We start from the raw sequence: 72,089 nt of genomic DNA, 5'->3' as shown, positions 1-72,089 counted from the left end.
CATACTGGCTCTGACTCATCTCCAGCATTCCAACACCAGACATGCTGGCCCTGAAGCTGCAGAACATGGGATTAACTACATTGCTCTGCTCCTGGATCGGTGACTACCTCACCAATAAACCCGAGGTGTTGAAGATTGGGAAATGTACATCTGCTCCACTGATCCTCAACACTGGAAAAACACAGGGATGCGTACACATCCCTCCTCTCCCCACCCTCTTTACACGAGACTACTCTGCTATCCAAACATAGTTGTAAAGTTTGTGGATGACACCTCGGTGGTGGGTCTCATAACCAACAATGCTAAGACCCACTACAGAGAGGAGGTCCATAAGTTGACACTGCGGTGCACCAGGAACAACCTCATCCTGAGTCCAGGATGACTGAACATGCTCCTCTCTACATATACATGGGGAGGTGGTGGAGCATGTGGACAGGCCCAACAATAGCTCTTTGTTCTCAGTAAACTTAAAAGGGCTGGACTTTTCTACTCAGCTGCTGATGAAATTGTATAGAACTATAATCAAAAGCGTTCTGTGGCTCAGTATGACAGTGTGGTATGGGAGCTGCATAGTACAGGAGAGGAAGGATTGGGCATGGTTGGTGAGGACAGCACAGAGGATTGTTGGAAGCCCAGTTTCTCCACTTCATGCCTGATCAGTTTCACCTGTCAGTAATCAAGCTGGACTCATTCCACCTGCTCACCTCTCTATAAAAGCTCACCTCAGTTTGCCATTCCCTGCCGGATCGTCTGCATACAAACCTCTTCCTTGCATTACGTCAACCTGCCTGTGCTCTCTTCGTCAGCCAAGCCTCAGTTTCCTGCATCTGCAAGCTTCAGCTCCGTCATCCAGCTCCAGCAATTTTCACCATTCCTCTGTTACAGCCTGGTACAGTTTGGTTCTTCATTCCACTACCCAACCTTTCAATAAAGACCTTTAAGTGTGGCTCTGTGTTTAGCTATTGCTAATTTTCATCTACAGTCCCTGGGCTGGTTTACTATATTAAAAAACACATTACATTATAAAATGACATTAAAATCTTATACATTACATTTGTACAACATAATTAACATTTCTAAGTTAAAAGGAGCCCTGGGTTCAAGTCCTGCCCATGGGTTCTCTCCGGGTACTCCGGCTTCCTCCCACAGTCCAAAAACATGACTGTTAGGTTAATTGGCCCCTCTAAATTGTCCGTAGGTGTATGTGAGAATGATTGTTTGTCTCTGTGTTGCCTAGAAATAGGCACCAGCACCCCTCAGACCCCACAAGGGATAGATGTGTTAGGAAATGAATAGATCGATGGAAGTTAAAAGGATATGATTAATTCTTAAAAAAAAAAGTACAGCACTTACTGTTAAAGTACATAAATATTATGAACATTTTACCTGGATTGATGCAGACACAGTTGATTTTCACTTAAATATTTCTGTACGATTTTTAAAAACGTTTTCAAGTCAGCAGAGAGCTTCAGACTGACTGGGAACTGGTTCCATTGCTTGATGGCTATATATGAAAAGCCTGTCTGTGCAAAGGCAGAGGATCTTTTTGGATTGGCACAGTTTGAATTGAATTGATATCTTTATTTCGACCATGCAGGACAAAGTATATACAAATAAAACTAAAAAAAATACAAAAAACCCCAATAAAACAATGTTTAAAAACATTGGAGAGAAAACAATAAACAAGGTACCCTTCTATCCTGAGTTAATATACCTCTATTACATGTGCGAAAAGGAGTAAGAAGAAGTAAAACTTATGTACTCCTACCCCATTAATTTCTGTGAGCTGTGGAGTGGGACATCCGAGGCGTTTGTTCAGAATAAAGTTTAACAAATATTTTTGATGTGGGTGGGCCAATGTTATTTACAAATTTGAATACAGTTTTTAAATGTGTATATTCAATTAAATTGTCAAAACTAAGTCATCTGTATTTACTGAGAATATTACAGTGATGATAACAAAGATTTATTTATTTTTTATCCAATACCTTCAATGCCTGATTGTAAAGAGATCTGAAAGGTTTCCGGTATCATGTGCAACAGATAGTTTCTTCCACTAAAAAAAATCCCATTCCTTTACCCAGTGAGTTTTAGCTACTTCCCTCTGGTCCTAGTCCTAAATTGCAGAAGGAAATATTAAAAGTACAACTTTGTTCTTGTGGCTGTTATTGAATGAAACAAGATGTAGCATATTTAATGGACTAGTTAATATAGGCCTATTTTTATTTAATTATTTATTTTATTCGTAATTTTTTAAATGATTTAACTTAGCTTGATTTAAATAAGTTATAAGTAATTCTCACCTTGTGGCTCAACGCGGTACAACCAATCTCAACAATCAAATATGCTATTTTTATACGGTGTGTTGCTGTTCTGACTTTTTAACTTAAGCATGATAGATATATGATGCTGTATTATGTTCTATTTCTGGTCTGCTTCTCTTACTTGCTTTAATGTTTGCAGGCTGTGGCTCTTTTGCCAAATAAAATAACAAATGCTGCACTCTGTTTTAGGAACCCTGGGAACTCTCATATGATTGGCTCAGGAACCAGGAAGTAAGCACAGGCTACACTCTAAACCAAAGTAGTTCCACACCGTACCTCTAGGTTTGAAAGGAGAAAAGCGTGACTAACATATTGTTGACGAAAGGACCAATTGATTATAAGGGAATTCTGCTTCCATCCCAGGTGACAAATGAGAATGATTTAGATTGATTTTACAGTAAATATCTTGCTTATAGCTTTTTTAAATGTTTAGATGTGCTACTCTTCTGGAATGTCCTAATTGGTTGAGCCTTGAGTAATTTGAGTACTTAGAAAATAGGCGTATTAGGGAAGAGAAAATAGCAGACTAACTTTAGAACTGATTTTTTTTTTTTCATTTCCATTGAGTGAAACTAAAAAAGTATTTTATTCCGTTTTAGTGAAAATCTAAACAACTGAGCCAAATCAATATTCTCTGCCACCATACCTTTGACTTTACTTTTGTTCAACATGGCCAAAATAATGTATATAAAATAAAAAAAAAATGATTTCCCACACAGAATAAAAAGTACTTTATTCTAGAAATAGTTTTATCCAATTCGTATACACGTGAGCTGTAGATAATTGCTAATGTAGTCAAGTTGAAAAGCTTTAAAGGGAAAAACTTTATCATGCAAAATCTACTTTTTTAGGCCTTAAATAAAGGTTTTTGTGTACTTGGAGTCTCTAGGAATGCAGAAAAGTTGAATGTAGTTTCTGCAGATGCTGCATAGATATCCTGACATTCTGTTTGGTACTATTTTTCAACCTTTTCAGTTTTCTCTGTTGTCTATTATATTTTTTGAACAATTACGTCACATAATTTGCTACAGAGCTGCTTTCTTTTGTTAGCCCCGTGTACTAGGTTTAAAACCTGTGGGGATTGCTCCTTTCAAGCTGACTGTGGAATTCTCTCCCATTGTTGTTACATCATGTGCATTTTGTTGAACATTTTAAAAATCAGCTAAAAACTTACTTGTATGGACAGGCTTTTAATTTAATTTGATGTCATGTTTTTGTGTTCTTTCCCTTTGTGTTTGGTGAAGCACTTTGTGATTTTATCTGTGAAAGGTGCTATACAAATACAATTTTCCTACTCACTAAACAAGGTCATGCACTTCCGGCTAACCAATCTTGTGAAATGCTTGTACTTGTATAGCGTCTAATGACCCCAAAGCGCTTTACACTACAGTTATTCACCCATTCACGCATACATTCACACCCTGACGGTGGTAAGCTGTGTTAGTAGCCACAGCTGCCCAAACTGATCACAATTTATTACACAGTCCCCCAAGATACTACGAAAATGGCAGAATGGGGTAGAGTGTAACACTCTTCAACCTGGAAGGGGGAGGAGGGGGACTGTGGGGTGACAGTAACAAAGAATTCAGACCAAAGCATTGCAGTTCCACTGTATGTAGACTACAACTGATTTATTCAAATATGAACAACAAGAACGTAAAAGCATGATATGTTCCTTTTCATGCATTATCATATGCGCTAAACAGTGTTATTTGTGTGTATTTAAAGAATAGATTGGTAATTAAAAATTGAAAAAACAGGGGAAGAGGTCTCTCTACCTTCCTGTTTTCCACCTTTTTTTCTAGTGATGTTGCTGTATGATTGATTGTGGGTGCAACTAATTAGAGTCCAACAACAGTGAAAGCTGCTTTCATAACTTTGCACCATGGGACAGCGCAACATCTCTAGTTCCATGTTTGTGACTTGGTCAGCTCCTCTTTCAAATATAGGTCAGCTATTTCAGTAACCTTCAAAGCAAATTTCCACTAATTAAAACATGATCCACTGTGTGTTTTAGAAAACAATATACTCATATGAAGCTGCCTGTGCTACTATGTTCTTTTACATAGACACTTGAAAGCAAAGGTGTAGAAGCGCCTGGGTATGTACGGCTGCTCACACACACACACACACACACACACACACACACACCTGTATGCATGTGCACACACACACACACACACACACACACACATAATGGTACATTGGGTATCCTGCTCACACGGGGGTGTGCGCAGTGGAACACTTTGAACCAGTACAGCATCATTAGCGTGCTAGGTTGCCAGAGGCTATGGGAAAGGGCTACCGCACACAGCTCAGGCAGCTCACTGTGTCTCCTACAAAAAGCCCATGAGGTTCATTATAGAAACACGAGCTCCAGTAGCCAGCACATTCTGAACCAGAAGAAAAGTTATCATGGCCATGATTCAACTCCCTGTATCCTTCACTCAAAAGGGATTTTCTTGCTTTTGCTTCCTTAGGCTCATTTGCCAAATTCCAGGGGAGATTCTTAAGGCACTTTGTCATTCCCTCAAAGGAGAAGATGCCACTGCAAAAAAAAGCAAAATTGACATTATGTTTTAAATTGGTATTTGCCCTCAAGCAGAGCTTGCAGGGGTGTTCTATTCACAAAAAAACCTAAACAGTAGTGAATATTATTACAAATAACTAGAAATGCCTTCAAAACAAAACAATCCAATAAACAGTCTCCAGTGCGCTTTGGGTCCTCATGCCGAGCGTTTGCTTCAACACACAGATAATATTACAGAGAAATATCATTATCTGAAGGCATTTGCTGACCTTGACAGTGTACAAAGTACAGCTTCACTCATCTCCCAACAGAAGAACAGAGCAGTGAGAACAAACACATTGCCTAATCCATGCTGAAGTCAGCACTCTCAAGAGATGACACACAAAAAGCAAAGTTCCCCCCCCCCCTAAATCTGATATCCCTCACCTCTCCCCTCTTTTCCCTATCTCCTTCTCTCCTTTCTCTCCTCACACATTGCCTTAACATTTTAAGAACGGTGTCACTTTCACTACTCTTATGGAAAAAGTGTTGTCAGCGCTTGTCTCAAAGTGCCGATAAATTTCAGAAAGTCTCTCCAAGTAACCTTACACTTGTCACGTCTAAGTGGTACATATCCGGTACATAGCAGTCTCAGAAAAATTGGAAAACTACCATGACTAGGATTTCTGCAGATTTTGTGGCGCCCATTGTCTAAAAGCTTGAACTGAAAAATAAGCCTCAGTGCAGCAATGGGGTAAGCAATGCTTGTGGACAAGTTGATTTTTGGTTTAGCAACTATATATATATATATATATATATATATATATATATATATATATATAGATATAGATATAGATATAGATATAGATATAGATAGATATAGATAGATATATAGATATATATATCTCTATATATCTATATAGATATATATATAGATATATACATATATCTATATATATATATATATAGATATAGATAGATATAGATATAGATATAGATAGATATATATATAATAAAGTTACACTTAGTTTTACTGTAAAACATTTCTCATATGGCATTAAAGTTGGTGATCTGTCTTCTTTAGGTAATTTCTGTTCAACTTTTTATTTTCCATATATTTCCATATGTTCTATGCCTATGCACAGAAACAGATGTGTTGTATTCCATTCACAACTTCCTTTCTGGAATCAAGTACGTTGCAAACAAACAAAGCCATTTGTCTAGCAGGCAAATGTTGAAGCACATTATGTTTTGCTGTACCCTCTGAATAATCATTTCTCAATGAGCACCTCGAGTCTCATTAAGGTGTCTAATAAAGAATCATACATTTCATCAGTATGTATGCTTTGTCAGCTAAATTATCTGAATTGAAATGTTGATTGATTCAACAGGTTTCCTGTGGGTTCAAATCATAGCTTCGGTTGATTTCTAACTTAAGTTGTTTTAGACACACTTGCAAATAAAGCAAAGTTTTTCTGACAGCTGCTTTAGTGCAACGCTAGCGCACAATTTATCGTTTCTTGGTCATTTCTTAACACTGATTCAGACAGGCTTAAAATAATATTTTGTAGACAAGCAAGTTGTTTTAGTGCTTGTGTATAGTTTATGCTGATGTTATCAATGTAGACATTAAATGTGACAGTAGTTAAGATCATTTTCATTGTTTTAATTTAATATTGGAAATGTTACAGTAGTAATCATTAATTTATTTGTATAGACCTTTAATAGAGCCCATCAGAGAGCCAAAGTGCTTTACCATATCATCAAAAAATAATAACAGTTAACAGATAAATAATAAAAAAAAAAACAGAAAAAAAGACTCAAGTGCAACTAAGTATTAAAGGACTTCCAGAATAATAAAAAAAATTCTGAAGTATTGCTTTAAAAAAATCTCAGTTCATGGATTGAGCAGCGATCCAGAGTGAGCTGAATCCAGAGTCTGGGTGACATGACCGAGAAGCCCTGGTTGTCCCCATGTTTATATTTAGTTCTGGGAACATTCAAAGAGAACTGGGAGGATGACCTCAAGAATCTACCATGAATGCAGATACTCAGCAAATCAAAAATGTAGGGTTATGATAGACCAGGGGTCTGTAACCTTTACAATCCAAGGAATCACATTTGCCCTCAGTCCAGCTGAATAAAAGTTTAGAGCTGTAAATTTTACAATATTGTTTGAAAAAGAACAGCTTCTTATTTGATAGATATAAACAAAAGGAAAACTGTTGTTAAAAAAACATATTTCTATTTTTAGGGTTTTAAATGAAATAAAATATTTTCAAAAATAGAATAGATATATATTTTTTATGGGCTGTTGATATATGTGGCAAATGTAAGAAAGGCAGTTTCCAATCTAAGGAGAGGAATAATTGATTTAATTAGGTTTAAATAGATGTCAGCTTTAAAAAAAAAAAAAAACAATAAATAATTAAAATCTATTCTAAATGTACAGGCAGCCAGTGGTGGGAGGATATAACAGGGTGTTGCGCTCCCATCTTGAGGTGTTAGTTACAAAATGTGCATTTGGATCAGTTGAGGCCTGATGAGAGATGGTTGAGAGACACGGACATAGAAAGTGTTACAGTAATCGGTCTTGAGGTGATATAAACCTTCTGTAGCATTTTCAAGATCAGTACGGTTTAAAAAAAGGCTGACTATTAGCTAAAAGACAAAGATGGTGAAAGCTGTAACGTGTAGGACAAAACAAAACATGTAGGAACAGAAAATGTGTTGGTTTTTGTTGCTTTCAATAAATTATAAGGTAAGCTAACCACTTTAGTTCTTTTAGCTTTTATGAGAGTATATTCATGGAAGCAAATTCATTTGTAGCATTATGTGGAGACACAGACTATGGGGCGTTTTCCAAAATGAAGGACCATAGTTTATCATAGTGGAGCCAACTTCCAGGCATATTTCTTCCACCTTATAAAGACAAGAGAAAACGTACATAGTAGTTCATAGCAGTTAACAGTCTTGCAAAATTTGTTACGTGTGAAACCTACAAACAGAACACGCTAAGCATATCTAACCAAAGTTGATGCCTGCAGCATATTATTTACAGTATGCTTATGTAATTAAGAATGTGTGTGTCTGTGTGGTAGGAATGAAATTACAAGGAATAGAGACTGATTTATGGTTTTAATCAAAGTAACTCCAGGAATGAATAGATGTAAGAGCAGGTACTATAGAACTGGTGTTTTTTTTGCATTCCATATACCAATGCTACACTTTGTCAAAGTGTGCTAGTGTACCGAATAATGTGTGCTACATACAAAATTATTATTAATTTCTTTAAGTATGTGTGTTGCTTTTTATATTTGTCTGTTTCTGGGACTAAGGGTGTAGAAATCAGTGTTCTACTAAAAGACAGAATTGTCTTCTTGTCCTTTGTTTGTTGGTTTTGTCGTTTGTTTGTTTTTGTTTTTCTCATGTAAAACAGTCAACTGACCAGCTATGAAAACAATATCCATACTTCCATGTACTTAGATAATTATTAGCTAAATTAATTAGAATTTGGTCAAGATATCAGTTTGGCTTTTACCCAATTCAGTCTGGTCCAACTTTATTTATAAAACACTTTCATGACAGCATGATTGATGTGGTGCACAGATTTCTTTGTGCTGCAGTGTCCATTGTGCAGTAAGGCCATGCCGGGCACATTATTTTCTAATCTTCTCACACCTTTGCCCCTTCTGGCAACAAGTTCAAATGGCAACAGTGTTTTCCATCGGCAAGGGAGAAGAGGAAAACCATCTGCCACTGCGACTGCACAAGTGTTTTATCTAAAGGCGTAATTTCTTTGGAGGTAACAAAAACTTAGAAGCATTGAAGTTAGCCCGTGTTCTCCCGCTAATGCATCAATGGCGGCAGAGACTCAACAAAGTAGCCAGGTGAGGAGCGTGTCACACTGACGCTCGTGCCCTGAGAATACGACCCAAATCCCTCTCTCATGAACTGACAAATGACGCCTATAGTGGCTACTGCGGTAAGTACAGGATAACTCATTTTACACATGGGGTAAGGTGCATGAAAACTATGAAATAAATCTGTATAATTTGTTTATTTATTTTTGTCCACACTATGTGGGAGAGCCTTGTTAGCCTAAGTGAACTCGTCTGCAAAGCATATTTCTTCTATCTTTAAAAAAAAACAGCTAGTTGTGAAACAAATTCTAGCAATTTGAATGAATGCTCGTTATCAAGAATAAATGTTGTGTTGCTCTAAACCTTTTACAATATTTATGCTATGTGAAACCACTAATACAAAATATACAATGTGGAGCATAATATAGTAAACTTTCAAAGGAAGCTCAAGGGAGGACAAAGGAGAATAAAGCTACAGTAGCATTCAAATTTAGTACACCACATTCAATTTACGTCAGAAAGTCACAGTTAGCTGTGCATGATTCAGTTTTCCTCAATAGTTCCTATTTATAAATTATTGCATTAGACCATAGACCAACAAGCCTCCAGGTTCGCCTATCAGAACATTATCCTGTCCATCCAAATTAGGGTGTCTCACCTGCAGGAGAGAACTGTCTCTTGGAGGTGAGGTTGATTACAGCAGCAAAAAGCCACACTTCAAATCATTCCAACTATCATTTTAATTTTACAAGGCAAGGATTTAAGGGTGCAACAAAAGAAATAGCTGTCACTGTGGAAAAAAAAAACAAGCCAAAATGTAATCCTTTTTTGGCAAAAACTACATATCTAAATTAATACCAATAGTTGATTGTAAACACCCTGTCAGAAAATCACATGAGTCACCTTTGGATGACTCCCTGCATGTTAGAAATGATTGTCTCACCATAATGAGTGAAGGGTGACGGCTGAACTCCCCACTTGTTTAAATCCCTTCCTTTTTGGCGCCGTTTACACCGCCTAATTAATTCTCATCCCTAAATGAAATTAAATGGATTTTAGCACTCCTAAACCATCCATATACTTTTCATTACCCCACAGTCTTCCATAATCGTTAATTAGTTTGAGTGTTTTATGTATTTCCTGTTAGTTTTGATGAACTGCCAACAAGCAGCAAAGTGGAGGGGGATAAATGGGAAGGAGTGAAGAGGAAAGAGAAAAACCGTGTTTATGTGTCAATTATGTGCTAGCTTGGCATCTTAAAAATACGCCAAGCATGTATATAATTTATTGCAGCGAACAGAAATGCTTCTAATGCAGTGAGAAGATGAGTAATCGCAGCCCTGGGCAGCTCCAGTACAGTGAATCCCAGACTAGTGCCAGCGTGCCATTCATGCCACAGTACTTTTTTTTTTTTCACACATTAGATATTAATCATTGCCTACTCCACCACTGCTAATTTTTTTTGCCTTTAACAGCTCTGCCCCTCACTTTTCTATCCCACCCTCCCTTCAGCCTGTCTGAATTTTGTATTATCTGCTCTCTTTCATTGACACCTAAAATGTGCAGACAGACATTTACAAGGCTGTTGAAACCAAATGTTACAATGGAGGGGCAAAATCAAGTGTAAGAACATCAAACATGTGCTTTATTTTGTTGTGTATTTTCTTGTTTGGCTCCAAATCTGCTATTTTTTAAAAAGTGTAGTAGGATACTTATTAAAAATTAGATATAAAGGTCACTGCTGGCAGCCCCTCAGGCAAATGTCAGGGTAAACATTTTGGAAGCTGCAGTCTTACGTTCTCCTTCCGTCACTGCTTGCTGACAACACAGCCTCTCCCGTGTGCTTTTACCGGTTAACCTGTTCCCACTTTCATTGACTTCCCACCCACCATTTTTGTACATGTACACAAGAAACAGTCAGGAAGCACTTGAGACGTTTTTTTTTTTCTTCCACACCTCGAGAACCTCCTCCTAGAGTGTGTATGCCTGTACAAGGATTTGTGCATCTTAGACATATTAACTTGTTACGTTACAACAGTGAACATATTTTAGTAGGGTTTTAAGTAGCCCCCACGATTTCTCTGAAGGGGAACCAAAGCCGAGGTGGGAGATAATCTACAAGTCATGCACAGCAGAAATCTCTGCGCATGAGCTGCAAGAATGAAGCCATCGCTGAAAGAGACAAGTCTTGTTAATTGTTTGGCAAAAGCTATATAAGGACACAGCAAACATGTGGAAGAAGGTGGACTGGTTAAATGAGATCAAAGTACAACCTTTTGGCTTATATGCAAATGGATGCACTGTGGTAAGGTAACACAGAGCATTACCCTACGGGAGGTTCGATATCCAGCAGGACTATGATGCTAAATGTGTAACAGTTACCTTGTGAAAGTGGATAATTTCATCTAGTTAAGAATCGGTGCCAGCACCCTAGCTATTTATTTTTTTGTAGCTCTAGTGGCACGCATTTTATTGACAGTGAGCTGACAGGAAAAGGGGGAAGACATGCGGCAAAGTGCCACAGGTCGGAATCGATCCTGGGCAGACCGCATCGAGGACTAAAGGCCTCCTAACATGGTTTGCGCTAACCGCTCCGCCACGGGCGCGCCTGTCATGGTTTTCAGGTGACGAGTCCACATGCAGATACGATCGGGAGGCAAAACACAGTTTTAAGATGTTTATTATAAGAAACAAGCAGATCTAAGGACGGGACTACGGGTGAGACGGCTGGGTCAGAACGTCAAGGCTGGCGAGTCTGTAAGAAAGAGGAAGTCAGAAACCACGAAAGTTGAACCAGGGAAGTAGCTAGAAGTGCGCTGCTTACCATTTAGCCGGGCGGACCTAACCGGGAAGAAGTAGCGTCGGGAATACTCTATGATTCTACTCAGCTGGAGTTAGGCGGCTGGTGGCTGAGGACGGCTGATGCAACTGGCGAGGGATCCTGAGCGAACCTCGTCGGCAACGGTTGACAGATGGATTGACCAGAGTGAATGCAGAACCAGCAGGAACCGGGAGAGGGGAACTCAGGCCTCGCTGGGTAACATCCAGGAAGTATGAGGGGAGCGCCAGAGCAAAATCTGAGCAGGCGGTTCTGCTGGTCTGTTTCTTCGGGACGAGACGTCAAGACGGGTGAGTGCATCCAAGCACAAAAATCACGACTGGTTAAGGCTCTGGCGTCTTCCATCTGTCAGCGCTCTGCTTAAGAAGCCAGAGGAAGCCGCCTGCAACGAGCTGCAGGTGTGGGCCACGCCTCCTCAGCCAACCAGACACACCTGTGGAATAGAGTTAGAGTAGAGCAGCACAGAGAATCCTGACACTACCCCCCCCTCAACGGCCGCCTCCTGGCGGCCCAGACGAAGAGGTGCTGGGCTGAGTAGCCCAAAAATCTGCAATCAAGTCCTTATCCAAAATAGTAGCTGCGGAAACCCACGAGCGCTCCTCAGAGCTACGACCCTCCCAGTCGACGAGGTATTGGTGACCCCTACCTCGCCGACGGGCATCCACAACCCTGAGAACCCGAGGGTTCTGACTGTCCTGGGAGGGTGGAGGGGGTCCGGAAGGAGGGCACAAGTTGCTGTCCAACACGGGCTTGATCTGGGACACATGAAAAGTAGGGTGTACTCGGGAGTGAGGGGGCAAACGTAAACGGACAGTGCTCGGGTTAATCACTGTCTCTATCTCATAGGGACCAGTGAACCGGGGAGCAAGCTTTTTAGCGGATGGATTGGACAAAACGTCTCTGGAAGATAACCAAACCTTCTGACCGGGGCGATACTGAGGAGCTGGTCGGCGGTGCTGGTCGGCAAACCTCTTGCTCCGCTCTGCGGTGCGAGTGAGGGCAGTGATGGTTGATCTCCAGATGTCCTGGCAGCGAGCAATGTAGTCGTTTACAGATGTGAAGGGAATCCTGAGTTCCTCTGTGGGTAGAAGTGGAGGCTGATATCCCAAAGCAACCTCAAAAGGTGAACGTCCAGTAGCTGAGGTGATGTGTGAATTAAGGGCATACTCCACCCAGGGCAAAAACTTGTTCCAGTCGGAGGGTGAAGATGACGTAAGGCAGCGGAGAGTAGTCTCTAGTTGCTGGTTCATGCGTTCAGTTTGGCCATTAGTCTGAGGATGATATCCAGAGGTGAGTGTATAACGGGCACCCAGAGCAGAGCAAAAGTGCCGCCAGACCTGGGAGATAAACTGAGGCCCCCGGTCAGAGAGGATATCAACAGGGATGCCGTGAAGCCTGAACACATGTCTGATAAGAAGCTGAGCTGTCTGGAGTGCGTTGGGTAATTTGCGGATGGGAATAAGATGACAGGACTTAGAAAACCGATCAACTACCGTCAAAATAGTTGACATACCTTGGGACAAGGGAAGACCGGTAACGAAATCAATCGCTATGTGGGACCATGGACGTCTGGGGATGGGAAGAGGATTTAACAAACCGGAAGGTGGCTGTGTAGAAGACTTATTCTGGGCGCAAACGGGGCAGGCGAGAACATATTCTCGAACATCCTTCGTCCATGAAGGCCACCAGAATCGCCGGGAGACCTGGGACTGGGTTCTAAAAATGCCCGGATGGGCGGAAAACTTCGTGTCATGACTCCAACGTAGAACCTCAGGACGAACAGACTGGGGAACGTACTTAAGCCCAGGTGGCCCTGTACCTGGGTCCGGGTCTAAAAGTTGGGCCTGTCTGATTCTGTCCTCCAGATCCCAATGCAGCGCTCCAACCGTACAGGTGGGAGGAAGAATCGGTTCCGGCTCCCTCTCTTGTTCAGAAGATGTAAACAGACGGGACAGTGCATCAGGCTTGACATTTCTGGAGCCGGGTCTGTAGGTGATGGTGAGGTTGAATCGAGAGAAAAACAAAGACCAACGGGCCTGTCTAGAGTTGAGTCGACGGGCTGACTGCAGATAGGAGAGGTTCTTGTGATCTGTCCATATTATGATGGGCTGCTCGGATCCCTCTAACCAGTGCCGCCACTCCTCCAACGCTAGTTTAATAGCTAGTAGCTCACGATCACCTACATCATAGTTCTGCTCTGCTGGTGATAACCGACGGGAGAAGAACGCACAAGGGTGCAACTTACAGTCTACCTCCGACTGTTGGGACAAAACCGCTCCCACCCCGGTATTAGAGGCATCGATCTCTAAGATAAACTGTTTGGCGGGGTCGGGGTGAACTAGTATGGGAGCCTGGGAAAAACGGGCCTTAAGTTTACTGAAAGCCTCCTCGGCCTCTGGACTCCAGACATAAGGTACTTTGGGGGAAGTGAGAGCATGTAAAGGAGATGCTACCTGACTATAGTTCCTGATAAAGCGCCGATAGAAGTTAGCGAAACCAAGAAAGCGTTGGAGCTGTTTGCGCGACTCAGGAACAGGCCATTCCACCACTGCCCTTATCTTTTCTGGATCAGACTTCACCTGTCCGCCCTCTAAAATCAGACCAAGAAAGGAAACAGAAGACTGGTGAAAATCACACTTCTCGGCCTTAACAAATAAGCGATTCTCTAATAATCGCTGGAGAACAAGACGGACGTGTTGTTTATGTTGTTCTAGGTCACGAGAGTAAATCAGGATATCGTCAAGATAAACGAAAACAAAAACATTCAGAAAATCCCGAAGGACATCGTTCACTAATGCTTGAAAAACTGCCGGGGCATTGCACAAACCAAAAGGCATGACTAAGTATTCAAAGTGACCTAGCGGGGTTTTAAAGGCCGTCTTCCACTCATCCCCCTGTCTCACCCGAACCAAATGATAAGCGTTGCGCAGATCAAGTTTAGTGAAGATCTTGGCATTCTGGACTGGTTCGAGGGCTGAGGATAATAGAGGGAGCGGGTACTTGTTCTTAACGGTTATTTGGTTAAGCCCTCGATAATCGATACAGGGTCGAAGGGTTCCATCCTTCTTACCAACGAAAAAAAACCCCGCACCCAATGGGGAGGATGAAGGACGGATTAACCCCGTAGCTAGAGATTCCCCTATATACTTCTCGAGCGCTTGACGTTCTGACCTAGAGATGTTGTAGAGCCGACTCACCGGTAGTGGAGCCCCAGGCAAAAGGTCAATAGCGCAATCGTAAGGGCGATGTGGGGGAAGTGAACAAGCCTGAGTTTTACTGAATACTCTCTGAAGATCGTGGTATTCCTCCGGGACTAGCGATAGGTCAAGAACGTCCCCAGATTCTGTCTCAGGGGAATGGGTAACAGATACAGGACGAGCGGACTGTAAGCAGCGAGAATGACAAGCTGGAGACCAAGATTCTAATCGGGACTCGGCCCAGTTAAACTGCGGGCTGTGGACACTTAACCAGGCTAAACCCAAAACAACGGGTGAACGTTTTACAGGGAACACAAAAAACGAAAGTTGTTCCCGGTGGTTACCCGAAACTATCACTACTAGAGGTCGAGTGCGATGGGTGATTAAGGTTAAACTCTGCCCATCCAAGGACGACACCCGGAGAGGCTCGGGTAAAGGTTCGACCGGCACACGAAGCTGATCCACTACGGTTTGGTCAATTAAGTTGAAGTCCGAACCGGAATCAACTAGAGCCGAGACATCGAAAGTATCCTGATCAAACATTAACGTCACCGGTAAATGTAAGCGAGAAAGAGATGGCGCCTTAGTTACTACTCGGGGGCTAGAACTATTAACGTCCACCGTTCTCCCCGTTACGAACGGTGGACTGGATCTTTTGGCCGAACCGGACAATCCTTAAGGAAATGACCTTCCCCTCCACAGTATAGACATAAGTTGCCCGCGAAACGCTGTTGACGCTCCTTCTTGGTTAAACCAACCTGGCCCAACTGCATGGGTTCAGGAGGTGATGGAGCGGACTGCGGTTCCCTATGGGTGAGCGTGGAAGGGGTGGATGATCGCATGACTTGGTTCTGTCTAACTCGGTTCCGACTACGTAGCCGGGTATCCAACCGGATGGCTAGCGCCACAAAATCCTCAAAATCCCCGGGTTCCTCCACCCGGGCTAATTCATCCTTAAGGGACTCATCAAGAGCCTGAAAAAATACTGCCTTTAACGGTCTTGGTTGCCAATCCGCCGCTGCGGCAACCGTACGAAACTCCACTGAGAAGTCAGATACGCGTCGACCGCGCTGTTTTAAACGAAAGGAGATGACGAGACTGATGAGCCGAATCTAACTCGGGCGAAAAAATAGTCTTAAACTCGGTAACGAATTCCTGAAAAGTAACCCCGAATGACTGACAATCAGGGAATCGAGCCTCAGCCCAACTAAGTGCTTTACCTGTTAGGAGTCCTAGTACATAAGATATCTTAACCTCATCTGAGGCGAAAGTCTGGGGGGATTGGTTAAACACCAGTTTACACTGGAAAAGGAAACCTCCGCAACTCCCATGGTCACCAGAGAATTTCTCCGGACTAGGTGACGCGCTCTCAAGTGGCGGAGCCCAAAGCTGGTTCTCAGTGCTCGGAGCGACGGGAGGCGGGGTGCTAATGTTTTGAGTGACAGGCGACGTCATCGCGGAAGTAACTGTGTCCATGAGCTGGCTAAACTGAGCGGCTAATCTATGAAGCTGCTCCTGTGTTGAATTTACGGCTAAACCTAGTGACTGCATCTGCTCTTGCTGTGCGGCTAACTGCCGCCCGAACGTATCCGCTGGACTTTGGTGGCCAGAGCCTTCTTCTGTCATGGTTTTCAGGTGACGAGTCCACATGCAGATACGATCGGGAGGCAAAACACAGTTTTAAGATGTTTATTATAAGAAACAAGCAGATCTAAGGACGGGACTACGGGTGAGACGGCTGGGTCAGAACGTCAAGGCTGGCGAGTCTGTAAGAAAGAGGAAGTCAGAAACCACGAAAGTTGAACCAGGGAAGTAGCTAGAAGTGCGCTGCTTACCATTTAGCCGGGCGGACCTAACCGGGAAGAAGTAGCGTCGGGAATACTCTATGATTCTACTCAGCTGGAGTTAGGCGGCTGGTGGCTGAGGACGGCTGATGCAACTGGCGAGGGATCCTGAGCGAACCTCGTCGGCAACGGTTGACAGATGGATTGACCAGAGTGAATGCAGAACCAGCAGGAACCGGGAGAGGGGAACTCAGGCCTCGCTGGGTAACATCCAGGAAGTATGAGGGGAGCGCCAGAGCAAAATCTGAGCAGGCGGTTCTGCTGGTCTGTTTCTTCGGGACGAGACGTCAAGACGGGTGAGTGCATCCAAGCACAAAAATCACGACTGGTTAAGGCTCTGGCGTCTTCCATCTGTCAGCGCTCTGCTTAAGAAGCCAGAGGAAGCCGCCTGCAACGAGCTGCAGGTGTGGGCCACGCCTCCTCAGCCAACCAGACACACCTGTGGAATAGAGTTAGAGTAGAGCAGCACAGAGAATCCTGACAGCGCCTAGCTATGCTTTCTGAGCTTAAAGGTAGTGTTGGCAAGTTTTCCCGGAAGTTTCCCCAAGCCCCTTGTTGAATAACTGCGCATGCGCAAAACTGTCTTACCTTGCTCTTCTGCCCCACAGGGGATCACTGAAAAAAAAAAATCACCCAAATCCACTCTGGTCTTATTTCTTTCTACTGAGGCCTTCCTCTTCTTCACATAAACTTTACACAGTTTGCTTTTCGCAACTGTCAGCCATGTTCAAAGTATACAGAGAGAGCCGTGGCTCTACAATGAATGGCTAACCTCAAAGGTAACTGGATACGTAACCCTAGAAGTGTGCAGCCAGCATGCAGACACTAACAAGGAATGTGCCTGCACACTAGTATTATGTGCATGCCAGAATGATTGGCATGTGGGACAATCAATATTTAAAGTGATACTCAGGAACTTGAGGAACAGAGGGGGTGAGGTCAGAACCAATCCTCTGACCAGGTTTGTGCTAGCGGCTGTAAATTCAGCAATCCGTTTATTCTACAAGGCACTGCCACACGGGGGCTAAATACACGAGCATACAAGCCTGTGCAAATTCTCGGCTACCCTGGTCATGACAACAGCAAAAAGGCTTATATCAGGGGGACACCAGATGTGCGCTCAGTATTTTTCTGACAACGTTGCGACACCAGTCCAGGAATCTTTGTTAGTTTAGTTTTGGAGGCTCCCACTTGAGTACCTGCTGTTGGTGTGCTGCTGTTTTTAAGGACATGAAGGCCCATCCTCCAAGGCACATTCTAAGTAAGATGCAAATCAGCAACCCAACCGTCACTGTTTTGGTTCGTTAGAGGTGATTGCTTGGTGTGAGTGGAGTAATTGGTCACCTGAATCATGATGAGATTGCTCATGTAAAACTGAGCGAAAGCACGGTTGCCTCAGATTTAAGCCAGTTGGAAGAGCATACAATACTTTCAGATTTTTACTTGAAAAAAGCAAAAAAACAACAAAAAGCAAACAACAAAATGAAAACCTTGCATCATTTTCATCCTGCCTCACACAATTATGCATTACTTTTTACACATTGAAGTTTGTGATTTCAACATGATACAATGGAAAAAGGTTCAAAGGTCATGAATACTCTGAGGCACTTTAAAATTCCTGCAGTTCCGGAGAAGCAGTTTCTGAAATGATTGAAATATTGGAACCTTGTTTCCAGACTTCATTCCCTCTTCAAATATGTAACAGTTTCAACAATCTTTCCTTCCTTCTTTTTTCTCTGCTCCCTTCTACCCAGTCTGTGTTTTTTGCAGGTTGCATTTTAAATACAGGGCACTGTAGAAATTTCTGCCATAAGGTCAAAGTGAATATTTGTAGTTATGCTTAAAGAATTGGAAAGAGAACAATTCTCTACATTTTAGGTGGAGATTGTGTTTTGCTTTGACTGAAAAATGTGTAGGAATCCTGGAACGAGCAAAACAAATACAAAAAGGCACTCTAGTTCCAGAGAAAGATCTGTATTGCACATGGTCCGTGTTCACGTTTTATTGGCTGTAGCTTCCTATCTTCACTTATCTCAGGACCCAGTCACCCTCTCTCCTTTGTGCACCTTCCTCCTGGCTGCCTTCCATGCTCTGATATTTCACTATTGCCAGATGCCACATTAGAACAGACAGTGTTGTTCACCCCGAGAGCAACACGCGCCTTCATCTCAGGGAAGAGAGGGAGAGGGAGAGAGAGAGAGAGAAATAAATGACAAGAAAGGAGTCAAATGATCCATAACATATTATTCTGTCATTTGGAAATAGCATTATAAGGCAATGCCGTCTCTCCGGGGTGTAACGCTCCACCGTCCCTGAGGCTCAAGTGGCATTTTGTATACACTATTTACTCTGAGGGAATAACTATTTTGTGGGAAAACATAAAAAATGTAATTAATTAATTGCATGATTATGAAGTTTATCTTGGAGTCAGGAAAATGACAAGCAAAAAAAAAAAAAAAATATATATATAGCAAAGAAAGGGAAATTTTAATGCATTTTGTCTGCTGGAGTAACTGTAAAATTATTTCTATGAGCCCCAAACATGAAGGTGTTTTTTTGACATCCCACTTGTGTCTATCCTTGGGACCTCTGATTTTGAAGTAAGAAAGGAAGCAGCTCTTGAGGTGTCCCAATGTGTTGATGGAGTCTGCTCATACACTGATGGTCTGGTTGGCAGACAAAAGCAATGAAGGAGCATCCAGCACTTTTTAAGTTGCTAATGCTTAATGCCTTAACCAAATTGCTTACTATCTTGTACATCACTCTTTTACCTCTTATTACTACCAGGTGCCCAAAGTCCTAACACGCTTAAAATTATTTAATTAGGCTTTTGCTTCACAGTTTCCTATCAGTACTTAACTAAATGGCTTCTTCCCCAGTTTATTAATGAGCAAAGATAATGTCTGGTTCAAAATGTCTGGTTCAAAATCTGAAATACTCAGACTTTCCAAATCTGATAAAAGCTTTCTTCAGAACACCATAATTTGCTTTGTGAAAACACAAAAAGCAAGCATATTTAGAGATTCTATTGACATTCAGAATACCTCAGAATCAAACAATGAACTCTGTTAAACTTATTACAAATTCCTCATGAAACCATTTGTAAAAACATACTTAGTTTGACACAAACTGTTGCTAAAATCGAATCGTTTCTCTTTGAGAGCCTAATATGACATATCTGCTCATCTTCTGAGTTGGATGCACATCCATTCGTTTGTAATCGAAGCCATATCAGGGAATGTGAAGCGTTTCTATTCCTTCAGATACATGGTGCCGAGTCATGTTGTGAATCCCCTTGGCACACCATGTTGTTCGGTGTACATTTGTCATGGATGATCACTCACCTTGCTCCAGTTAATAACCTGAATTTCTGGGGGGGGGGAAAGCTCTCTCACCAAACCAACAACTGACTTTTTTGCCTTGCATATACATGAACAACTTAAGAGGCAGACTAAAACGACATATAATACCTTTACACATGATCCTATTACTCCGCCACATGAAGTCATCGCTCTGCAATAATGTGTGAACTGTCGTTTCAGTGATCCCATTTGCACAGGGGACGTGGTGAGATCTTTCAATGTAATCCGCTTAATGGCATCCTCCCCACATGGCAGAAAGGTTCTGTGTGATCCTGTGTTCACCAAAGCAACGTAAATCAATGCCTGTTTTCTTTTCTCTTAAAATAAAATGGGGAACCCCTTGCATTGATTACACATATGAGATGAAGTTCAAAAGCTCTAAAACTTTGGGTTATCCTTGGGCACTTCGCAGATGAAGTACACGTCGGCGGCAAGTGTGCATTCATTTGTAAGCGGCAGTTTGGCTCTAGCTATAGGGTTCATTCGGTGCTGATCGATGGAAGCAGCAAGTGTGCAAATGAATGGCCGCTGCTCTGCAAATTAGGCTTTTCCCTGTTTCATCTCTGAGGTCGTGTTTGGAGACGATGAGACCAAGTTCTATGTCTGAGTATGCATGTCCTCCCATTACAGTTTTCCACCTACATGTGCAGTGTAGGAAAGCTCCCCCTCAACCCCCTTTGAAATTGAAGATAAACACGCTCCAACATTAGCATTATTCAGGGTCATCACGAAACTTACTCGTTCTATTAGTCAGGTGGATGACAAGTCAGACCGGGTTCTTACATCCCTAATTATTGTCACTTGTCCCCGTTAATCCTCGAGCCCCAAGGAACAGTGCAGATGCAGTGAAGGGTGCAGCTGCCAGAAAAAAGCACATCTGTGCTCCAGGTAAAAAAAAAATAAAAAATACACACAGCCTCCTCAGTATGCACATATTCATATATATATATATATATATATATATATATATATATATATATATATATATATATAAAGGAGAAACACATATGGAGGAGAGAATATTCACTGCAATGAGAAGACTTTTCTGAGGTGGAAATTTCTTGGCACCAGCAGGTGTAATTTGGGGAGGATTGTGCTGAGTCTTGGTTTTGTGGCAATGGAAGGAAATATTCAGAAGCATTACTTTTAAAAGTTTGTGAAAGACATGTATTCCAAACTCAAGGTGAGCCCCCAGGGTTTAGCCTCACTTTTTAAACTAAGAATTAATTTTAATCTGGGTCTGTAGAATACTAGGAAAACAGGCAATTGCTGGATTATTGTTGACGCACATTTTCCTTACTAAGCTGGTTACTAAGTTGCTGGTGTGAAGCGCAGTGAGAAGTCATTTAACTGGCCGAATATGTTGCTGACATGCAGAGCATAAATGCATGACATGATGTGCTGGAAAATATAATTGTTGTCTAATAATATAATATGATGCTGTACATTCTGTCTGTGGTGTCAGCTTTCATGCACCAAATGTGGACAAGATTATTTAGGTTATGTTATTGAATAAAATAAAATAAAAAATATTATAGTGATCAGTCAGTGCATATAAAATGACAAACTATGCTTAAGAATACCACTGATGCAGAGATTTGCATATCCTACTTTTTTTTATTTTGTAAAGACGTGTTAACAAAAAGTTCACATCTTACCCCAATAACTTGGTACTCTATTTCCACCAGGACAATAGTGTACACGTTAAAACCTTCTGTTTCTTATATGGTGAGTTACCAAGTGTACAATCCAAGTAAAAAACTGAACACACTGTTCACTGGCTAAAACGTTTCTAACGGTTTGTGTTCAGCAGGTTTGAAACTGAATCTTTAGCAAATTCCCAACAAATACTAAAGTTAAAATAGTCAGAAAGGGATTCTAAAGTGTGATTGAAAGAATATATAACGCAAAGCCATTTGTTGGTTTCAGTTTTCAATGATGACTTCAGTTCTTAAAGAAATGTATTATCCTGGGACTGTAGCATATTTTAGCCCAAAAAGTATTTCACCTATGTGGGCAAAGGATAGTCTCAATCTAATTAGATTTCAAGTTTTTCGGGTTGTAAAATCACACTTATAATTGCCTTTAAAAACATACAACTTAAAATTAATGAATGGATTAACAAAAACATTATTTTTATTGTGTGTGTCAACAGTTTCTTTATGATGTTTTGCATTTAGACAGCATATATTCACTCATTATTCCTCTCCTCCTCTATAGCGCACAGGATTGCATTTTTGAAGTTTATGAGTAATCCTCACAAATAAATAACAATAATTGCAGCCTACTGGGACTCCCACACATTTTCTCAAGTGCTGACCTCAAGCTTTGAAATAAAATTCTCTTGCTACATTCATTTTCTTTGTGTTTCCACACAGTTATATGCATATCCAATATTCATTTGCATTATGGTATTTTTCTCTTCAATACAAAATAAACAGTACTGTTGGGATCGAGAAGGGAAGTGAGCTATGCAAACACAATCTTTATAGATCAGTCGATAGTAACTGCTGTTTTTTTCTAACTACTCTAGGGTTGTATCTTGTTACTATTGGCAGGAAGCATAGTGTACATTCTCACACTCTTTGCTTATACAACTCTTTTAGCTGTTTAAGCTGCTTCTACAGCCAGTTCTACTTTTCTGATACATACCAAAAGCAAACAATTTAAATGGCATCTAGTTCATGCAAAACAGGAGAGTTCTGATGGATGGAAAACTATAAAAACCTAACAGATTATTATGAAGGTGTCAGGATTCTCTGTGTGCTGCTCTACTCTAACTCTATTCCTCAGGTGTGTCTGGTTGGCTGAGGAGGCGTGGCCCACACCTGCAGCTCGTTGCAGGCGGCTTCCTCTGGCTTCTTAAGCAGAGCGCTGACAGATGGAAGACGCCAGAGCCTTAACCAGTCGTGGTACGACGTGGCCTCTGTCCCTACTCTCGGAAACCAGCTTGTGAGTTTTTGCTCTTCGTTTTTTGACTAATTTTTGGATCTCTGTTTTGCCTCAGATTTTGTGCTTGGATGCACTCACCCGTCTTGACGTCTCGTTCCGAAGAAACAGACCAGCAGAACCGCCTGCTCAGATTTTGCTCTGGCGCTCCCCTCATACTTCCTGGATGTTACCCAGCGAGGCCTGAGTTCCCCTCTCCCGGTTTCTGCTGGTTCTGCATTCACTCTGGTCAATCCATCTGTCAACCGTTGCCGACGAGGTTCGCTCAGGATCCCTCGCCAGTTACATCAGCCGTCCTCAGCCACCAGCCGCCTAACTCCAGCTGAGTAGAATCATAGAGTACTCCCGACGCTACTTCTTCCCGGTTAGGTCCGCCCAGCTAAATGGTAAGCAGCGCACTTCTAGCAATTCCCCTGGTTCAACTTTCAGAGTTTCTTACTTCCTCTTTCTTACAGACTCGCCAGCCATGACGTTCTGACCCAGCCGACTCACCCGTAGTCCGTCCATAGATCTGCCTGTTTCCTAAAATAAACATCTTAAAACTGTGCATTGCCTCCCGATCGTATCTGCATGTGGGCTCGTCACCTGAAAACCATGACAGAAGGAATATAACCCAAAACAAAAATGATGGTCAAATGTAATAAAACACTGAAACCACTAGCATCCAATAAATCATTTTACTATTTTGGTTCAGAGATGTGTAGTTTAGGCAGAAGTGTACCTATGTTAATTTAAAATAAAAATGTCCTAATCATTTTTGGGAAGTTCTTCATTTATTTTGAGTTGCATCTTTATGGATGTTCTCTCTATTTCATATAGATCCAGCCTTACACTCAGGGCTGTGGGGGTTGGTCTCTATCTCCAGTGGTCATTATGGTGCGAGAGGCGGAGTACACGCTGAACAGTCCGGCAATCTATTGTAGGGTAATATCGAGTCACACAGGACAAACAATCATGCACACTTACACTTACACTTAAGGGTAATTTGTAGAGGCCAGTTAATCAAACAGTTATTATTTTTGGATTGTGGGAGGAAGCCGGAGTACTCTGAGAAAACCCATGAATGCACAGGGAGAACATGCTAAAGTCAGGAGCCCCACGGGCTCCCTGGAAATCTTGCAGTCTGTTTGTCTTGCACCTTGTCCGTATAGTTTTTTATCTGTAGATTATTGACAAGTCAAGTTTTCTGTTTTCTAATATTTTAGTGGTATATTCTGGTATCTGTCAGATTCAGTTCCTGTTTTCGTCAGCTTCTGTTCCTTATGATCCTATTCCCTCATTTCTGGCAATACCTCATGTTTCCCTCTTACATTAATTTCTCCCTCTGCTCCTGCCAGTTCATTGCCCTTCCTCTCCTTATGCCTAACTGACTTTACTCCTCTCACCTGTGCAATTTACTCCGCCTGCTGTTCTTTCCGTCTTCTCCCCTATATGGTCTGCCAGTTTAGTCATACTCATCATCAGGTCCTCCGTCATACTACTTTGTTCTGGTCTTATTATCGCTGTGTTCCTGGTTCTGGTCATCCTTGCCATCTCGTAAGATGTATTATTTATTTAAACAAACCATTATTTTTCTCAGCATGCAGCTCCCACTCTCCTATCTGCACTGAAGATCAACAATCCTTGACAGATAACTCCATGCAGTAAGAACCCAGACCAGGGTTTGAACCCAGGACTTTCTTGCTGGAAGACAACAATGCTACCAACTGCTGTCACAGCAGCCCTAAATTATACATTAAACCTCATAAAACCAGATGCCCCTCAGTAAGTTCCACCATGATCACACTTTTTCATAGTGATTGTTGGAAACTGTGTTTGTGATCATTGCCTTGTTGTAACGCCCAGTTGGGTTCAAGTTTCAACAATCCAGTGTTGATTTCTTTTTGAAGTAAAGCAATTTGGAGGTAGTTGTCCTCAATTATTTCCCCTTGTCGCACCTGTACCACTGGCGGAAAAACAGACATGTCTGCATGATTCCTCTACCACCATGGCTCCTCAGTCATATAAAACATGTGTGGACTATTCTTAGCAAGTGGGGCTGTAGAAGTAATCATTTGGCCTAGGTAAATTGTAACTATGCCAACGGCTTTGCCAAGACCTGATGATGGGTATTCAAAAATGTTTCCCAGGCCGAACCTGCTAACTGATTGTTGATCACATATAAGTGGGAGAGATTTGTATTTATTTTAGTCTGAATGTGGAATTTTGACCATGTGTAAATTTTTGCGGGCTGCACAGTGGTGCAGTGGGTACCACTGTTGCCTTACAGCAAGAAAGTTCTGGGTTCAAATCCAACCATGGGTCTTTCTGCATGGAGTTTGCATGTTCTCCCTGTGCATGCGTGGGTTCTCTCCGGGTACTCCGGCTTCCTCCCGCCGTCCAAAAACATGACTGTTAGGTTAATTGGTCTCTCTAAATTGTCCTTAGGTGTGAGTGTGTGCGTGAATGGTTGTGTTGCCCTGCAACAGACTGGTGACCTGTCCAAGGTGTACCCCGCCTCTCGCCCGGTGAATGCTGGAGATAGGCACCAGCAACCCCTGCGACCCCATGAGGGATTAAGCGGGTCAGAAAATTTATGGATGGATATAAGTTTTTTCCAAAATTCCAGTTTTCAAAACACATTTTTTTGCATGATTATTCAATTTCTGACAAATAAATGTCCAACGAATGGTTAAAATATGAAATTCATGCCAGTGACGATTTTGTGTAAAATTCTCAACCGAAATGTAACCTACATGTCAATAACTGTAGAAATAGAATATGAGTGCTTTGTGGTCAATGTGTAATTTTAACTTTTTCTTGTAAACAATATCTTTTTACTCTGCTTCCTAACCTGACTGCATGTATAGTAGGACAACCAATGGCTTAGTTTTAGCCTGTGAGCAGCATGTAGGAGCCGCATTACTTTCTATCTATTTGCTCAACATTAATTGCAAGGTTGGTTGGTGAAAAAATAAATAAATCAATGTGCTGAAATGAAGTGATGTGCAGGGGGAAAAAGTGGGTCACTAGTAGACTTCCTTCCTTTCCCCAGCTGTTTGAGCCCATACGTAATCCTCTGCACATATAAACACGCACACATTCATATACAGGCAGAAAGCAAAGCCCCCCTTCTACCTTTAACAGCAGGCAATTTAACTATCCATTCCTAATGCCATCAGTTAACAACATATAGCATTTTGTCTTGTCCTCAGTTTGCCCTTCCAGCCTAATTTTTTTATGTTTGTTTATTTTTATGCTTTTTTTGCTTTAATACAAAGTTATTTCTATACATTATTGATACATTATATGTAACGTCTATACGTTATCTATAACTTATTTATACAGTATGAGGGATGGAAAAAGGAAAAAATTGATAGTAGTTCTGAAGATATTTAGGTATTTTTGCTACCTTTTACCTGTCCTACAGTTACCATTACAACTGGATGCTTACGGACAACTGTCTACATTAGGTGATGATTTCATTAGGTGAACTCTTGCCACCTTTAGGGCAACCAATAACTACCTTAGTTAGGATGACCTCTATTCTTGATGCTGAAATTGTCCAATTTGTATAGAACTGTCCAAGGTTCTGAAAGACAAACGTACCAAACTGATTGGAACAGAATATCAGCTCTTGTTAATTTTGTGATTTTTATTTTTTTTTTCAACCATGCTAAATTAATAAATTTGGGTACAAAGAAGGCACATTTTCCCCTGATTACAAATCTAAATAATTGTTTTTAATAAAACAAACTTGTATTTGCTTTTGTTGTGTAATTTTTCAACATTTTTGACATTTTCTAAGTAGCTCCACAATAGTTCCTGAACTTCTTAAACCACACAGTTGGTATTTTTTTTACAGGGAGATGTTTTATGGCCCTACGGGGGAGTGGTGGCCTTGTGGTTAGAGAAGTGACTTGCATACTGAGGAGGCTGTAAGCACCCAGTTCAATCCCTGCAGACTGCCATATGGGTCCATGAGCAAGACCTTTAACCTCAGATTGCTCCCCGGGTGCTGTAAGCTGCCCACTACTCCCTATGGGTTGGGTTGAATACAGAAGACAAATTATGTTGGAATATGTACAATTGCAATGACATATAAAAGACAAAAGAAAGACATTTTACCAAATAAGTTGTGACAACTGTTTTTTTTTTCTTGGTCTAGAATTGTGTTTGTTTTCAGCAGCAGTCAAATGGTATGGACCACACTTTCTTCATAAACCGTAGCCAATTTAAGGAAAACACTAACTATATTGCTCTTAAATTGCAATTGCAGGACAACACAAGATCATTCTGATAGCTGACAATGACCCTCAGGCTGAACTTTGGACACCCCGATGTATAAATTGTGTTCTTTCAGGTTTGCTTTTTTTCTTCTTCTTGTAAACAACATCAAAAAAAAATCATGACATGATTTCTGTTGTTGTTTTGTTACACAATTGTTTCAACTGTTCCAACAATTACAAAGACAGAATGAAATTCAACTTTGGCAGCAAAAACACCTTAATAAGGGAAAAGAAATAACACCTCCCTTTTAACTGCATCTTTGTTTTGTTTTTTTTGGATTTCCCTCACTATTCTCGTACCCCTCCATTTTCCTCTGCTGCTCACCATGCTCGGTCCTCTCTTGACTGCAGTGGTATCGTGACCTGGCCTGTCAGCGGTGTCGGCTGTAACTCCCCAAAAATCTGAAAGCGCTCCTCTAGCTACACGCAGTGACAGGATGATTACCCTTTTCATCACAGCTGTGAGGTCTTAACACGAGCTGATTCCTCTCCAGTGGACGAACTGCACAAAGCTGAGAGTGTGGAGGATGATGGAGAGAGGGGGAAGCAATCTGAGAAAATGACAATAGAGCTTGAATGCAGTACATCTAACCAAAACAACACCAGGAAATCAGATGGATGGATAGAAAAATGTGCCTTGTTTAGCATTAGAAGCAGGTCATTTTCAAGCCATTAAATGACTAACTTGGTTATTGTTTTTATGAGGTTATTTGTTTTTAATTTGACCAAACTCTAGTAAAGGAAACATTAAAAGAGCTTGTGCAAACATGCCTGTGAACTCGTGCACACACTAACTTTGCAAACTGCATTACAAATACTTTAGTTGTGTATGCTTTCTTCCCCTACATCTTTTCTTCCTGCTTGTCGTTATGTGGATCGGGAGGATCATCATTAGCTGAGATTCCATCAGTGTCACCAGAATTTGTTGGCTGCCATCTGCTTCATTCACTTACAGTACAGTAGGGATTAATGGTCAAGGGTGCAGCTAAATCTATACCCCCCACCAGTGATCACTGCTAATCTATGGCATCCTCCTAATCCTCACTAAATACCTTGCATCCACTCCATCTGATAAGTATGTTGTCTTACATGTTAGTGTCTTTGCATGTAGCTTTTAAGCATTGTGATGTATACAAATAAAAAAAACAACAACACTTTTGTTCATGCGACCAGTATACAGTAGAGCCACTTGCAGAGTATATCTGATAAAGTTAAAAAGCCTAAATAATATATTTTTTGTAAATCTTACCTTTTGATTTTACAGTCTCCAATTCCCTTTAGGAATCAAGCAATATAGAGAAGGTGTAAAACAAAGCAAGCATGAGGCAGCCCAACACACAGTGAAAGTTCTTGAAGAGTGATGATGTAAAGAACACAATGGGCATCCGTGAAGAAAGTAGTCGTGGCAAAGTCTCCAGATAAAATGTGAATCAATATAGTGAAGAGTAATATAGTGACATGTTGAGTGAAGAGGTAGAAAGCAGAAGAAATATCAGGCAGCTGCAGTTTGAAGACCAAACACACCAGTCCACTACCTTGGTATTTGAAAGTCCGGTTTGCTCACAATTTGCTACAGAGGTGGATGACTGTAATTCCAAAGAAAAACGTCTATCAGCATTTGAGTATCATTTTCTGCTCTAGTTCTGATCAACATTTTAATGTGCATGGGCCATTGCAACTGTTTTCGCAAGAAATTTTAAAATTAACAAACCAGAGTGGTGTCTACAACATAGGAGCATTAAATGGAAGCAGCTGAAAGTCTTGCATTTCCACACATAGTTAGTTTTTGAATTACTTATGATGGACCAGCAAGTGCCTTATAATAATTGAGCACCGTATATCATTTTGTTCAAGCTCTGTCTAATGTTATTTATTTATTTTTTTTGCACATGCAAATGCACCATGATTTAAAGCTTCTGGCTTTGGTTCACCCCGGTAAACATGGTGCTTTTGGGTTTTCATGTTTCCATCTGCTTTGGGCCGTTTATGTAAAACAACCCAATGACGTATGGGATGTTGTGATGAACAACTGCAGTACCACTCCAGTCAAAGAAGCTGCAACTATACCTTGCCACTTATCCCAACACCGGAGAAACAGGTGGACGTGCAACTGATGGAGTTGTATCTCCTTAACATCTTTTACACTGCCCCAACCCTATTTCTCACTGCCGGGCTGTACTCTATACTACTTCTCTTGGTATGAATAAATAAAAATAAAACATGGTTTCTTTTTTTCCTGTGCAGCGTTGGGACAGCAGGTGTGTGTGTGTGTGTGTGTGTGTGTGTGTGTGTGTGTGGTGACAGAAGTGGAGTGGACACAGAACTGATCTTAAGCGCATCATCAGTATAATTTTTCCTCAGCCATGGCTTGAACGATCGAGGACAGTTTTTAAGTACAATATCGCGGACTTTTGATCACAGCTAAATTATTTTCATATAGGTTAAAGGCTATACGCGCTAAGTATACACTGAGTATAGCCGCCCAAAAGCCCCAGGCTTCTGAGTGGCAATACTCAGTATGAAGTAAGAAACCTGGGGCTTTTGTGTGGCCATGGAAAAGCAGCTAAAGCTAGTCCAAGCTAGTGTTACACTTGTGGGGCATGAAAGGAAAGTCAACATACGGAGCTACATTGAGGTATGTTGACTCACCCATTTGGTTCAGACAGAAAAAGACAAATCACTGCTGCAGATATCTTCCATATGTAAGATTTAGGTGGAATGTTTTGAGCTATCAGTCATGGCTTTGACACACAACAACTTGTTAGCTAAATCCATCAGAGGTATATGCCCTAACAGTGGCCAAGATTCAAGTTATTTTATCATCCTGGGGCAACAATGGTTTTAGATTTAGAAACAGTTTTTGGTAGGTGAGGATAAATGCATCTTTGTTTTCATCTGTTTACTTTCCAGGAATCTCACCTACTTTTCCTGCGTAGCAGGGTATTAGGAGAAGCATGAGTACCCTCTCCTCGCCTTTCTGTCAATACACTACCACATATCCATTGAATGTATTCTTATTACAATTTTATTTTTATCTATAAAATACAATTTTCTTTATCCACAGCATCAAGCTATTGTACTTTGTAGTTCCAGAGGGCATGTCATCTTTCATGCATGATACTGGGATCTTTTTTAAAGAGTTGTGGCCTAAAAGGCTACTTTAGATTTTTCGTTTTTAGCTCAAACCATATAACCTGTTAGGTTCACCAAAGAGGGGGAAAATCAGTTTATTCAACATCTCTAATATTATTTTAGGCCTGAAAACATATTTTCACTCACAAATAAATTCCTAAACGATATCTATCTAAATGTGCATTTGTCTATCAATCTGGTAAAGCCAGGGAAATGGATCTAGTGCCTTTAGCAGCTTACGCTGAACCCAATAGTCTGCTTTAACCAAACGGATAATTAAAAGACATATTGATCTTTTTTCCCCGTTGCATTGGGCCCTCCTTCTCAGGATTCAGTTCCTATTTCCTGCAGGATTTATTTATCACCCACAATGCCACTAGGGTGCTATCACTCACGGTGTAAAGAGGGAAAAGAAGCCCTAGAAACAAGAGGAGAGAACAGGGGAAACGGTTCACTTTGTGCTACTGCATCAGCATACAGATAGATGGGCTATTAGTGGACACTGGAGAAAGGGTCAAAGCTTGTCTTTAAGAAAGGTGCAAGTGAGCATCACATCTCTTGATATCCAGATGTGGTTTAAATAAAAAAAATATCATTAAATAAACTCTATACATGGACATCAGATGGACACTATAATGACATTTTGGAATTAGAGTCCTAATCTCCAGATGATCTAGTGTTCTAGTATCAACGAACAGCTAAAGTGAACTGGCTATAGATTAATGACCAACTGGTTCGGCCAAAAGATTAAACTAGCTGACATGTTTGGTAAAGAGTGTAAAATCATAACTCAGCTAAAAAAACAACAAGTAAATTATCATGGTCCAGCATATCACAGTGTTTTTTTTTAAGATGTTTTCTATAATCATAAATCCCACTGCATGGCAATACTGCAGAGCAGCGTTTGGGAAACCCAGTGTTCTGCAAGTCTTTGATGTATTTTTGCTACAACACATCTTGTTCATAGGGATGCGTCATCTTATCAGTTGAGTTCTAAAGGAACACTCTTATTTGTTAAAATTTCATCTGATTAAGCTTATTTGTAAAGCTCCTACTGGCAGCAAATGTGACAGGCCAAAACAAAACCAGGAGCAAGTCTCCCTGGGGCCGTATTGAGTTATTTACAGTTTCTGAAAGAATGGACTCTAAGCTTTCCAATGATGTCAAACTTGTGGAAATCAGCAAATAAATGAAGATGACATGACCATTTGAATGTTGGTACTCTGCAAAGAAGATTAGTGTGAAAACAGAACTGAAGGTTTCTTTAGAATCACCATTAGCCAGGGCAGTATTAACAAAAGCTGTTTATTTGAATTACTTTGCATACCTTACAATTTACAGCTCTGCACTACAATATTTGAGTTAGACATGTGCAGTGAACAAATATCTTTCAACTGTCCAAAAAATTACAACATATACCAACAAAAAATAAAGTAAAAAAAAAAAAAACAGTTTTCATCAAAATTGGTAAATGTTAAGCAGTTAAAATGTTTTATATCTCCATGTTTCAGTGTCTGCAAGATGCATCATGCACAATGGTTGCTTTTTAATTGCTCACTCAGGGTTGTTACAGGATCTTTTAAAAAAAATGTTTAATGGACACTCTTTAAGATAAGATTTCTCATTGCAATTACAATATAAATAAATCCCATGGAGAAACATTCCAGGTATAGCAGCAATCAATCATACAAAAGAAGAGATTATGCATTTGTAGCTCGAAGACCACAGCTAAGGCGTTAGTGATGTGCGTGTCTGCTGATTATGCAGCCATGAATAGAGATGTATACACTGTTTTTCGTAGTTAGCTAAGCATACAGTTAAAAGAGAAATATATATATTTTTTTATGTCTTGTGTTACATTGAAAACTCTTCAGAAATAATCTACCACTTAAATCATGTTTGGATATTAAAAATGAAAGGTTCAATGATACACGGCTTTAATTTCAGTATGATGCATTGTGAGAGGTGTGAGTATGGAGTAGGTGCTGGGATTTGGTGGCTTACCTGTTTATCTGTGTCCTCTCCAGGGTGTTTGGACAAATACTTCACCCGGGGGTCCAGACACCATTTATAGGTTCCGGGAGAGACCATGGGAAACTGGGAACTTTTGCACATTTGTTTTAAGGTTCTAGGTGTATGTCTAAAATATAAAATATTTATAAAAATGACTGGGAATGTGTATATGTATATTTTATTTGATAAATATTGTATGTTACAGGTGAAAGCAGTATATTGTTTGGGGCATGGTGGTTTAGCCCTTAATCAGCTGCAGGTATTTAAGGAAGTGATTGTGTCTGTGAAGGGAGGTTGGTCGTATGCTGCTGCCAACAAATAAACGTGTTGTTGCTTCCACATGCTTCTGCTTCTATCATCATCATCATCATCATCATCATCATCATCATCATCATCATCATCATTCCTGCTGAAACTCCAGCCTCAAAAGGCCATCAAACCGACAAGTGGTGTCAAGAGTGGGACCGGTCACGCTGCAGTGGGAAAATGATGACGAGAGGTGGGAAAAAGCCAGGCCAAGAGGAGGCACCTGATGATGGAGTAGGAGCTTCATCTGATCTGGAGGCCATGGCAGTAACCAACCCTGGGGACAAGTTGGAGGAACTGGCAATGCTGGTGAAATCTCTTGTGCAATCTCAAGCAGCCATAGACCATCTGCTGCCTTTAAGCGTTACTGTTGTACTCACCTTCAAGGCTCCTTCTAGTATTTCCCTGAGCCCCTGGTATTTGTCCAGATTCTCTTTTCCTGATGTTTCCATCACTTGGGATGCCCACATTGATCACAACGGCTGTCCTCTGCTGCTTATCAATGATCACAATGTCTGGTTGGTTGGCCATTACCATTTTGTATCTGGAAGTCCCACAGGATCTTAGCCCTGTTCATACTGGATTTGGAATCTACCATGCATGATGGGTAGCTTTCCTGTCTTAACATCTGTGGTCTGGATTTCCTCCTTTGGCCAACTTATTACACCAGCAGGCTATCTAATTAGTGGCAAGGCATAGCCGTTGATTGCCCAGACCTTGTTCTTGCCATTGAGCTGACTTCTCAGAACATGCCTTAATCATTGCAGGTATTTGCCTGTTGCTGCTTTCTTTGTGGCCTCTTCTTGTGGCCAATTCTCTTCAAAATGGGAAAGACAAGCAAACATCCCACTGAAGTAAGGCAGACATGTGTTGATCTTTATAAGTAAATTACAACAACAAAAATTACCCAACTTTATCCACATATACAGTCAGAGCAGAAGTTAAAAGGTTTAAAACCTCTGTAACTGTAACATACATGACTGAAGACCAAAGTTTATTACAATGAGGATGATGGTTAAGGAGGCAAACATATTTAAAGCTATCTGCAAAGTCATGTGACATTCATGTGTTCAATGGGTTTTACACATCTTTACAAAAGGTTGGGAATAAGTGTTGAGACATCAATATACTTTCCATCTTGTTTAAGCCGGGCGTACACTGTACGAGTTTTTCCCCTTTTCGGGCCGATTCTTCAGTCGTGCGAGCATTTTTTGAATCGGCCGAATTTCAGCTTGATCGTAGAGGGGGGAGGAGGGGGGACTGGCTTCTCACGACTACCTCCAGATCAGGAATCGGACGATCGGTGAAAATCAAACATGTTTGAAATTCAGTCGGCTGTCGTGAGGTTTTCGTGAGCGCATCCTGCTGTTCAAGCAGAGCTACGAGGGGGCGCCCTCCCCTCCTCTCCGTCCCCGCCAGCGGAGGGAGGGAAGCGGGCGTCCCTGAAGCAACCTCCGGCCGGTGTTGGGGAGGGCGAGCCGTCCGGTCCGCGCAACGCGCTGGCCGCCTGTTTCGGCACTCCTCCGCGGTCCGCAACGCGCTTGCTGCCTGTTTCGGCACTCCTCCGCTTGTTGGGGGGGCGGGCCGGGCGACCTGCCGTGCCGCGCGGCCGCCGGTGCGTCTCGTCCCTCCTCTCTCCCCTCCGTTCCCCCGACGCCCGGTGCCTCCTGCGGGCTTCGCCAGAGCTGGGCTCGAACCCCTGCTCTGGGTCCCTGTCACCTACCGTCGCTCCCCTGCCTCTGCCACCACAGCGAGCGGTCCCAGAGGGGACACGACGTACAGTGTGAGCAGTCCGGTCTCGTCCGAGCGTCGCGCCGCACAGATCATGAGCGGTGAACTTTTAAACCCCGCGGTTCCCTCGCACAGTTTGAAATGTATATAAGTACCACGACTGAAAAACTCGTACAGTGTACGCCCGGCTTTACAGTCCTCTTTTTTAATCAATCCAACTGCTGCCAATTAAATTGATTCTGATATAAATTAAAGGAAATTGAACTAAAGCAAAACCCAAAAGTATCAAACAGGAGAGAAATGATATCTCTACAAAATCGCCCTTTTTTCGTTACTACATGTCTTAAATCAGGTGGTCTGCAGAGTCCCCTGCCTCAGCCCAACACCCTGGTCTCTTTAGCGGCCCCTTTCGGGGTCTGGAAACCACTGACTTGTAAGGATGTCAATGACTCATACAACATCGCTGCATTAAATGGCATCATAGCAGTTTAAGTGAACCTTCGACAGTGGGTTTCTGGCCACTCTGCAGGTGCTTCTTTCATGCTACAATAGCTGGTGAAAACGAAAACCCACCCAGTTTAAAGTCTAGCACTTCAGCACATTTCAGCGTGATGGGCCTCAGCTACAATGGCTCAAGGCACACACAACTACACACATATACACACACACACACACAAACACAGACACCCCATTTAGGGTTGATGAGCGCCAGCTCTCCGGAGACAGCTTGGTGAGAACAGCGAGGTGGAATATCCATGCCACTGAGCAGGGCCTCAGAATCACTTGAAATGCAGCGAGTGGTGGCGTCGAGCCATAATGGTAACGATTACCAAACAGAGGCATGCTTCAGAGATGGCTTCTGCGTCCCTTTGCAGTTAACACCGGGATGCTCTCCCCAAACTCCCCCTCCGTTTTTGCACGGCTGAAAGGTTATCCACACACTTAGGCCTGGGTGCCCGAGCAACATTTAATGCTACTGCCACTTTCAGAGTCATTTCATTTGCATACAAGGAGACAGATCTTGATGCGAGTCGAAGGAAATGTGTGATTCACAAAGAACGCCATTTCCAAATGGGAATTAAACTACCTGTAATACCTTATCGGTGGCTCAGTTCAGCAAGGATATTGATTATTTCCTGATTCAAAGTTCCCCTACCATCTCTTTTATTGTATGTTTGTTCATGTGTGAATGTGAGAGCAAGCCGCTGTTCACATTAGCAGACAGATGTGAACAGCCCTCATCGGCAGTAATGGGTGTATCAGGGTAGACGCCCAATGAGCTCTGTTAAATCCAATTGGATTATAACACTTTAGAACACATGAGCATAACATATGACAGAACATCAACCATTATTCAGACATCTGAACAGTTTAATGTCACAGTTTTGAAAAGACAGTGGCTGGACAAGGATGTAATGCTTATCCAATGTATTTTACTTTTTAGGTTTTATAGATTATTTATCCCATAAAAAGATTTTCTCGTGATGCAATGGAACAACAAAATGTAGTGCAAGATTGTGAAGCAGAAATAAAAGAATGGATGCTTTATTGTATTTATGTTTTTTCATATAAATAACAATCTGACAGGTGTGGTGGGTCTTTGTTTTCAGCCCTGCTTACTCTGATGCCCATAAATTTAATCTATTACAACCAACTTCGATCCTGCTAATTAGTTACATAGTTAACACGGTCAATCTGTGCGTAATTTATCTCTGCATAAATATATCTGTTCTGTGAAAGCCTTTAGAAGTTTGGGAAAGAACATTGGTGAACAAGCAGGATCAAGACGAGCAACAAACACAGCTAAGCATTTCAAAGCAAGATTGGGAATTAAACATCTTAAATCCTTCATCTGAAAATGGAAAGTGTGACACAACTGCAAAACTCAAGACATTGGCATCTACTTAAAATCACTGACTGTGCCAGGAGAGCTTCATCAGAGGGTCACTAAGAGGCCAATTGTAACTCTGGAGGAGCTGCAGAGATCCATAGCTCAGACTGAATAATCTGTTGACATAACTGGTTGCTCTAACTAGTAGTTAGCTGTGTACTCCATAAATCTGGCCTTAATGAGTGTCAAAAGGCATCCGATGTTGAAAAAAACAACATGTTTTCCACAAGGCATGTAGGGGACACTGCAAATTTACAAGAAAGTGCTTCAGTCAGATCGGACTACATGAAAAATGAGTGGTGGAACACTGAAATCCTGAAAACACCATTGTTACTGTGACACAGAGTCTGCTTTTTTTGTTTTGTTTTTTTCAATGAGGACAAGGAAGTTGACTGGAAGATGCATCACTGAATCCTAAAAGAAAACTGGTTAGAGGCTGCAAAAGGCACGAAATTTGGTTTGAGGTTCACCTTCCAGCATAGTACGACGCAAGTCAAAAACAGCTGGAGGAAAGCCATATCTATACATTAGAATAGACCAGTCAAAGTCTAGACCTAGAGCCAATTGAGAATCTGTTAAAAGACTTGGAAACTGATGTTCACAAACTCTCCATCCAATCTGACTGTTGTTGAGCTGCTTTGCAATGAAGAATGGGTAAACTCTACCTGCTGTGGTTCAGCGGGTAAAATAGTCATCCTGTAATTGGAAAGTTATGGGTCAGTTCCTTCTTCCCCTTGGCCTATGTCAATGTGGCCCTGGGCATGGCACTTAACCCCAAGTTACCTACCAATCTGTGTATCGGTGTATGAGTGTGTGTAGGTTAGCTTGTGCAATTGGGTTAATGGAACTATTAAGCGCTTTGAGTGGTCAGTATAACTAGAAAAGTGATACATACATTTATTCCATTTACCGTTTGATCTACCATGTAAAAAATCCATTAAGGGTGGTGGTTATAATGAGACCAAATTCTGCAAAAGTGAAAATACAATACAATGTTTAACGTTTTTGGACGCTTTTCCCGGCAATTACCCCAAGCAAGACTGACCTCCTTGTAGTGCTGTGTGTGGATTGTCCTCTTTCTGGCTCTCTCTGTCATTAACATTAACTCTGTCAGCACTATTTATAGTGCGCTAACCTTTTGTCACTGGGCCTCTGTCCAAGCACTCTCCCTCTCTGGCTCTGCTACTAAATGGCCTCCAGATTGCCACATCCCCTTCTCATGCGGAACTGGAAAGGATAATTATGCCGACGCTTCACTTCAAAATAATCCACCATTGACCCTTCTGGGGTCCGTGTTCTAATCTCAAACGCCCTGTGAAAACGAGTGCAAAAGATAAAAGTTCTACCTGTGCAGTGTTTCAAGCTCAGGTAATTCTAAAGGAGTTTTGCGACTGCACCTGACATCAGGTAAGAGGTGTTGCATTCCATGTTTAAACATAACACTAAAAAAAGGTTAACTATGTTTGATTTTCTGATCAAAACAGTAAGGTGGGTATAGCACTGGAGATACGGCAAAAAAAAGTTCCTGGCTCGATCCATGTCCAGATGCCTCTTGCCTCATGACAGCTGCAACCGGTGGATGATCCATTTAACTAATAGACCAGTATTTAAATGCATCTGTTGGAAGGAGGGAGTTGGATTCCAAATAGGCACATTTTAATCTGCTGACATTTTCACAGGAAGGGAAAACAGACATGGTAAAAATAGGAGTCTGGCTGCTTGCTGAAACTCTTTGCTGAGGTAGAAGCAAAATAAGAATTGGTGACATTTGAAATCTCATCTTTCTCACTGATCTTTTTTGTCGTCTGCAAAACCAATTAGTGTATGTCACCAAAGCAGGGATGCAGTGGGTTATAGCTGTTGGGAAAGTTGCTTCATGTTCTCTATAGTAACTGCCTTAGTTCAAAGGATTGTGTTCTTCTAAATCCATATTCACTGGGAGAAATACAACACCTTGCAGATTTATGGGCACTCCTGGTAAAGATATGTAAAAGGTCTTAAAATGAACTAATATTTTTGGACAGTACCACAATCACTCTCAAAAAGGCTTAGAAATAGCCAATGTTAAATTTAAGTGCATTTATTTATTTGATCCCCACTTGAACAAATAATGGAATGAGTTTTTTTTTTTTTTTTTTTTTTTACAATTCCTCATGCAATCTCTTTCCCCAGATGTCAGGGGACTGAGCTGGTCATGGAAGAAGGCAGATTTTGTTTAGTGAGGTATTTCTGCTAAAAAAGTAGGCAACCACGTGTTTGTTTGAACTATTCTGGTATTTCAAAAACTTTCACAAGGTTCCAAGGCATTAGGAAGACAAGCAGGCCCACAGCTTACTGTGGGCACAGGGTGGTTTATCATGTATTCATCTGAATAGCGGTTGTTCCTGAAAGGCTCAATTTTAAGACCAAAACACATAGGTCCAATAGCTATTTATGAAAATCCACAATAGTATTTGTGATGGTAGGACAGAAAATTATTTTTTTCTCGACTGGCCTCCCAAATAATTTGTTGGGTTCCAGATATAGTTGTAATATTTGATATAAAGACTTATCTAGCCTTTTTATCCTCCTGACTATATGGGGTAGAAAATATAAACCTGAGACCTTGTTGGTCGTAGTTCAAGTTGTTTTAAAAAAATAATTTATTACTGTTATGACCCGTCTAGGGGTGGCCATAACATGAATGACCCATCCTCTTCAGACCTCACGCACCCAACACACACAGTTTATTTAACATCCTATAATGACATTTATTTAAAACTGTATTTTGCATTAGATGTTACAACAATTGGAGTATATATGGCTTCAGAGTAAGCTATGATACCAAACACAATAAACAAAATCAACTATCTTAATATTAACCTAAACTTACCAATGTGAAAATAGATAAACCAAATGACCAAAAGCTCACCTCCCTAACTAATATAAGCAGGAGAAAACTAGATGCAAAAATAAATGGCAGCTCACTCCTACAACATCATCATGTACTTTTTATAAAGGTGATTTAACTGTAACAGCAGAAACAGTGCAGCCAGTTGAGATGAGCAGAAGATGAGCATCAGCGTGTTAAATAGTCATCTCCTCCTGCAGGCCACCAATCCGTCATCTCCGGTCTTCAGGAGCCAATCAGAGATGGGCACCTGCACACTCAAATTTGCATAATTATTGCACCTTATAACGGCAGCCGTAATAATTATCCTAATCATTTGTATGTGTAAGTTTAGTTGATTGGCTTTTTCCCTGTAGCTATTTTCTGACATAACTGAAGGTCAATACAAATCTGCCTTACATTATTTTAACAGCATGGTCTTTCCCCTTATTTAATTATTTAATAATTATGTTGCTGTGCTACATCCATCCAATAAAGGTTCATTTTAATAATTATTTTTTACCTTTATTTAACCAGTAAAAGTCTCTATGAGATTAAAAAAATCTTGTTTACGAGAGCGTCCTGGCCAAAACAGGCAGCAGTGTTACATGTCAGTTATAAACATTCATCCACAGATACAAAACAATTACAAACCATTGAAAGTTTCAAACGTCACAAGCAACAGATTTTACAATATAATTAAAAGCAATCAGTTAAGACAACTACATGTTAATGTGACAGCGTCTCTGTCATTTTAATGTCTTTTAAAAGATTCCAAGGAGACAAGCTCCCTCAGCAACAAGTCATTTTGTTGAAGGTTCCATGCAAAAGGAGCACCAAACTGAAAACTATTCTTTCCCAGCTCAGATCGGACTTTTGGAACTGACAATAAAAATAGGTTTGTGGAACGAAGATGATAGGAACCGGTAATTTTTTTTCGGAAAAATACATTTATAAGTAACAAGGAACCTGACAAAGTAAACATTTATAAACAAGTAAGTACAGATGCCCAAGCCTGCAGGATGCCAAAGAGGGCCAGCCAACACAAACACAAAGTATACAGTGATGAGGCAATTGATGAACCTTAGAGCTCCATGGTAGACAGTATAGAGAGCTCTGAGACTCTGAATTGATGAGTGCAAGTACAATACATCACCATAGTCCAACATGTCATAAATGTGGCTGCAACAAGCCTCCTTCTGGCCCCAAAGGACATAGAAGCCCGAATTCGAAAAATAGAAACCCAGCCTGACTCTAAGTGGATTTACAAGCAGTTTAATGTGGTGTGTAAATGAAAGTTTACTATCAATCCAGATTCTGAGGTATTTGTATTGGTTAACTGATTCTTTTTGAGCTCCTTGAAAGGTGGTGATTTGTGATGGGATTTGACAGTTGGATTGGGTGTTTGAGAACAGCATGAATTTTGTTTTGTCTGAGTTGAGGATGAGTTTTAGATTAAAGAGATTATTTTGAATGGTGTCAAAAGCTGACTGTAACTGAGCGATGGGTTGTTGGAGGCACCAGAGTTTCGTACGGGAATGCTTTGGTCTGTCTTGAAGTCACTGGGAACTGTAAAATATCTATTTTACAGCGTTTTATTTGTGGAATGAGGGTGCTGAGCTGTAGATAATTGTCATCAGCATAGAAATGAGAATGGGCATGTATGATATTCTGATTTATGTTACTTATTTAAAGAATGAATAGTAGAGGTCCTAGTACTCACCCTTGTGGTACTCCTCTAGTGAGTGTTTGTGATGAGAGCCCATCTGCCTTCACACATTAGGTCCGGTCTGAGTCCTGTCTTTTCAGCTCTCACAGAAGCTGAATTAAAGAAGTGAGAGCACTGTTGTGAGCTGATGGCATCCTATAGCAGCCAACAACAGTTAGATGCATGTTTTTAGATACCTCAGTGTCCAGTGCTAAAAATTCATACTGCTTGGGTACAGATTTTGAGACCAGTGCATTCACATGGAACCTATTTTTGATAAAAATTGCAACACCTCTACCCCACCTGGGTCGATCAGCCCTAAAAATGTTATAACCATCAGTGTGAATATCATTATCTGTAGTATATTTATTAAGCCAGGTGGAAAGAATCAAAGTATCCACATCTGTAGAATGTGCCCAAATTCAAATCAAGTCCATTTTGTTAACTATGGTTCGTACATTAAGATGGAGAAAGCCAAGACCAGATCTTGCTTGAAAATCTGCAGGTGTATCCAAGCCAGGGCCTGGATTAGGTTGCAGATTACCAAACATTAACAGCAATAAAACTATCAAAAATCTCTGCTTAAGTGAGCTCCTATAAGACTTGTGGACCGAGTTATGTACTTTACAAAAAACATTTAGAAAGCTCTGTCCGAAATAGTGAAGCTCTCCTGAAGAAGGAAAAGACTGGATTGTTTGACCAACTCAACTGGGACTGAAAACGACAGCAGAAGGCCTTGTATGACACATGGGAAACCCTGCTCATACCCAGTGTAGAAAAAAGTAAAAAATATGGATGGGAGTTGCAGGATCTGTTATATAATCCAGTTCTGCACCGCAAAAGTAGTCCAGAAATTGCAGCTAAAACGAAGGCAAAGAGGTTCAGCGCCATTATATGTTTAAACTGCTAGGGAAAGCAACAAGAAAGACTCCAGCTCCAGTGTATCTCATAGATCCAATCCTGGTTGTTCCACCGCTACTCGGGAATGACAATGGCAGCCTGTTGGTACGCAGAGGGACATTCTGCCACCTTGGATCGGGGTCTAGGATATCATAAGGGGACATACATACATACAAAAATATTTACCTACTTAATCTATTCCAAAACTGTTATGAATTTGGATGGACCCAAAAGACAACCCAAAAACAGGTCAGTGACGCTTTGATATTTTATTAAAAGAAGGGGTTGCACGGCCCTTGCTGCGTGCGGCTCACGCTCGGCGGCTGGCAGCTCCTGGTGACGAGACGACAGGTTAGTGATCAGCGGAGCCAGATAGAAAGGTGGACTAGAAGCTGGATCACTAACCTGGTGGAGAGTGGGCTTGTCGGGGTTACTTCTGGCCCCTGAGGGCGGCAGAGTCCGTGCAGGATTATCCAAGGTCGTTTGTCCGAGTCCAGTCCGGGTCCGATATCGTGAGGGCGATTGATTAGGCAGAGGTTTCCAAGGGCAAATCCGAAAGGGGGTTCCAGGTCCAGGTCCGCGTCAGAATCCAAAGAACAGACAGTTTAGGGGGACAGGCAATCTCAGGTACTCACAGGCTGATAAGGTCGGTACACGGGTGAGCAATCCAAATCCAGAGACTGACAGGCAGAACTCAGGGCGGGCAGACAGGATCCGAAAAGGGCAGAGCTGGCTCAAAAAACAGGGCAAAAACAGGTCGGGCTTCAGACTGACAGACAGGTATTCAGAAGGCTGGAAGTTCTCACCGGGTTGGCTCGAGACGTTCTGGCACTGGAGGCTGAAAGGCAGGGAACCTTTATAGTGGAGAGGTGGAGCCGGAACAGGTGACAGCAATTAACAGCCCCAGTGCCAGGAACGTTACAGAGCCCCCCCCCCTCAAGGGCGAATTCCAGGCGCCCTGGGCTGGTCCGGACGGGCCCTGTGGAAGTCGCTAATTAGAGACTTGTCCAGGATGTTGCGGGAGGGAACCCACTGGCGTTCCTCCGGCCCGTAACCCTCCCAATCAATGAGGTACTGGGTACCCCGACCCCATATGCGAGACTTCAGAATCCTCTTTACAGTGAAGGCGGGAGAGCCATCAACAAGCCGGGTGGGAGGTAGGGGCGTGGAGGCGGGAAGCATGCTGGAGGTCTTGACCGGCTTGACCCGGGAAACATGGAACGTGGGATGGACCTTCATGGCCGGAGGCAAACGGAGGCGAACCGCCACAGGATTAACCACCTTGGTGATGGTGAAAGGGCCGATAAACCGGGGTGCCAGTTTTTTACTGTCGACCTTCAGGGGGAGGTCTCTAGTGGACAGCCAAACCCTGTCACCAACCTGGTACTGAGGGGCAGGACTCCGTCGACGGTTGGCTGCGCGGGCCTGATTACTGGAGGCAGCAAGAATGGCCCTTCTTGGCCCTTCCTCCAGGCGCGTTGGCACCTAAGGGCCGAGAGACGAGCAGACGGGACCCTGGACTTCACCTCTTCAGTGGCAAACACTGGCGGCTGGAAGCCATAAACCACGTAGAATGGGGAAAGACCAGTGGAGGAGGATGGTGTGGCATTAATGGCGTGCTCCACCCAGGGTAAATCTCGAGCCCATTTAGAGGGGTCAGACTGGCAGAAGAGGCGAATCTTAGTCTCAACTTCTTGGTTCATTCTCTCTGATTGGCCATCTGTTTGAGGGTGGAAGCCTGAGGAGAGGTTTACAGAGATGCCAAGCATGGCGCAGAACTCCTGCCAATAACGGGCCACAAATTGTGGACCCCTGTCTGAGACAATATCGGAAGGCAGACCGTGGAGCCTGAACACCTCCTTGGCTAGGATCAATCCCATCTCCTTGGCTGAGGGGAGCTTAGGTAAAGGGACCAAATGAACCATCTTTGAAAAACGGTCTACAATAGTGAGGATAACAGTGTAGCCGTCAGAGGGCGGGAGGCCAGTAACAAAGTCCATCGAAAGGCTGGACCAAGGCCGGGAAGGAACAGGCAGGGGACGGAGCAGACCTGCTGGGGGACGACGGGATGCCTTAGCCTGGTTGCAGGGTGAGCAGGCGGAGACAAACTGGCTGACATCTGTGGTCAGGGAAGGCCACCAAAACTGGGAGCGGATGAGCTTAAGGGTCTTACTGATGCCGGGATGACCATATAAGCGGGAGCTGTGGCAAAAGTCGATGACCTTAGGTCTGAGGTGATGGGGAACGAATAACCTGTCCTTGGGGCAGGCCTTGGGTATCTGAGCAGACCCAAGAGACTCCCTTACCTCTCTCTCTAGCCCGAGGCGGGAGACAGCACACCTTACCGTGTCGGGTAAGATGAACCCCCGTTCTTGGTCGAGGTCCTTCTCTGAAGATTCGAACACCCGGGACAGAGCATCGGACTTGCCATTCTTGGAACCGGGTCTGTAGGAGAGGGTGAAATCAAAACGGCCAAAAAACAACGCCCACCTGGCCTGTCTGGGGTTGAGCCTCTTGGCAGTTTTTAAGTATTCTAGGTTACGGTGGTCAGTCCAGACCAAAAACGGGAGCTTGGAGCCCTCGAGCCAGTGCCTCCATTCCTCGAGAGCTAACTTTACAGCCAAAAGTTCACGATTGCCCACATCATAGTTCTGCTCAGCTTTAGACAGCCTACGGGAAAAAAAGGCACAGGGGTGAATACGGCCGTCAGTGGATTCTTGGCTGAGGACCGCTCCAACCCCGGAACTTGAAGCATCCACCTCCACTATAAACTGCCTCTCAGGGTCAGGAGAAACTAGCACCGGGGCAGAGGTGAAAAGACCTTTTAGGCGCTTGAAGGCCTGGTCAGCCTGCTCGTTCCAAGCAAACCTAGTCTTGCTGGAGGTGAGTGCGTGAAGTGGGGAAGCAACTTGGCTGAAATTTCGAATGAACCTCCTGTAGAAATTAGAGAACCCCAGGAACCTCTGGAGCTGCTTTCGATCTACAGGCGTGGGCCATTCTGTGACGGCCCGGACCTTGGCCGGGTCCATGGAAATCTGACCGGGGGATAGGATAAAGCCGAGGAAGGAGGTTGATGATGAGTGAAACTCACACTTCTCAGCTTTAACATAAAGCTGGTTCTGGAGAAGCCGGAGAAGAACTGAGCGGACATGTTGTTTGTGGAGGGTAAGATCTTCAGAGTAAATGAGGATATCATCTAAGTAGACAAAAACAAGACGGCCAATCATATCCCTCAGAACATCATTTACCAAGCTCTGGAAAACCGCTGGGGCATTGGTTAGGCCAAAAGGCATCACCATATATTCATAATGGCCCGTTGGTGTGTTAAAAGCGGTCTTCCACTCATCTCCTTCCTTTATGCGGACCAAATGATAGGCATTGCGTAGGTCCAGCTTAGTAAACACCTTTGCTGCTTGGACCTGGTCAAACGCAGTGTTCATTAATGGGATGGGGTATCGGTTTTTAACCGAAATGCTATTGAGCCCCCTATAGTCAATGCAAGGGCGAAGGGAGCCGTCCTTCTTTCCGACAAAAAAAAACCCCGCCCCTGCAGGAGATGAGGAGGGGCGAATGATGCCGGCCCTTAGGGACTCATTAATGTAGTCCTGCATGGCTTGGGACTCGGGCGGTGATAACGAGTAAAGACGCCCTCTGGGCGGAACGGTTCCGGGTAATAAGTCAATGGCGCAGTCAAAGGGACGATGAGGAGGAAGGCTCGTTGCCTTGGCCTTGTTAAAAACCTCCTTCAAATCATGGTAACAGGAAGGAACCTTGGACAGATCAGGGTAGTAATCAGCATCCTTACCCTCAGGAGAAATGGGTGGCTGAGCAGAAAGCAAACACGATTCAGAACAGGAGCCCGCCCAGCCCGTAACTTCTACCCGCCGCCAGTCAATCTGAGGGTTGTGTCTTCTGAGCCATGTCGCGCCCAAAATCACTGGGACCTGCGGGGAGTCAATAATCATAAAAAACAACTTTTCTCTATGATTACCTCCCATAGTCAGTTCCAAAGGTTCTGTTATGAGGCGGGAGTGGTTCAGTTCGTGGCCATCCAGGGCAAGCACACTGCGGGGGGAGGAGCCTTGAAGCAGAGGGATGTTCAATTTCCTGGCCAACGCCTCATCCATGAACTCAGTGTCCGCTCCAGAATCGATGAAAACGGATACCCTGTGGGACTTAGTAGGAGTGGTTAGAGTGGCCGGAAGTAACCGGTCGGAGGGGACAGAGAGTCTGGTGTAGCTCAGCAGGGACCCCTTACCCCCTACTGAGCTTGGTCTTTTACCGGACAGGACCGGGCTCGGTGACCAGTTCCTCCACAGTAAAGGCAGAGGCCCAACTGTTGTCTGCGCTGGTGCTCCTCCTTGGACAGCCCCGCCTTTCCAATCTGCATCGGCTCCGGTTCTGGGAGCTTAGGAGGAGCAGATGATGAAACAGAGGGAGCAGCAGAAAAACGAACGAGGGTGAGTAGTAGAGACTGAGCGACGCTCCCTCCTTCGCTCCAGGAGACGGAGATCCACCCGTGTGACCAGCTCCTCGAGCTGTTTTAAAGATCTGGGATACTCCCGGGTGGCTAGTTCATCTTTGATCTTGTCATTAAGACCATGAATAAAAACATCCATGAGGGCGAACTCATTCCATAAACTCTCTGCTGCCAGTAAATGAAAATCAATAATGTAGTCTGAGACGGACCTGTCCCCCTGTCTCAAGGATAAGAGCCCCCTAGAGGACTCCCTGCAGGGCAGCACAGGACTGAAAACTCGAGTCAGTTCTCTAGAGAAGTCATGATACGAGTGGCAAATACGTGCATCATTTTGCCACTCGGAGGTGCCCCATAATCTGGCTTTACCGGCCAACAGGGAGATTACATAGGCCACCTTCGACCGTTCAGAAGGGAAGGAGGACGGTTGCAGCTCGAAGTGAATTTCACATTGTGTCAAAAAAGCCCGGCAATGCTCCGGACCGCCGCTAAAAGAGCCTGGCGGGGTGAGACGCGGCTCAGGTACGGATGACGTAACCGGAAGTGACGGGCCGCTCGGAGGAGCTGTTTGCGGAAGTGGAGGGGACGGGTTGGTCGGGTTGCGGAGGTGATTGAGGATCTCCGAAACACCGGATTCTAGCTCTGAAATAGATTTTTCAACCCCCGCGCGCCACTGAGCCTCGGGTGAAGGATCCATTTTACTTATGGCCAGAACGTACTGTTATGAATTTGGATGGACCCAAAAGACAACCCGAAAACAGGTCAGTGACGCTTTGATATTTTATTAAAAGAAGGGGTTGCACGGCCCTTGCTGCGTGCGGCTCATGCTCAGCGGCTGGCAGCTCCTGGTGACGAGACGACAGGTTAGTGATCAGCGGAGCCAGATAGAAAGGTGGACTAGAAGCTGGATCACTAACCTGGTGGAGAGTGGGCTTGTCGGGGTTACTTCTGGCCCCTGAGGGCGGCAGAGTCCGTGCAGGATTATCCAAGGTCGTTTGTCCGAGTCCAGTCCGGGTCCGATATCGTGAGGGCGATTGATTAGGCAGAGGTTTCCAAGGGCAAATCCGAAAGGGGGTTCCAGGTCCAGGTCCGCGTCAGAATCCAAAGAACAGACAGTTTAGGGGGACAGGCAATCTCAGGTACTCACAGGCTGATAAGGTCGGTACACGGGTGAGCAATCCAAATCCAGAGACTGACAGGCAGAACTCAGGGCGGGCAGACAGGATCCGAAAAGGGCAGAGCTGGCTCAAAAAACAGGGCAAAAACAGGTCGGGCTTCAGACTGACAGACAGGTTATTCAGAAGGCTGGAAGTTCTCACCGGGTTGGCTCGAGACGTTCTGGCACTGGAGGCTGAAAGGCAGGGGACCTTTATACTGGAGAGGTGGAGCCGGAACAGGTGACAGCAATTAACAGCCCCAGTGCCAGGAACGTTACAAAAACAGGTGAAACTTTGTCTTCTTATTTGTGATGCTGCTGCATTCATTTTAATGCTTTTCACACATATTTACCAGAAGTACCAAACCATGCGGAGACTCTGGGTTATAGTGGAAGTGTAGCGCTAACACACAAAGTAAATACTATCGGCCACATATGAAAAAAAGCATGTGTATTTAAAAAAAAAAAATCTTGATAAAAGGTATTCGATTACTGAAAATGTTGAATTTATTTTTTTCTGTTACAGATGGAAGAAAGTCAGCTTTTTTATTCTGAGAAAATGCTATCTCTGCAGCATAAATGCCTTTTTTGTGTTTGTTTGACTCCATTTGTTCCGTGCTGAGAATCTCTATTCAGACTTGGCAACAATTTATAACCTCCACTTAGCTTGAAAAGAAAATTACAATTTTGGCTCATATCAGTTATTGGAAACTGCTCTCACAAATGAGAAAAGCTAAAATTCAAAGCCTTTCCATAAATCTGTCATGAGGCACTAACGAAAGATTAGTACAAATAATTTGTACAGATATACGTAAAATAATTAGCAGAATTTTCTGATGTTAACACGAGGTCCAAATGCACCTTATAGTTCTCCTATATGGTCATTACTTTTGGTCATTGAAAAGAAACATATCAGTCATAAACTATAGAGTTCATATAGTCAATGTAACAGAACATTATTTAAACATGACAGGACTACGAATGCATTCCATTTCTCAACATTGTGTAAAAACTGTTTCACTGTTTTGCCTTTACACAAGGCAGGAGTTTACAAGGTTACACTATACTATAAAGATATTACAGCTTTGATAGGCTGTAACCATTTGTTTCTCAAGTTCAACTGAATATCTTAATATGTCAGGTTGTTATTTTATCCCCAGGACCACCTTCATGGTTCACTATTCTCATGGCTTTCTTTGAACAGTTGTTTTCTTCTTACTACTTATGTATTAAAGGTGACATTACATCACTGTATAAACCATTGTATGTAGTTGGCATTGCTGCATATGTAAATTCTCCAAAGAATTTCAATAAAAAAAATAACACGACCTTGTGTTCTTGTCAGGCTAAATGTCCCTCCTCAGTAAAAGTCTTGGTTGTGGTAATAATTTTCAGCTCTACCTAGTTAACTTCACTCTGATTGGCTACAACCACATTTGGAAAACTGGTTAAACGTGGCTTCCCCACATCACTTCCCACTCCATCCACACCTCCCTTCTCGAAGCAACACTCCATTACAAATCCATTATTATGACATGACTGGTGCATCAACTTGGGGGTGGGGAAAGTGTGTGTGTGTGTGGGGGGGGGGGGGGGGGTTGTTTAATTGATTGTATGCTCTGATTAAAAAATATGAATTACATGGAAAGACAACCAACATAGAAAGATAACCCGTTTTCTGATCTGACCATTTTTGCGCAAAGCAACAAAGCTGACCTCCACTGAGCAGGTCCTATGTGATTCACATTTGATATTCACGCGGCCTCATCAGTGCACAACAGATCATTATCATACCCCCAAAACCTCAGAAAAATGAAATCTGTTGTCATGGCCTCTTTAAGACTGATTCCATTAATATGAAGAGTTGGTTGTGTACAAATAATAACTTCACTACCTGAGTGGTTGATCTCTGAAGCTCTTTCAGAGACACCATATACCTCTTGGCAGCTTCTAAGACTAACTGACTCTGCTTGTGAGTTTAGGTGGACATACAAGTCTTGGTAGGTGTGTAGTTGTGCCATACTCTTACCTAGCTTGAGATGGTGTTTTAAATCCTAATGCTTATCACCACAATGTTACCACTGACCCATCAGCTATATTCCTTGGTCTTCATGTTGCTGTTTCTTCACTAATGTTCTGAAATCTCTGAGAACTTTAGTGGAACAGCTCAATTAACAAAGGGATTGAGTTACACGGAGATGAAATCTATTTAATTGCAAGGGGATTTCTGAATGCAATTTGTTGCACTAGAGTTTTTGGGAGGATCAGAGGAACGGGAGCTGAATACATACGTACGCCACACATTTCATTTTTTTTTATTTATAAAACTTTTGAAAGCCATGATTCATCATCATCCTCTTATGCTCCATTTAGAATCTAGTTCATGTTGGTCTGTGACTTAAAATCTCATTAAAATACATTTAAAGTTCTGGTTGTGACGTTGCATGTTGCAATTGGCATAATTAAGATAACAATAATATAACATGTCTATCCAAGTGATAGAGTTATTTCTCAACTCTTCTAGTAGATTGCTACAGCTGGTAACTATGTTGTCTCTCTGCTTATATGAATCCAATATTCATTGTTGCTGTTTGGTTGAATGTACAGTTAAAATAAAACACAAATTCTTATGTCACCACAATGAGGAGCGACAGAAGATAGCTAACTTAGATTTAAACCAAACAACATCTACATAGTATTTTGTTAAGTAGTTGTGCTGTAAGATATCTTTATGTAAAACTGTAACATAAATGTCCTTGAGTAAAAAAAAAAATGGCAGCAAACCAATGTTATAAATTGCAAAAAATAAAAAAAATATAATAAAAGATTTATTTGGATTTATTGGATTCTCACCTTTGTTTAAAGACAATTTTTGTTTGTCCCCTCAAGCATTCCTCTGCTTGTCACTATCACCAGGAATCATGCTTTCTTAGTTTTTTTCACAATTCAGTGTTTGTTTATACTCCATCTTATTATTTAGTTAGTAGTTTCTGTTTGCGCCTTTTTGTATCTTGTTTTCTGCCATATAGGCTTCTGTGTCTCCTCCCTCTCCCTTAGCTTCCTGCTTTCATTGCTCTCACTTGATTCACTCGACCTGTTCCTCATGCTTTCTCTATGTCTTTCCTCCTCAGTATTTAAGCAGACTATTCTCATGTACATCTCACAGTTTTTTCCTGTGTGCTTTCTGTGCTCCATGTCTCATGAAATATCCCCTTTTGGTCTCGACTTTTAGTGCATTTGGGTCCTCCTTCTACCACACATGACACTGCTCCAAAATGCTGATTTTAAAATTAAAACATAGTTGTATTTACCGATGTTTCAAACAACACTGAAAAGATAAACAATATAAAAAACATATGCCTTTACTGTAGATTTTCATGGGCATATTTACAGAAAACAAGTATACCTGAGTACAATTATGGTATTACAACTGTGTGAAACGAAATGTTTACACTTGCACATTTCCCATATTTTCTAAAGTATACAAGTCAGCATCATGTATTTCATGGCTTACTTAAGTACTGCCTCTAATGAGTTTATGGTATTTTGGGCATTTTATAATCATCATCCACTTCATCACCTCTCAGACATTTTTAAGTGCTGTGTTTTACCACACTTATTAGCATTCTAGAGAGAGAGAGAGAGAGAGAGAGAGAGAGATGCACTACAGCCTGCACAACAAATCAACATTATTTTGTATGCATGGAGTGGCCAAAGCTCTCGTGTCATAAATTGGCATGTGGCAGCAGGCCAGCGGTGCATTGCATTAGTTAGATGCCCTGAGTGTAATAAAATGCAGTGGAAGGAAAGACAGTGAGGGGAAAAAGGCAATGCGCTTTCTGTAGATTGAGATCTTAAAAAGGGAAGCTGCTGAACAATATATCTTGGCGGAGGTTCAGGCCAGCTGGGAAGATTGTATCAGCATCGCAGGATTACATTCAACTAAATGAGATGACATTCACTTTGACAATTAATTTCCTCCTGTTGTATGCATATAGGAATGGGGCAAATGACTAAAAACTGGACAACGCTGCAGAAGGAGAAACCTTTTTGCAGATCTCGGGTCTTTATGTTTCTCTTTATAAAGCATGCTGAAACCCATTACAATCAGAATCATCATTTTTGGTCATAAGTGTGTACAATCATGGAATCTGACTTTAGTCAAAGTGCTCACAGTGCACAGACATTTGATCTTACTGTCTATATGCGGACTTCTACCCTCATGGATCAGACCAATGGCGGCGATGTCACCTGCAAACTTCAGGAGTTTCACGGACAAGTCCAATGAGTTGCAGACATTTGAGTACAGGGATAAGATAAGCGGGAAGAGAGCATACTTCATTGGTGTATTGGAGCTGATCGTTCTTAAGTGGAAGAGGATGCTCCCCAGCCTCACTTGCTGCTCAGTCAGGAGGCTAGTGATCCACTGACACGTGAAGCCCGGTACTATGAGCTGGGAGAACCTCTGTTGAAGGATGTCTGGGTCGATATGGTGTTGAAAGCTGAGTTAAGTCCAGAAACAGGATCCCGGGTATGTCACTGGGTGGCCTAGGTGGTGCAGGATGAAGTGTCGTCCCAAGTCCCAATAATAATTTCTGCCTCCTTTGCACCATTGCATTATAGTCTCAATCTGTCTGCTTGGTTATAGTGTTCACATGTGTTCTCTATACCGCAGGCTGCTTTTTATTTGTATCGCTGCATTATTGCGTTATTGTATTATTGTATAAGTAATTACATCATGAGCATTGTGCAATCTAGAGTCAAATTCCTTGTCGAGCAGGGTGCAACAGGCGGTTGCACCCTCCAGTTGTTTCCCGTCACAGCTGATTATGAGGAGCATCTAAGGCGGCTGGAGACGGAAGGTAGGTGTTAGAGCAGTACCTCACCTGAGTCTTGTTCCTTGTATTCTTGGCTCCATAACCTTTGCCTCCACTAATATTCATTTTCTCTTATCTCATTTGGTCCTGCCTTCCATCCACTTCTCCAGTTTGGTCTCTTGTGGTCAATCTTCAGCCCAGTTCACTCACAGTTCTGAATTATCTGAGCCTTCCTGGAGATCCGGTCGACTTACAGCTCCTCAACCCGCTGGCATCCTGTTACACTCCTGGCCTGTCCACCCTCCACCGAAGAGCCATCTATGGAGCCTGGAACCACACCTCGGCCTGTCACTGATCACCACAACCTGACTAAGTCTTCCCCGGTTCTACACGTCACTACAATCTGTAAGTCAGCCTCTCCACTCCTGTTTACCAGCCTGTCTGTGGCCGACGCTCACCGTCTCTGTCTTCCTCCTTCGCAGACCGAGACCAGCGCCTTCCACGATCTCATCCACTTCCATAACCCCTCTGTTATTTTTCACTTCAATAAACATTCTAAACCATTATCTGTCTCTGTGTTTGTTGCTTCCGGGTCAACACGGAAAACAAGATTAAGTTCAATATTTACATACAGAGTGTGATATTTTAAGACCTTATTTCGCTTCATTTTGATTACTGTGCCTGGAAAGTATTGAAAACCAAACAGCCAGCTTTTTAATACACATTACATAAGGTCCAATAAAACTCATTTTTAATACAGAAAAGTTATGTCATGGCCCAGGTTTGCAGAAGTGCATAGAGGATTCCCCAAATGGGTACAGAGGACATTAAATCCTATGTGGGGATTCATTCTTTCTCTTATCCTCTAGAGTTAAAAACTAGCTCAGAGATTATCCTCTTAGGTGTGTTTCTCTCCTAGATGAAGTCTCTAAAGGATCAAATCTTACCATTACCCTTTTAGATTTTTTTTTCATATAGAAAGTGTTCCTGGATCAGTGCGTCTGTGTTCTTCTTGTGTGTATGCTTGTGTCGTGGTAGATGGCCGTTGAGACTTAGCATTGTTCTGGTGGAGGTTTCTTCCCGTTAAAGAGGATTTTCATTTTTCACTGTCACTCCATGCATGCTGAGGGATTGCAGCAAAAGTTAAATGAACAATGCAAGCAACTGTCCACCGTGGCTGCATGCTTAACCTGGGAGAGTGACTGCTGCAAATCAATGACTTGCAATCTGCTGGGTTTCCTTAGACAGAAAACGTTTTTACCAATCTGTATAATTTGATTGAATTAATTTTACTAAGTGCTAAGGCACTTAGCAAAATAATGTGCTATATAAATAAACTGATTGAATGAAATAACTCTGTTTACCACGACAACAGATTGGACAAGAGATGCAACAGTGACGTTGGATACAATTAGGTAACCAGCAAGCTGTACTTTTTTGAAGAAGTTAAGGTGCACAAGTGTTCTTAGCAAGATGCTTAATATCTTTTACAAGTCCGTTGTGGTCAGTGCAATCTCTTCAGCCATCCCAATGTACAACTACTTTTTGAAGAAACGTGGAACATTTGAGTTGCTACGAGATTTGATTCTCCTTTCGGATCAGTTAAGTGTTTTTTAAATTAACTAAACTGAATTGTATTCTTGTCACCCACATAATCATGGGGATGACTGCTGACTTAATAGTTGTCCACTTAACAGCCGCTAACATCCTTAAGGAAATCGTAAGGTGTAGCCCACTAAAGAATTTGTGGGAGATTTATACAGAGTGGACTGTGGCTGAAAATGCTTCAAAAGCCAACGTAATAATATAAGTAATATTATAGCCTTTAAAAAAAATCAATAATATAAGTAAGCAGAACAACCCAGTCTGATGTTTTTTAAATATATGGTATACTTTAGTGGGACCTGGTCCTTTAATATATATTTATTGCCGTTCAGAAAGAGTAATGCACAGTATATCTACTCTCTAACTGTAGTGCAGTTGTGTATAGTTCACAGTCCACTGCTTTCTCTCAGTGGGTATCTAACCTTTTTATCTGGAGTAAAACAGACAGTGTTGGAGCTGTGGAATTATCCTGACCTCCAAGGCCTGCGCTATACACTTAAGAACTTCTGCTGACTTGCTCCTTAGCTAAAAGTCTTTATACCACGTCACCTTCACCGTTTCAATCCCAGCAGCTTCGCTGTTCTTAATGTCAAGCCACTTTTGTGAATTCAGCAGCCGGCTGTTACACAGAGGGAAAAGGTTAAGATGCTATGCTTGAGGGTTTAGGTCATGAAAAAATTCCAGTGGTTCCACCCAAAATAGTCCCATAGGAGCGGGGACTGCAGCTAAAACTGGCTGACCGGGCCACTTTCCAGTAGGTCATTGTCTAAATGTGAACCGATTAATTTAAGATGCAAGCAAGCAGTCCCACTGATCCCGATGTCTCACACAAACTACCACACGGCGAGCTGTGTGTCAGGAAAAAAAAAAATGCTGAGTTAGATGTTGCTGAGCTTCCTGCCCTCAGGGCTGTGGATTCACAAAGCCAGATCCCTGAGGTGACATTTGGAGGCAAACTAGTAGGGCTACTACTTCATGATATCTGACTAGTGTGAGGGTCTATGGACTGATAACCAATGATTAGGTGTGATAATGAGGCAGGCTTAGGGATTATGTATCCCAAATAAATGCTAATTTGGTGTTGATTTATTGTATAATCCCTATTGCTCTATTTTTATGTGTTAGTAGAGAAATTTCCCACAAGGCCTGTTAGCGGCACTAAACTGTTCCAGTTTGCACAGTGAAAAGGAGCTATAGTTCAAATATGGATGGCTGCAGTGAGAGGGCTCTAGGTTCCAGCCTAAGGTGGGGGCTTTCTGTGTCGACTTGCCTTTTGTGGATTTTCAACCAGAATCTTGTCTAAAAGCATTATCTATAAGTTGAACTGGTGGTTTCAAACTGACAATGTGTATGAGTGTGTCTTGCCTGTTGAGTGCTCTGATAGGCTACCACCCTCGTCCCTCTCAGCAGGACCGTGTGAAAACAAAGAAAAATAGAAAATATAAAAGAAGCATAAATATATGCTTCAGCCTATAGGAATCGGCCCTGTCGGCCACCATAATTTGGATCCTCAGCAATCTTCAAAAATGACAAAGAGATCACACATCATCTATGTGTCCCTGAAAGAAGGGGCTTTTACTTCTCAATAAGCAATCCTGATTGCAGGATCCATGCATCTGTTTACTCTCCTTGCTGCAGAAGCGATACTGTACACCTGTCCAGGGGAGAAGCCCTAACATTTTACCAACCAGTGGTAGCTACCTTATTGCCCTTTAGCAATTATTTCCACTTTTACCGGAGCTCACTTTCTTAGTACTGATTTTTTATATAGTTTTTTCTCAGTATATTTTGTCAAAGTGACAGCAGGAATCTCGTGAATCCAATTCATCATTTGCTGCAACACACTGGGAATATTTTCCCCCCGCAACTACTATTGAGTTCAAATGCTGCAAAAAGCAACATGTGCCACTGCAATTCAAACAGCTGATCATTATGCAAGGTGTCCTTAATCGGGGAATGGATGCTGGTGCAAGCTTAGCAGGATGCCACGCTGAGAATAATAACATCAGCCATCGGGCTGACATGACTCCCAGGAAGGGTTACATCACAGTTTATTTTTAAAGACAAGAACACAAGATCAATAACAAAACAAATGCATAGATCTAAACACATCAGTATTTTAATTCCAATGTGTCACAAATTGAGGTCTTATCACACTTCCTGACAGCTTTTTTCCTCCGACATTTACTTATTTGGCTCAGTGGCAGTTACATTGATAATTTCTTAGAAATTTAAAATGGGCCTTGGCGTTGTTTTTGTGAATTAGAGCTAATGATCAAAACCCAGCTGGTATGTGTTTGAGAGTAGTTTAGAGCTCTTGACATGAGTAAAGGTCTTATTATGGTCATTAATTCACTGAAGAGAAACCTCAAGGGTCAAGTCATCGCTGCCACCTCAAAATGAAAACATTGAAACAATTTGTTAAGACATAAAAAGTGGTCAAAGTCTCCCTGTTCGAGTCCACTTGTATTAAAATGTATTAATTTGGGTCTTGTTTTGAAATTAACCCCTTCAAGGATTATTTATTTGAGAAAATTGTTTATATTTAATAAAGTAGTGTTTAATTTGTTTTTTGTTAATGGAAACAGTAAAACATTTCAAATTTGGTAAAAGATGAAGGAGCAAGCCTTTTATCAGGTGATTGTTTTCTTCTCCCCTTGTAAATTTCCATCCAAAGTCCTGAAAGAATAACTCGTAGACTAGAGATGCACAGCAAAACCGGATGTCAACCAGCACTTCTGGTCTTAATTGATTGGTGACTGGTCAGTCAGAAACTCAAACGTACAATTTTATTGCAGATCAACCAACGTATCATACCTCAGCACCACCAGGTAGCACCGTCAACAACACTCTTCACAGTGGACTCGTTAACTGAGGGGAAGAACAATTAAAGTAGGTAACCTTTTACCACGAAAACTCAAACTGCTTTTTGTGATTGTGTTATATTTGTCCCATTATTAAAAAGCTGATGACCTGAAACATTAACATGTGATAAGAAAGAAGATTAAAGTAAGAGTGATTTTTTTTTCAACAGCACAAAACTCCAAGCATTTACTCCAAAACAACTTTGAAAGTTTTAGCATTTAAAGGTCAGAATTAGTCAGGGTGCAAAAGGGGAGCCTATACTTTGTTTTTGTTTTAAAGTTTTGACTGGTTGGTGTACATTTACGTTCCTGCTTATAGTTTGAAGTATTTATTAAATACAAATGCTTAGCTTCACCAGGAAAGAAAGGATCATGAATATTCACAGCAGGACCAAAGTGTGTATGTGCAGTGTTTTGGGGGGAAATGCCACTTGCTTTTCAAAACGGTGACAAGATCAACTTTTATGAAGGGAGTGTAGGCCGGCTGGGTGGGAGGTCCATCTGGCGCGATGGGATGCCCTTGTCATTGAGGTGGGACACAGCATGGACGTGCGCAAGGAGCAAGGCGACAGATGCCAAATTCAAAAAAAAAAAAAAGACGAAAAGAACAACAGCAACAAACAAAAGTAAAGTACATGCATCGACAGGAGCTACAGCTGGCACCCGAGGGTGGCATATCCTTGACACGCACCCTCATTTGCTTGATAAGAAAGTGAAAGACAAGTGTGTGAAAGCAAAGGTGTGGGTACGAGTGGGCTGTGTGTTTTGCCATTTGTGTGGTACGGTTTTTTTTCCGCTGCCTCAGCTCCCTGGCTGTGTCTGCCTGTCGCCGAGGGCCCCCTGATCTGGCCCCAAATCAGCCGCCGAGCTGTGTCCACTCAGCACTTCCCCTAGCTGCTGGTAAATTAGTTGCAGCAATATGCCACAAAGTTCCTCGCACCCTTCTCTCTTGTGAGCAATTGTTCATGTCCTTGAGGAAAGCAAGTGTGCGTACACTTTTAAGTCGGTGTGTATGTTCATTGCTGAAAATACAATCCGTGTCCAGTATTATTATTTTTATTATTATCAATAATAATAATAATAATAATAATAATAATAATAATAATAATAATAATAATAATACAGCTCATAGATTTATTTCCTAAATTATAGGCCAATCAGGAATATTTGTGGGTAAGCTACTAATGCAGAAATAAATACATTTCAATTCCACATAATGAAGCTGAAGCGCAAGTTCAATTGAAGAAACTCATCGCCTGCCTCCATTCAATCAGAGTCCGATCCGCCTCTGATGTGAGCCAATCAGCTACGAACCGCACCTCCATGAAGCCAATCAGCATCCCGCGCTCATCTTAAAAGCAACTTCAAATCCACGTCTCAGCCTGCTAACCAGCAATCGCAAACGGATTGCATGTCGGATTTCGAATCAGATGTCCGATTCAACCCACCCCCAACCCCTTCTCCACCATCATAGCTGAGTTCATCTAGCTTCTAAGACGTTCCTCCATCCTCAACCCATCAGAGTGTTTTCTCCCTTCAGTTTTCATCACTCCCTATCACCTCGTTATTGGTCCGGCAGAAGACCACCATGTTGGGCCCGGTTCTGCCAGAGGTTTCTTCCCAAAGGGGAGTTTTTCCTCTCCACAGTCGCTTCAAGCTTGCTCATCATGGACAGTTCATGCAAACCTGTGTTTATCAAGTTGGACATCTATCTTAAACACATCACCATATGGACTGAACAAACTTCTTCTATCTCCACTCCACCACCAGTTTCAGACCTGGGGGGGTGGGGGTGGACATCCCTGTTCTCATACATCTACTTATGCATATTAAAGTATAATTCAGCATTAATGTTCCTGCCGAAGTCTGAGCGCCAAAGACTTAAAGTATTGTGTCAATAAAATCCTTCTAATTGCCATTTCTTTCTCTGTGAGTTTTTCAGATTGAAGTAGTAGTAGCTGTTTTTTACCGTAAAGTCTCTCTGGTTCTACTTTTAGACTCGTGTTATTTTATTGATTCTCTAAGGTATAGATTTAACTATGACAATTGATTACTCTATTGCAATACATTAAACTCATTGGCATTGATGCGTCATATTGCTGGAGGTTGCCATGTTAAGATGGGTGTACTGTGCTGCGAAAGGGATAGACAGCAATAATACTCACACTGTGGTGTTTAACTGAATGTCACTTCATGCTAAAAGTGTGGCAAGTAAATATCTCCCAACATTAAAGTGCCACCAGCACCCTAAAAAACATTATGAAACTTTTTTTTTCTTCTTTTGTTGATGGTAAATTATAAACAAGCTGTCTCAATGTAAACAACCTAAATTTAAAAGTTTTTCTGGTACTATCCAGTTGGATAGATTTATTTTCCTATTATTAGGTGACAGGCGGGTCACCTGGTGTAATATTCTGCCGCTGTTGCCCTTAGAGAGAGAGAGAATTTATTGAATATTCAGATTTGCTTGTACAAGGGCTCCTTCTCTGTTCAACTCACCATACACAAAATATCCCAAACAATGACTTACAATCATTTAGTGCACATCTGTTTTATACATTGGATGACAAGAAACCAAATTACAATGATTGGTTCAAAGAAGGGAGGGGGAGTGGGGGGGAACTTTGGTTTAAATTGTAGACCCGCTTTCATGGAATGCTTTCCCTTTGTCTCTGCCTCATGTTAATCTTGGTCCATCCTGCTTATAGCTTGTATTGTACAACTTTTACCATAGTTATAGAAGTAAGGTAGATTTTAATCATATAGTAGATAATGCGTCATATTCTTAAGGGTAAAACATGTGGAATAATTGTATTCAAATGAAAATCTGTACCTTTCTTGAAGCAAAAATTAAATTTTGTCTCCAGAGATGTTTAGGAAAGTTTAATGCTCACCCATTTAATTGGTTCAGTAGAAATTTACTTTTAGAACCTTTTGTTTGGACAATAGTGGCACATATGTATTTCCCTACAATGACTGTCCAGAACAGACGTAGATTAGATTTACCCAGTGGTGGGCAGAATTGCGCAAATTTGCAAACAGATATTTGGGAAACAGACTTTTTGTTCAGTAGATTATTGTTGTCGGCAAGTGTAAACACTGTCAACCGGTTAGCTTCTACTATATTGGGTTTTAATACTTGTATGCTAACAACATTCACAAGATGTTCATCTGCCGTTTGCGACTCTGTCTTGGCTCTCATGACACATCCATACAGACGTCACAATAGAAGTAGTACTCATAGTGCCACAAATAACCAATGAGACTGGACTCGGACCGGGACTTTTGGGTCTCCACGTGGCTCAGCGGGATTTTTTTGTTTTTATACACCTCTGTACAAAACACTGGCACATTTAATTTATCCAGATTACATGCAGTGTGGTGGGTTGCCTGTTGGGCTTACTTTGGGCTACTTTGTTTTCATAGATATGGTTGCTTGTTTCTCTTGCAAGAACTGGCAACAGCAGGATCCAGCCCATACTTATTGTTTATTTAAATTGTCTATGCTGCTGGCTGGGCACAGAGGGATAGATTAGTTTTTTTTTCTCAAATGCTTCCACTGCGGTGCAAAACAGCTATTCCCTTAAACATGCAGTGCTGCTCAAGTTCATCACGTACCATGTGTGCGTGCAGCATCTTCTGTCTGAAGAAATGTGACACAGATTGGTGTGGCATCCATTGATTAGTGGTTAGCAGCTAGGGTTACCTTCCTCTAACTTCCTTATTTATCATCAGTTTAGAGTTAGTAAAGTTAATAGTTTTTGTTTGTAGAATAGGAGTTAGTGAAGCTAACCTTTTTGCATGTTGCTATTCAGTACAAGAAAATTATGTAGTTGACGGTACTTTTTGTTCCGTTCTAATTTCCCAGTTCTTTTAATCTTATTTTTTTGTCATGCTCTTTTATTGTTTGCCTTGTATTCCCTTTGGTGTTTTTAAAATGATCCCTTCAGTGGTTCCTCTCAGTTTTCTTCAGCTTCTTGGCATCCCTCAAAGCTGCATCCTAACAACCACCTGCTTCTTATTCTCTGATCAAAATGTCCACTGATCAACTCCCCAAGATGTATACCTCTGAGTTATTTGTTCATTGTTTTTTTGATGTCCAACTTGGTTGCTACTGTGCTGTCATAGCAATTTGCCGCCTATGTTGGTAAGTTTTAAGACTTTAAGACTAGATCTCACTATTAACCATGATTCTGCTTGCCTCCTTTCTTAACCTGACACATATTTCAACCTACTGTATATTTGATGTAGTTAGCAAATGTTATCGGCGCATGAACTTTATGCATTTTACATCATAGCACTATAAAAAGGATCATATTATGGTACTATTACAAGCCAACATGACACTTCTAAAAGATTTTCACTGGAAAACCATCAGAGAGAAGGACACAGAAGGCTGTAAACTTTCCAGCTGGAAACCCCAACCGACGGTCTGTTCTTAGCAGGTTGTGGGATTCAGGTGTTACATTTCCCTTACGTTAATGGTTCACACACAATATCATGCATCTTCTCATTTTTCTGTTGTGTGTCCTGCTGCCTTTGCCATTGTAAGACTTAACTTTTTCAGGTTCTGCTTTGCTCTGTTTCGACTTCTAATTGCGGCAGTGAAACAGTAAGAAAGTAAAAGAGTAGTGACTTGGTCTGTTGCAACATATTAGATTGTTGCTAAAAAAATCTGTTATTAAATAAATTAATATTATATTCTGGCAATGACATGAACAGGCTAATGGGAAAATGTTTTCACTTGCACGTAACAGAGCGAACGATCCATGATGTTTAGTGGAAATGTGCTACACTCCCTGATGTTCCCATTTCAAACAGCTGGTGTAAGGCTGTAAAATTAGCTAATGAAGCAAGTACGCTACAAAAAGACTACACATTTTCTACTTGTACAAACACTTAATTAACAGACACTTTTGATATTCAAAACACATACCAATGTTACTTTTGTACATCCTATATATGGTATAACCGTATAACTAATAGATCTTTCAAAAAGGCAATATTATGCTGCTCATTTATCTTGTTAAAATGTTTCTATAGTAATTTGTTTTGATAGCATTGTGGTACCTTTAGGTCACAATATATTTATCTATTTTTTAGTAGAGAAAAACCAAGGTACTTGAACAAAGTTGGTTTTGGTGAAGGGGCCAAGCCTTGGTACATAACAAGCTATCTTGACAGATAAATCACAAGTAGGTGTTTCCTGCTTTACTACCATTACAGCATATCTCTGAGAGATTTTAAAGCCAAAACTATGACACTAAATCTTTACAAGTAGTTCCAACATGTTGCAGCCCAGTCATGAAAATGTTTACTTATCCATTTCATGATTATATTTTTTTATCTGTTCAAGTATAAGCATGGAAAATGGAGATCATTTTATGTGTAAATAAAGATATGTTTAAATGGACCCAGATTTCTGGCTGTGACAGCACAGCCTCTCGCAGCGGGTGCTGGAATTAACAAGGCTCCTGGCTCCCAAAGCACACTTGGGGGTGCGACCCCTTGTGGCTACAGGGCCACTTTCAGGACTTGGCTATCTTAACCACAAGCAGATCAGGGAGAAAAGAGAGAGGCAGAGAGAAAGAGAGAGAGACAGAGTACATGGATTCTATGATCTGTAACTCCCAGTGCATCAGATAACTAGAGTTGCCCTCTGGCCTGAGGTTTACACGTCTACATCCCTGATTCAAGGCCTTGTAATGCTAATTGTTGCACAATACAGAATGTATGTACTTGGAAACTGCAGCAGCATTTATGAAAAAAAAATTGTTGCATGATCAAACTAAAAAAAATATTAAAAGCGGAAAATGTTATTGATTGCAACATTACACAGGTGCATTTCAATTAATTAGAATATATTTGTAAAGTATAATTATTTAGTGATTCAATTCAAACAGTTCAAATATACATTATATAGGTGCATTTCAAGGGCTTATTTTTTATTAATTATGATGATGTTACAGCTAATGAAAACCTAGTTTCTCAGAAAATTAGAATACCACATCTGACCGATTAAAAGAGAATATTTTACACAGATATGTGGGACTACTGAAATGTATGTCCACAAAATTGTACAATGCATGCTCTTAATAAGTTTCTGGGTTTCTTTTGCATTTTTATGATTGGATAGTGGACTGCATAAAACACAGTGGACCAAGAACAGCAGATGACAATACTGTCCAAATTAGGATTGTGGAATCCCTGGACCTAAGGCCACTTGGATTGTGTGCCCCTCCAGTCTTCTTCCGAACTCTGGGACCTTGATTTCTTTGATGAATTGCAAAGTTCATACATTTTTTTTAACATACTTTGTTTTTTCTAAAGAAATATACTAGAACAAGAGAGTAAAAAAAAACAGACCATCATGGGGCAGATGTACAAAAAACTCTCCACAGAACATCAACCCATAAGGGTGATTTACATCCAATAACAAAGAGGACTTTGGTCCACTCACCAACAGCCCAGTACTTTTTTTTCATTAGGTCAGGTAAGGCGCTTCTGGCATTATCTCTGGTTCAGAAGTGGTTTAACACAAGGTTGTAGCCCCTGTCCTGGACATGTCTCTGTGTGGTGTCCCTTGACGCACTGCCTCCAGCTATGATCTATGCGTTGTGAATCTTCCCAAATTCTTGAATGGGCTTTGCTCAGATGGACAGAAAAGAAAATTTTGCCAACTAGTGTTTCCCCCAAATCCCTCTCCCAGAACCTCCCAATCAATCGGGTGGGGATGCTTTTATGTACAAAAATGCTGGAAAGACAGCAAAGTACAGGCGCCGATCCTGTACGACTGATACACTTTTGTAATGCGAGACTAAATGGGGGAGGCACAGAAATCTCAATGTTGCATTGCTGGAATCCATCCTGGCCTTTCTCCACTTTCAAACCAACACATTAAAACGGAAATGCAGCACCAACCCGAAAGTGCTGAGCATTTTGAGGTTGCCCTATTGATATACGCCCCAGATCAATTGCCCTTGCTGTTCAGCCTCTGCCAAACTGAGACAAAAGAAAGCTAGTGCAAGGCGGTCACTTTGCATTGAATGTTCGTAGAGGTGAAGGCATGGTGCCACCTGTCATTTTAAATCAAAAGCTAACGCACTTTGAGAAATAAACAACAACGGCTGAAGCAGTAGAAAGCACAGGCCTAGATACAACTGATTTTAATTCAAGGCAACCCATATTTTTTGCTTGTTCTGTAGGTAATCTGTCTTATATACAGGGTTCAGTTTTTAATTCCCCCAACACATTGTTAAGGCATACATTTTAGAATCCAACCAGCACTCTTGGGGAGTTGTAAGTGAGGTAAGAACACATTAGCTATGCTTGAAATAGCCTAGGGAGATGTAATGTTACATTTTTATGCAGATATAGCACCCCCTGACTCCTGCATATAGAAGCCTGAGAGATGAAGTGCTGATATCATGATTTCCGTGGATTTTACCTTGTTTAATTTGGCCACGTACAATTCTCTCTGCTCACCTGGACTCTTTTCACCTTTCCTCTCAGCTACCGCATGTTGTTATTTCCCTCGGATCTCTGTTTTTTTTTTTTTTTTTTCATATGCTGGAAAGCACCTGGCCAAGTTAATACCATTCATCAGGATCCTTTAGCATATCAAATGCCTTATGTCAAGGGTTGTTTGCACATCCGCTTGTCTTTCCGAGACGGGAAAAAAAAGGCTTCAATGGTAGATGCAGGAATACTAACAATGTGTGCTGCACTCAGAAGCAAATTTGAAAGGCTACATGTGTTATGGACTTGGACAATCAGTTGAGTGCCTTCCTCCATGGATTGTTCACACTCTGTACTGAAGCCAGTAACCTGCAGCATTAAATGTTTCACTGTTGAGCAAAGTTGTCTTCCTACTGGCTTAGATGCTGACAGAATCTCATTAGTGTGTCCTTATAAATTCTGTTTCACTTTTCCCGTTGTCAGTAACTGTCACAGACTTTTTAAACGCTCTGCTACTTCAGGAAAACGCTTCTCACTGTGCCATCATTTCATCTAATCCAATTAACTAATATGGTGTTAAAAATGTTGCTAGGTTTTACAGATTTATATTTAAATGTGTTGGAACTGTGGTGATGTTTGATTGAAGACAGTAAGGCGAGAGCCATGTTTGCTAGAGTCGTCATTTTCATTTAGTAAGGCACTTGTGCCAACAGAATGGCAGAAGTAAATTCTTTTTAATGTCACATCTGGTGCACCATGTGTTCTCAAGTCAGTGTATTACACGCATTCTTTATTAGAATGAAGTGTACCAAACGACTGATGCTGTGGATGATTATATCTTAGTTCAACTGTGAGATCCAAACTTTTTCAAAGATAAAAGTCCGTCCTACCTTCACCACTTTGTATTCTCACACAGCTGAGCATGCCTGGGTGGTTCAGGAGACTTTGGCTACGTTCACACTGCAGCCTGAAGTGACCCAATTCCGATTTTTTTGCCCATATGCGACCTGTATCTGATCTTTTCATGACAGTCTGAACGACACAGATCGGACTTTTTTTAAATGCGACCGAGGCCGCTTGGATATGTGGTCCTGAATCCCACACGTATCTGATCTTTTTAAATGCGACCTGTGTCTGTACGGCCGGGTCGCATTTATCCGACCTACACGTCATTGATACTTGACAAACGTCACTAACGGTGGACCTGGCTATGCCAAAGAGGTTGACTATTGTGCAGTAACAAGCACCTGTTGCAGGTCTTCGCTGCTCTGGCCGCCGAAGATGTGTGTTTTCACGTGAGAGCGCTAAAGAGATCCGTTCAGACACACATAAAGGTTGCCTTTGTCATTCGAAAATTATGAATGAAGTCCGTATCAGTAAAGCCGCTCACATCACTAAATTTTAGCTATCTTCCTTTTTTGATTTTCTTAAAAAGATTGAATTGGTAATGTGCTGGCTCCGGTTGGAGAATAACGTAAAGAACGCAAGATACGCTGCAGCATTATGATCCGTGTTTACTTCCACAAACAATGAGCACGCTTGCTACACATGACGTCATCGCATCCTCTACTGCGCATGCGGGACACTTGGGTGTATGAATGCAGTTCACACAGGAGATCACATACAAGTCGCATATATTTGGAAATGTGAATGGACACGCAAAAAAATCTGATTTCACAAAAAAATCCAAATTGAGCATCCAGACCTGCAGTGCGAACGTAGCCTTTGTTTCTTCTGATACTGTTAGTGGGTGGCATGACATTGACATTTCTTTATTTTTTGAGCAGTACACTCACCGGCCACTTTATTAGGTACACCTGTCCAACTGCTCGTTAACACTTAATTTCTAAGCAGCCAATCACATGGCGGCAACTCAGTGCATTTAGGCATGTAGACATGGTCAAGAGAATCTCCTGCAGTTCAAACCGAGCATCAGTATGGGGAAGAAAGGTGATTTGAGTGACTTTGAACGTGGCATGATTGTTGGTGCCAGAAGGGCTGGTCTGAGTATTTCAGAAACTGCTAATCTACTGGGATTTTCACGCACAACCATCTCTAGGGTTTACAGAGAATGGTCCGAAAAAGAAAAAACATCCAGTGAGCGGCAGTTCTGTGGGCGGAAATGCCTTGTTGATGCCAGAGGTCAGAGGAGAATGGCCAGACTGGTTCGAGCTGATAGAAGGGCAACAGTGACTCAAATAACCACCCGTTACAACCAAGGTGGGCAGAAGAGCATCTCTGAACGCACAGTACGTCGAACTTTGAGGCAGATTGGCTACAGCAGCAGAAGACCACATCGGGTGCCACTCCTTTCAGCTAAGAACAGGAAACTGAGGCTACAATTTGCACAAGCTCATCGAAATTGGACAATAGAAGATTGGAATAACGTTGCCTGGTCTGATGAGTCTTGATTTCTGCTGCGACAGTCGGATGGTAGGGTCAGAATTCGGCGTCTATAACATGAAAGCATGGATCCATCCTGCCTTGTATCAACGGTTCAGGCTGGTGGTGGTGGTGTCATGGTGTGGGGAATATTTTCTTGGCACTCTTTGGGCCCTTTGGTACCAATTGAGCATCGTTGCAACGCCACAGCCTACCTGAGTATTGTTGCTGACCATGTCCATCCATTTATGACAACAATGTACCCAACTTCTGATGGCTACTTTCAGCAGGATAATGCGCCATGTCATAAAGCTGGAATCATCTCAGACTGGTTTCTTGAACATGACAATGAGTTCGCTGTACTCAAATGGCCTCCACAGTGACCAGATCTCAATCCAATAGAGCATATTTGGGATGTGGTGGAATGGGAGATTTGCATCATGGATGTGCAGCCGACAAATCTGCGGCAACTGTGTGATGCCATCATGTCAATATGGACCAAACTCCCTGAGGAATGCTTCCAGCACCTTGTTGAATCTATGCCACGAAGAATTGAGGCAGTTCTGAAGGCAAAAGGGGGTCCAACCCGTTACTAGCATGGGGTACCTAATAAAGTGGCCGGTGAGTGTATATATGAAGTGGAGTTGTGCTTCTACTACCAACATTGCACACTTATAAGGGATGTTGGGCTTGATCAGAAAACTCTGGGTCCATGTAAGTCTAGATGAGCCTAACAACAGCTTTAACAACAGCGGCAAACAGTAGGATTTGATGATTTGAATATCATGGATACATGGTTGCATATATAGCAATAGAACAGTTCTCTTTTTATGAAAAAAAAAATGAAAATAGAAAATAAAAAGTTATCCAGTCCTTTTTAGTACTTTTCGATTTGTCAGTCAAGCAGTCATTCAATGTCTCATTTATAGTGTTGAATCAGGTCACAATCTACCAATTAATTTAGTCCCTTGGGCTGGGGATTGCCCATCCAGTCTTGGAAATGTTATCTGGTCCTCTCTGCAGCACTATTGGTTGAATAGTGCACCAAGAAAAACTCTGACCGATGCTACATGAGGACTCATGTCCGCCTTATTATGTGGAAGCCTAGAGGCAGAAATAGCCCATGATGCGATCTGCCACTACGTAGGTTTATAATTTTTATTTAATTAACAGCGAACACACACAGATGTATAATAATTTACTACATGCCCTGACCCTCTTGGGGGAACTTTTTATTTGACTGAATTTCTTACCATTTAGTTCCAAACAATGTCTATTGAAACGTCAGCCATTGCCATCATATGCATAGGCTATTAGGGTCGCAAAAGTCAAGGTGCTGTCATATTTTGACTGCAGTCAAAATATGACAGCAGTACTTTATTCAGGCACTGTCTATATAAACATCCAACTTTATCTGTCTATCATGTCCACCAAATACTGTTGACTTTGCGATTGTAAAATATTCATGTGTGGCTTCACCAACAGGATGATGAAACTCGTATTTGATCATGATCTTTGCATGATGTTTGAAATATATATTTGCAGGGTTTGATGAGCACAATAACAATACAGCAAAGCTGCTGGTTTGGCAGCCACATAAGATGTTGTAGATTTCCATCCAGTATATTTTATTTTTAATCAGGCAAGGCCAACAGTCTTACGATGGAAACAAAATGCTACATCAATGATACTGCTAATGGCTCTCATGATTAAGAAGGCAAAGTGCTAGTAAAGAGCGAAAGAGTTGCAGTGACAATTAACACATTTACTATCCATATAGTAGCTTGTTGAACCCTACGATTCTTCCAGCAAAGCAGCGAAGGGAGGAACCTTAGAGGAACACTAAACAAGCAAGCAGAACAATCAAAATGTCCAAGTAAGACTTACAATTACCCTTTTATGAATCAAAGTAACAGTGTCCAACTCAAATCCTATCTAAATCACAGAAGTAGCTCCTGGCACTGAAAGTCTTAGCACCATCAGTGAGTAATTAGTTCATTTGCGATTTTAACAGTGACACTATATGCAGACACTAAAATAGTACATCACAAATTAGAGGTGATGATAATCTCCACAGAAATGTGCTGAGAAGTGGGAAAGCAGGGCAGATGGCAGAGACTTCATTCCTGCCCTGTTCAGTGGCACACCAAGTAGTTATGCCAGAATAAAATCAGCCTCCTTCCCCATGTGACCAATTATCAGGGTTTCACCTAGGGCTGATGATAATGCTACTGATGGTGGGCGGATGGACGGACGGGGGTGGGGAAGGAGGGTGAAGATGGGAGCACCTGTTACTGAAGCAAAATGCATTCTTTTTATTGTTGTCTTGGGAATGTGTCTGTTCTCTGTATCTACTCAATTTACTTCTTAGGTGTCAAACTGTGCTGACAACAAAGGGTGACTCGGCAAACAGATAAATGCGCCATTAACAGGCGAGAGATGCTTGGAGGTTGTTTGTAAGGGGTGTGATCAGGAAACGCTTGGCCTTTGATGCCAACGACTTCAACCTCCTCTTTGTTCAATGATTGTTAGGCCCTTTCCATGCCTCACAAAGCCAATTGCTGGCTGAGTTCAACAGGGACTCACACCTTCAAAAGCCAATGGGGAACTGTGTATATTGGATTTTGAGAGAACCTGGCCTGAGATGAGGTGACTTACCCAATTGTGTCATCTCTCAGAAGGGAAAGTGAGTGTGAAATACAAACACTTTGATTGGGGGAAAGGAAAGCAAATCGCCAGCACAGATTAGTGTTAAATTGCTGGAATGAGTTAATGCCTCTAGGCGTCCTGAAATATTCATCTCCTACATCGCTCAACATACTCTGTGATTACCTTTGATAGTGAAAGATAAGTTTGATCAAGATCAACTTCCCATTTAAAATAAGAGTGTAGCTAATATAGCCTTAAAAAACTATTGCTCACCCAAATTATAAGATGAATTCTTTCTCTGCCATTCTGTCAAATTGGGAACCCAAAAATTATGATAAAGTCACTAGTTTTGCACACACATACCTATTCTGTAAAACTGAACAATCTGAATGGCAGCATATTTAGCTAAATTCATTTAAAAGAGGACTGATACGGACCCAAGATCACCTTCTGCAATTTGTCCCAAAAACGTCTCATCAGAAAATGTTTACCAAATAGTATTTTTTACCAAACAACACTAAAGAAAGAAATGCATATAAAAGTGCCTCCTTCATAAAGGAAATACAGACCAGCTTAATTGGCATGAATCATCATTTTTAAAACTATGCTCTGTAACGGAAATATTAATTGCCATGACCAGAATTGAAAAAAATATACATAAAACACAACAAAGAAAAAAAAACACAAGTCAGTCTAGAACATAGTCAAACGTTGACAAAGAATGATGTCATTATCTCTGGAATCCACACAGAACAGGGTATCTGCAATTTTAATGGCATCTTATCCCAGTACGGAGAAAAAGAAACAAGAAAAAAATATTTTCTTATAGCAGTTATTCTTGCACCTTCTGCAACAGGTTGCTGTCGTAAAAATGGACATGGATTTGACAGACTTCCCTATCTCCTCCGCTTATAAAGCTGCGATCTAATACTGTTTACATGAAATAAGCCTGCTTTCGAGCAGGTTTAAGCTGGCGCACATGTTGCTATGACAACAAGGGCAGGATGTCTTTCGAAGAACCAAACGATCCAAGATCATGCCAAATCGTCAACAATGAAATCCTGCTAACTGAGTTAGCGACGTACGAAGAACGGACCTCAGTTCTGGCCAGGATTGTTCCAATGATATACAAAGTTATGTAGGAGCACATTTATCCCAACAAATATGTAATAAGAATAACATAATAATATAATCCAATATTCTAGAGCAATGTGTTGATTGTGCCAGTCTCCCTTTTCCACACATAATCTGTTTCTTAAGAATTAAACTTCTCTACAATAACTTAAAATGGTATTCTGGGGACATTGTTTGTCCTGCGGCTCAGACTATAGGGTAGTTCACTGCTATTGTTTTCATCCGGGTTTTTCGCACATGTGCGCCGGACTGGTAGGCAAAAGGCGAACACAATGGCGGACACAAACAGAGAAACCGACGAGTTCTCCACGTATTTTCTTCTTTAGATAACGTATCACAAGATCGTTTTAAGAGTAAGTTGATGGTTGATGGTATCAGATTGTCAGATCCACACAGCAAAAGCCTGAAGGGACGGAGCGAGTCTGTGAAATGCTGGCCAAGGGTTCCATGCCGCGACATATACAGCTGCCTTATAAACACGGCAGGCCAGTACAGACGAGAGAGCACGAAAGCCCCTGAAACCACTGGACGGCTGCAATTATTTTATATCGGGAAAAAGGCTCCAGCAACCCCCGCGACACCATGAGGGATTAAGCGGGTCAGAAAATGGATGGATGGATGTTGTTCACACGTTTGTGCAACAGCACAAAGCGGCGTTGGACACAGACCACGTCTCAGCAGAGAGGAAGACCCGCCTGGTAGGTTAAAAAAAACATTGTTTACTACGGATTATTTTGGTGTTTTTGTCTTGTTAAAATGGGTGGGGGTGTCGGCAACATTGCAGCGTAAACACAGAAATACTAGCGCCCGTGAACGGGCGGAGGGGAGGTGGCGATCGCTACACGGGCCGGGGAAGCGGCAGCAGCTGCCGCCGCTGTCTGGAGCAGCAGGAAGCGGCTGCTGCTCCAGACAGTGGCGGCTGCTGCCACTGCTTCTCCGGCCCGTGTAGCGATCGCCACCTCCCCTCCGCCGCTATTTATCTAGAACAATGACTGAAGCAGAATTAAGTTGTATTTACCGGAGATGAAGTGTGTAGGCTGCAAATTCTGCAAATTCTGTCGTAGTATGATGGCTCCCCCAGTCCATTGGGAGTGTCTGCCTCCCAATGGAGGCATTGGGAGGCAGACACTCCCAATGCCTCCCAATTTTCCATTTCTTTTAATTGTAAAAGAAATGGAAATATCCATTTCTTTTTTCGTCCTTCCTCCTTCGGTAAACGACAGAAACGTACATACAACGAATTGGAATGCCTCTGTGTGCAACCGGGAGCACAACAAGTCGTAGGCATAGGCATTGTTTAGATTCCAAAAATAAACAAACTAAAAGTACGCTCTAAATCACCCGTTTTGTAATGTAGTAGATGAGAACAGTACTGTTTTTTGCCTACCCGCGGGACCCGGATGTAGCGCTGACGTCACGCGTGAACTACCCTATATAAGAACTCCTGCGATTATTTTATCCTTAACATCTGTTTGGCCCTAAAAAGACATTTACCATTCATGCTAGACATGATAGATGAAAAGCTAATTAAAATAATGGAATATTACGAGAGTCCATCTGCGTTTAAATACTCTCACGGAGAAAAAAACGGTGAAGTAAACAGTTGCGGTGTGAGCTAATAATCAGGGCTAATACGAAGGAACGTAGTTTGGACAGAGCATTCATTGATTTAATGCAATCTGAGGAAAAGAATACATAAAAGGCAAAAAAAAACTATGAAGAAACTGATTTTTTCTTCTGATAAAAACGCACACTAAAAACAGTTGCATTTTATTTCGAGGACTAGCTATTTAGTTCATTGGAACTCAGGCATATCTTGGATAGGTGCTCTTAGCAGCAGAA

The sequence above is a fragment of the Fundulus heteroclitus genome, unplaced genomic scaffold (genome assembly GCF_011125445.2).
Source record: "Fundulus heteroclitus isolate FHET01 unplaced genomic scaffold, MU-UCD_Fhet_4.1 scaffold_69, whole genome shotgun sequence".
NCBI classification, from domain to species: Eukaryota; Metazoa; Chordata; class Actinopteri; order Cyprinodontiformes; family Fundulidae; genus Fundulus; species Fundulus heteroclitus.
Note: the sequence above shows the minus strand (reverse complement) of the source record.